Below are 59,190 nucleotides of genomic sequence, written 5' to 3'. Positions count from 1 at the left end.
CTAACAGCCATTCAACAGCGTTTGGTCTGAAGACATCATTAAATTCAGAAAAAGCAAAGCTTTGAAACCAAAAAGTGGGTGAGATTTTTGGACTACGTCTCATTGATTCCTCCCAAAATGTTACTTTTACTATTGATGCAGTTATAGTTTGAGAGTGCAAGATTTTAAGTGGCTGTCTGGGACCTTCTTTTGCTTTTGGCTCTTTTCCTTTCCAGATTATTTTGGACCTGTATATATGGAAGAAAAATCATATGATTATGATATTTATCATAAGCCATGGGGCCTCAATAAATGTTTGGTATGGAAGAATAATGTAAAGAAAGGAAGAAACACTGCATATAATTTTGCAGTGCAGAAGAGTGAATACACAAGATGTGCATGGGAGCTGAAATACAAGCCAAGCAGCGCTCTTAAGCACAGTGCTGATTCACCTGGTGAAGGATGTGTAATTTTCTAACTCACAAAATACAAGTCTTTTAACCAGAGACAATATTAGACTGAAAGGGACACTTTTTAAATAATTTTATAAAGGAATTAGATAGACTAGAGATGGCTCTGATCAAATATATTATCTCTAAAAATCTTCTGAAGGTAGTATACAAATAAATTGGAGAGGAAGTGAGTCTGAAGGCAAGGAAACCATTTAGGAGTATTGTAATAATCTAAGCATGAGTTAAAAAGAATTTGGAGTTGGAAAGTGTCATGAACAGGCCATAAGCAATTGAAAATCGGAGTTGAGAAGGAAGGACTCAATACCAAGAAGACAGATTAATGGAAAGAAATAGACTGAATTCCTATCCCATCAAAGGAGGTAGTCAGAAGATCAGCTGCTTTATACTCGATTTTGGCAAAAAGGCCGAGAAGCAATAGAAGATCAGCTGCTTTAAAGAGTAGTGTGATGATCATACAGTAGTGCTGCCAGGCAACGAGACAGAGCAGACAACCACACTTATCTTTTTCCCCGCTCTAGTTTCTAGGACATTCAGAGCTGAATTTACTGTTTCCAATTCCTTGTTCCATGTCCCTACCACAATTATCTTCTGTTCTTCCCTCAAATCAGATCTTAATCTCGAATCCATGGGTGGATCTCAGTAGACACGTAAAATTCTTGAAATGGTGGGCATATTGTTAACAGATGTTTATTGCTAATTCAATATTTATTTTAACTGTCATATTTTATAATTGCTTTTTTTTACAAATTGCTTTCAATTTTGTTTTGGGGGGAAATGAGTAGGAGACATAAAGATATGAATAGATAAGATAGATGTTAGATGATAGGTAAATAGTTAAGTCATTGCAGCATTTGGAAGTGAGTAAATAGACTTGGAGTCATCATTTCCAGAATCAAACAAAGTAGAAGAAAAGTTCAAATGCAGACTCGATATGTAGAAATTTAGTTTAAGCAGGGGGGGGAATGGAAATGATGAAAATTCTAAAAAAAAATGTTTAAAAGTCTCATAAGCAATCAAAGAGGAGTAATTCCATATCAGCAACTCAGGAAAATTGTGACCAATGTTCTGAGAAGAAAGAATTCCTGAACTCCTATAACCTATTGTGTGTAAGTAAGCAAGATTTGGCAAGATGTGTGCAAAAGAGACACAGAGGAACAGGGAGAGACACTTCACTGTGTCCCTGAGGACCGTGGCAGATCAGATTGGTGGTCAAAATAAGAAGAAATGGATTTGAGAGATGTTACAAAGGAAGTAACAACTGAATTTTGTGTCTAATTGATTTGGGGGTTGAAGGACAAAGGGGAATCAACAATTACTATATTTTGAGCCTAGGTCGACACTTACTGTATTTGGAGCTGCATGATGGTATCATAAAAGGAAAAAGTGCATCTATTATCTGTTCAGGTATTTATTTAAAAACTAGTACTTATAAGGCACTGTGCTAACTGGTACATTGATAAATAAGTCATGACCCCTGTTCTCAAGGATTTTTTTCTTAAACACACATTGAGATTTTTGTTTCTACTAGAAGGAACACCATTAGAGAGACATTCTATCTCTTAATTGCAAGAGTATACAAGGAAAAAAATTCAAGGATAGTTTACCTAATAATCAAAAGCTAAACTGTCTATATAAATACATTAGACACATAAAAATTGGCTTGATAGGATGATCATTTTCCCTCTAATTTGTATAAGCCTGCCCCCTAATACACCTTTATCTGAACCCAACCTTCCCCTGCTTTCACAAATTTAAATGGCTGAAAAATACCTCATTCCTAAAAAACAGTTTAGGGAATTACAGTGTTGTTCCCCTATTTGGGGGTAGGGTGAGAGAGGCAACCTTCTAGCCCCCTTTAAACAATGTTAATTACTTTTGGGTGCCATTAAATAATAAAAATTACTGGGTAAAGAAATTTGTAGTGTTGCAATATTATATTCATTAAAAAAAATTGAGCTAGCTTTATCGGTATTTTAGACAGACCAGAACAAGCTAATCTGCTTCAAGCCCTCTCACATATTTCTGTTGAAATTGAACTGTGGGGATCCTGTTTTTACACTCCTTACAATTTGTGATGAGCTTTCCAGACACTTATACTTGTTTTTCAAATTTACAACATTGGCTTACAGACATTTTTTCTTTTATCTTTAAATAACTTCAAAGTCATTTTTAAAACTAAGTTATAGCTTCTAATGTGTATGAAGCAATTAATTTGTGCTTAGGAATTTATTTTAGAATTAAGTTTGTTTAATTATTACCCAGGCAATAAGTCTTATTAGAAAAAAATGCATTAGCTTTTGGGGCACCTCAGTTGGTTAAGTGTCCAATTCTTGATTTTGGCTCAGGTCACGATCTCAGGGTATTGAGATTGAGCCCCACTTCAGGCTCCATGCTCAACCAGAAGTCTGCTTGAGATTCTCTCCCTCTGCCCTTCTCCCTGCTCATACTCCCTGTCTCTCTCTCTCTCTCTCTCTCTCTCTCTCTCTCAAATAAATAAATAAATAAATAAATCTTTGAAAAATGCAGAAGTTTTGTTTTCTCTTTGTTCCTTACAAAACTGAGAGGAGTTTGTTTCTGCACAAATGAACTTAATTTGTTGATTAACTCTGCAAACACTTATCGAACACCTACTATATACCAAAAAATTTGGTAGGGGGATGAATACATAGCTAAAATTCACAAGGTCTTTAAGGAAACTCAAAGTCTAGCTCTACAATGAGAATTTAAAATGCATACATTGGTGGCCAGGAAGATGGCAGAGTAGGGGGACTTTAAGCACACCTTGTCCCACTGATACAACTAGGTAACACTCACATCAGTGTAAATAACGCAGAAAATGACCTGAAGACTAGCAGAACAAACACAACTAAAGGCAGAAAAAAGGCCACATCAAAGAAGGTAGGAAGGTCAAAGGTTGTCCACGGTGGGGTGGGAGCCAGTATCTCAGAGAAGGGTGAAAATCTATCACACCAGGGAGACTACAGAGAAGATAAATTTCCATAATACTTGATTTTTTTATTTGGGCACTCAAATTTTTATTTTATTTAAATATTTTAATTATTTATTTGAAAGAGAGAGAGTTAGAGAAACAGGGAGAGGGAGCACAAGTAGGGGGAGGGTCAGAGAGAGAAATAGATTCCCCACTGAGCAGGGAGCCCAATGCAAGGATCGATCCCAGGGCCCTGGGATCATGACCTGAGCCAAAGGCAGACACCCAACTGACTGAGCCACCCGGGCACCCCTCATCTTTTTATTTTGATCTTTTTTTAAGTTTTTATTTGAATTCTAGTTACTTAACATACACTGTTATATTAGTTTCAGGTGTACAATATAGTAATTTAACACTTCTATACATCACCCTGTAATCATCACAAGTGCACTCCTTAATCCCCATTACCTATTTACTCATTCCCCACCCACCTCCCTCCATCAACCCTCAGTTTGTTCTCTATTCTGAGTCTGTTATAGTTTGTTTCCCTCTCTCTCTCTTTTTTCCCCTCCCATATGTTCATCTGTTTTGTTTCTTAAATTCCACATATGAATGAAATCATATGGTATTTGTCTTTCTCTAACTTATTTTGCTTAGCATAATGTACTCTAGCTCCATCCACATCATTGCAAATGGTAAGATTTCATTATTTTTGATGGCTGAGTAATATTCTAATACACATAATTAGTATTATAATAAATTATATGTAATTATTTATCATATCCAATAATATCATATATATATATATATATATATATATATATATATATATATATATATATATATATCACCTCTTCATGATCCATTCAGTGGATGGACATTGGGGCTCTATCCATAGTTCGGCTATTGTTGATAATGTTGCTATAAACATTGGGATGTATGTATCCCTTCAAATCTGTATTTTTGTATCCTTTGGTTAAATACGTAGTAGTGCAATTGCTGGATCACAGAGTAGTTCTATTTTTCACTTTTTGAGGAATGTCCAAACTGTTCTCCTGAGTGGCTGTACCAACTTGCATTCCCACCAACCATGCAAGAGGGTTCCCCTTTCTCCACATCCCTGCCAACATCTGTTGTTTCTTGTGTTGTTAATTTTAGCCATTTTGACAGGTGTGAGGTGTTAACTCAGCGTGGTTTTGACTTTGATTCCCCCTGCTGATGCATGATGTTGAGCATCTTTTCATATGAACATTGGCCATCTATATGTCTTCTATGGAAATATGTCTAGTCATGTCTTCTGCCCATTTTTTAATGGAATTATTCCCTTTTGGGGTGTTGAGTTGTTTAACTTCTTTATATATTTTGAATACTAACCCTTTATCAGATGAGGCATTTGCAAATACTTTTTCTCCCATTCTGTCTGCTGACTTTGAGTTTTATTGATTGTTTCCTTCACCCTGCAGAAGCTTTTTATCTTGAAGAAGTCCCAATAATTTATTTTTGCTTTTTTCCCCCTTGCCTCAAGAGACTTATCTAGGAAAAAGTTGCTATGGCTGATGGCAAAGAGATTACTACCTGTGTTCTTCTCTAGGGTTTTGATGGTTTCATTTAGTTTGTTCATCCTTTTTGAGTTTATTTTTGTCTATGGTGTAAGAAACTGATCCAGTTTCATTATTTTGCATGTCCTGTCCAGTTTTTCTTACATTATTTGTTGAAGAGACTTTTTCCCATTGGATATTATTTGCTGCTTTGTCAAAGATCAATTGATGATATACGTCTGGGTCCATTTCTGGGTTTTATATTCTGTTCCACTGAGCTACATGTTTATTTTTATGTCAGTACCATACTGTTTTGATCACTACAGCTTTCTAATTTAACTTGAAGTCTGGAATTGTGATGCTTCTAGCTTTGCTTTTCCTTTTCAAGATTGTTTTGGCTATTCAGGGTCTTCTGTGGTTTCATACAAATTGTAGGTTTGTTTGTTCTAATTCTGTGAAAAATGCTGTTGGTCCTTGATAGGAGTTGCATTAAATGTGTAGATCGCTCTGGATAGTATAGACATTTCAACAATATTTGTTCTTCCAATCTATGAAAATGGAATCTCATTCCATTTTTTCTGTCATCTTCAATTTCTTTCATAAATGTTTTATAGTTTTCAGAGTTTAGGTCTTTAAAATCTTTGGTTTGGTTTCTTCCTAGGTATGTTGTTGTTTTTGGTGCAATTGTAAATGGGATTGTTTTCTTAATTTCTCTTTCTGCTGCTTCATTATCAGTGTATAGAAATGCAACCAATTTCTGTACATTGATTTTGTATCCTGTGACTTTACTAAATTTGTTAATCAGTTCTAGCAGTTTTTTTGGTAGAATGTTTGTGTTTTTTAAATATATTATAATGTCATCTGCAAATATTAAAAATTTTACTTCTTCCTTGCTAATTGGGATGGCTTTTATTTCTTTCTGTTGTCTGATTGCTGTGGCTAGGACTTCCAGTACTATGTTGAATTAAAATTATAAGAGTGGATAGTCCTATCTTGTCCTTGACTATAGAGGAAAAGCTCTCAGTGTTTCTCCATTTAGATTGACATTAGTTGTGGGTTTTCATATACAGCCTTTATTAGGCTGAGGGGTTTTACTCTAAATATACTTTCTTGAGAGATTTTATCATGAATTGTTGTTGAACTATGTCAAATGCTGTTCTGCATCTATTTTACTGTAATATACAAAAATGTATCTTTAAAAAAAACTTAAATTTTTTATTAGGTTATGTTAGTCACCATACAGTACATCATTAGTTATTGATGTAGAGTTCCATGATTCATTGTTTGCATATATCACCCAGTGCTCATTACAACACATGCTATCCTCAATACCCATCTCCCAGTTACCCCATCCCCCCACCCCCTCACCTCCAAAACCCACAGATTATTTCCCAGAGTCCATAGGCTGTCATGGTTCATCTCTCCCTCTGACTTCCCCCTCTTCAGTTTTCCCTTCCTTCCCCTAATGTCCTCCATGCTATTAATTACATGCCACATATGAGTGAAACCATATGATAATTGTCCTTCAATGCTTGACTTATTTCACTTAACAAAATCCCCTTCAGTTCCACCCATGTCCATGCAAATGGTGGTAATTCATCCTTTATCATGGCTGAGTAATATTCCATTGTAGATACACACCACATCTTCTTTATCCATTCATCTGTTGAAGGGCATCTCAGCTCCTTCCACAGTTTGGCTATTGTGGATATTCCTGCTATGAACATTGGGGTACATGTTCCCCTTCTTTTCACTACATCTGTATCTTTGGGGTAAATACACAGGAGTGCAACTGCTGGTTCAAAGGGTAGCTCTATTTTTAATGTCTTGAGGAACCTCCATACTGTTTTCCAAAGTAGCTGTACCAGCTCGCATTCCCACCAACAGTGTAAGAGGGTTCCCCTTTTTACACATCCTCTACAATATTTGTTGTTTCCTGCCTTGTCAATTTTTGCCATTCTAACTGGTATAAGGTGGTATCTCAATGTGGTTTTGATTAGAATTTCCCTGATGGCTAATGATGTTGAACATTTTTTCATGTGTCTGTTAACCATTTGTATGTCTTCTTTGGAGAAGTGTCTGTTCATGTCTTCTGCCCATTTCTTGACTGGGGATTATTTGTTTTAGGGGTGTTGAGTTCGGTAAGTTCCTTATAGATCTTGGATACCAGCCTCTTATCTGTAGTATCATTTGCAAATACCTTCTCCCATTCCACGGGTTGCCTCTTAGTTTTGTTGACTGTTTCCTTTGCTGTGCAGCTTTTTATCTTGATGAAGTCCTAAAACTTCATTTTTGCTATTCTTTCTCTTGCCTTTGGGGATGTGTCTTGAAAGAAGTTGCTGTGGCCGATGTCAAAGAGGTTACTGCCTATGTTCTTCTCTAGGATTTTGATGGATTCCTGTCTCACATTTGAGGTATTTCATCCATTTAGAGTTTAATGGTTGAAATTCATTCTTCTGTATAGAGCTGTCCAATTTTCCCAGCACCATTTATTGAAGAGAATTGTCTCCCCCCCCATTGGGTACTTTTTCCTGATTTGTCAAAGATTAGTTGATCATAGAGTCGAGCGTCCATATGTGGGTGCTCTATTCTATTCCATTGATCTATTTCTGTGCCAATACCATGCTGTCTGGGTGATCACAGCTTTGTAATATAGCATGAAGTCAGGCCACATGATGTCTCTAGGCTCGTTTTTTTTTTTTTTCAAAATTTCCCTGACAATTCGGGGTCTTTTCTGGGTCCATGCAAACTTTAGGATTGTTTGTTACAGCTCTTTGAAAAATGCCAATGGTACTTTAATAGGGATGGCATTGAAAGTGTAGATTTCTCTGGGCAGCAAAGACATTTTAACAATGTTTATTCTTCCAATCTATGAGCATGGAATGTTTTTCCATCTTTTTGTGCCTTCCTCAATTTCTTTCATAAGTGTTCTGTTGTTTCTAGAGTATAGATCCTTTACCTCTAGTTAGGTTTATTCTTAGGTGTGTAATCGTTTTTGGTGCTATTGTAAATGAAATCGATTCCCTAATTTCTCTTCCTACAGTTACATTCTTATGTATAAGAAAGCAAGTGATGTCTGTACATTGATTTTGTATCCTGCCACATTACTGAATTGTCATATGAGTTCTAGTAATTTGGGGGTGGAGTCTTTTGGCTCTTCCACATAAAGTATCATGTCATCTGTGAATAGAGAGAGTTTGACTTCTTTGCCAATTTGAATACCTTTTATTTCTTTTTGTTTTCTGATTGCTGATGCTAGGACTTCTGGTACTATGTTGAACAATAGTGGCAAGAGTGGGCATCCTTGTCATGTTCCTGATCTTAAGCTCCCAGCCTTTTCCCATTGAGAATGATATTCACTGTGGGCTTTTCATAGATGGTTTTTATGAATTTGAGGTATGTTCCCTCTATCCCTACCGTCTGAAGAGTTTTAATCAGGAAAGGATGCTGTATTTTATCAAATGCTTTTTCTGCATCAATTGAGAGGATCATATGATTCTTGTCTCTTCTCTTATTAATGTGTTATAAAACATTGATTGATTTGCAAATGTTGAACCACCCTTGTATCTCAGGAATAAACCCCACCTGGTTGTGATGTATAATCCTTTTAATGTACTGTTGGATCCTATTAGCTGGAATCTTGTTGACTATTAGCATTTTTAAGTTCGGCCTGATTAGATCTCATTTCTGACCTCAGAGATTCTATATTGTTGCTGATCTTTTTTTTTTAAGCCTAAATACTGACTTCATAATTGCTACTCTGAAGTCTATTTCTGACATCTTGCTTATATCCATATCCATTAGTTCTGTGGCAGAGGACATTGCCTCTGATTCTTTTCTTTTGGGGGGGTTCCTCTTCTTAGTCATTCTGTTGAGGGGTGGTTGAGGGCATGTAGAGAGTCCAAAGTATTAACCACAATCCAAGCCAGTTGCACCTGCTTTATAAGGACCCTAGGGTTGTCGTTCTCTTGTTCTTCCAGTCTGTCTTCTGTGGGAGGGATCTGCTGCACTGTTACTCATGCAGCCCTGCTTCAGCAGAGTTGCCCTGCCCCCTATCAGGGGGGATGGGCTCAATGGAAACTGATTTTTTGAGATTTTATGTTGTGGCGGCTTTCTGCATCTCTTCCATCTCTTCCGAGAGTCAGAGCAGAAATGACTGCACCCAAACCTCTGAACCAGAGCAGAGAAATCATAGTCTGCTCTTCACTGAGCTCTTCAGGATACACACTCTCCATTTCTGTCTGTACTGTTAAAAATTGCAGCCTCCCCAGTGGTGCACCCCAAAGCAACTCTCCCAGAGGTAGATCCCAGGGCTGGAGCATGTCTCTGCCCTTTCTGTTTCTAAAACAGTGAGCTGCCCCAGGTTCACGTGCAGGCACCCACAGATCCTGGATCCTGTCATGGGGTTGGACTAAAGTCCTTTCTCCACTGCTACTAGTCTGTGAGTCTCTGCCTGGTCCCCAGTGAGGGATGCTTTTGCGCTCCTCTGTTATATCGCCTTCCCAGCGCCAGCTTATAGTGGCTCCCTTCCCCTTCTGATTATCTTCTGATATCTGTCTGCAGAATCACGGTTCTGCTGTTCATACCTTGTGACTGCCAAAGATTTCTGCTTGTAGAGATCAAGATATATATTCTTACATCTCAGGCTGATTTCATGGGTGTTCAGAATGCTTTGGTAGATAGCGAGCTAAATTCAGGAGACCAGTTAACAAGGTCCCTTACTCCTCCACCATCTTGCATCTCCCCCTCTGTTCTGCATCTATTGAAATGAACATCTGGTTTTTATCTTTTTTATTAATGAGATATATCACACTGACTGATTTGCAAATATTGGTATTGCAAATATTGACTGCTATTTTAGGATGAAATGTTCTAAATATATCTGTTAAGTCCATCTGTTCCAGTGTGTCATTCAAAGTTTTGTGTTTTTTTTTCCTGGTTGACATTCTGTTTAGATAATCTGTCTGTTTATGTGAATGGGTGTTAATTTTTTGTTTGTTTGTTTTTTAAATTTCCTATTTATTTATTTATTTATTTATTTATTTATTTATTTATTTTTATTATATGTTAGTGACCATACAGTACATCCCTGGATTCTGATGTAAAGTTCGATGATTCATTAGCTGCATATAACACCCAATGCACCATGCAATACATGCCCTCCTTACTATCCACCACCAGCCTATCCCATTTCCCCATCGCCCTCCCCTCTGAAGCCTTCAGTTTGTTTCTCAGAGTCCATAGTCTCCATGCTTCATTCCCCCTTCTGATTAACCCCCCTTTCTTTATCCCTTTCTTCCCCTACCGATCTTTCTAGTTCTTATGTTCCATAGATGAGAGAAATCATATGATAATTGTCTTTCTCTGCTTGACTTATTTCACTTAGCATTATCTCCTCCAGTGCCGTCCATGTTGCAGCAAATGTTGAAAAATCATTCTTTTTGATAGCTGAGTAATATTCCATTGTATATATGGACCACAACTTCTTAATCCAGTCATCTGTTGAAGGGCATCTCGGTTCCTTCCATGATTTAGCTATTGTGGACAATGCTGCTATGAACATTGGGGTGCATGTGGCCCTTCTCTTCACTATGTCTGTATCTTTGGGGTAAATACCCAGTAGTGCAATGGCTGGGTCATAGGGTAGCTCAATTTTTAACTTTGTAAGGGACCTCCACACTGTTTTCCAGAGTGGCTGTACCAACTTGCATTCCCACCAACAATGTAGGAGGGATCCCCTTTCTCCACATCCTCTCCAACAATTGTTGTTTCTTGCCTTGTCAATTTTTGCCATTCTAACTGGCGTAAGGTGGTATCTTAGTGTGGTTTTGATTTGAATTTCCCTGATGGCTAATGATTTTGAACATTTTTTCATGTGTCTGTTAGCCATTTGTATGTCATCATTAGAAAAGTGTCTGTTCATATCTTCTGCCCATTTTTTTGATTTGTTTATTTGTTTCTTCTCTACTGAGTTTGAGAAGTTCTCTGTAGATCTTGGATACAAGTGTCATTTGCAAATACCTTCTCCCATTCCATGGGCCGTCTCTTAGTTTTTTTGAGTGTTTCCTTGGCTGTGCAGAAGCTTTTTATCTTGATGAAGTCCCACAAGTTCATTTTATCTTTTGTTTCTCTTGCCTTTGGAGATGTGTCATCAAAAAGATTGCTTGGCCGATGACGTAGAGGGTGCTGCCTATGTTCTCCTCTGGGGTTTTGATGGATTCCTGTCTCACATCGAGGTCTTTCATCCATTTGGAGTATATTTTTGTGTATGGTGTGAGAGAGTGGTCAAGTTTCATTCCTTTGCATGTAGCTGTCCAATTTTCCCAGCACCATTTATTGAAGAGACTGTCTTTTTTCCACCGGAGGTTTTTTCCTGCTTTATCAAAGATTAGTTGCCCAAAGAGTCGAGGGCCCATTTCTGGGTTCTCTATTCTGTTCCATTGGTCTATGTGTCTGTTTTTGTGCCAGGCCCATGCTGTCTTTGTGATCACAGCTTTGTAGTACAGCTCGAAATCCGGCATTGTGCTGCCCCCAGCTTTGTTTTTCCTTTTCAACAGTTCCTTAGCGATTCGGGACCTTTTCTGGTTCCATACAAATTTAAGGACTATTTGTTCCAGTTCTTTGAAAAATGTCCTCGGTATTTTGATTGGGATACCATTGAAAGTGTAGATTGCTCTGGGTAGCATGCACATTTTAACTATGTTAGTTCTTCCGATCCATGAGCATGGAATCTTTTTCCATCTTTTTGTGTCTTCCTCAATGTCTTTCAAGAGTGATATATAGTTTCTATAATATATATCCTTTATGTCTCTGGTTAATTCCAAGGTAACGTATGGTTTTTGGTGCTATTGTAAATGGGATGGATTCCTAATTTCTCTTTCTTCACTCTCATTATTCGTGTATAGAAATGCAACTGTTTTCTGAGCATTGATTTTGTATCCCGCCACATTACTGAATTGCTCTATAACTTCTAATAGTTTGGGAGTGGATTCTTCTGGGTTTTCCATATAGAGTATCATGTCATCTGCAAAGAGAGACATTTTCACTTCTTCTTTGCCAATTTGGACACCTTTTATCCCTTTTTATTGTGGGATTTCTGTTGCAAGGACTTCTAGTACTATGTTGAATAATAGTGGCGAGAGTGGGCATCCTTGTCATGTTCCTGATAAGGGAAAGGCTTCCAGCTTTTCCCCATTGAGAATGATATTTGCTGCAGAGTTTTCATAGATGGTTTTTATGAGACTGAGGAATGTACCCTCTATCCTTACACTCTGAAGGGTTTTAATCAGGAAAGGATGCTGTATTTTGTCAAATGCTTTTTCTGCATCTATTGAGAGAATCATATGATTTTTGAATTTTTCTTTCTAGTTAAAATCTAAGACACTGATCGATTTCCAAATGTTTAACCACCCTTGCATCCCAGGGATGAATCCCACTTGGTCATGATGGATAATCCTTTTAATGTACTCTTGGATTCTATTAGCCAGGATCTTGTTGAGGATTTTGGCGTCCATGTTCATTAGGGAAATCGGTCTGTAATTCTCCTTTTTGATGGGGTCTTTGCCTGGTTTGGGGATCAAGGTAATATTGGCTTCATAGAATGAGTTTGGTAGCTTTCCTTCTGTTTCTATTTTTTGAATTAGCATTAGGGGAAGAGGTATTATTTCTTCTTTGAATGTTTGGTAGAATTCCCCAGGAAAACTGTCTGGGCCTGGAGTTTTGTTTTTTGGAAGGTTGTTTATCACTGACTCAATCTCTTCATAGTTAATTGGCCTGTTTAAAAAATCAATTTCTTCCTGTTTCAGTCTTGGTAGTTTATAGGTTTCCAGGAAGGCCTCTATCTCTTCCAGATTGCTTAATTTATTGTCATAAAGCTGTTGATAAAAGTTTCTAATAATCCTTCCAATTTCATTGGTGTTGGTCATGACCTCTCCTTTTTCATTCATAATTTTATTAATTTGGGTCCTTTCTCTATTCTTTTGGATAAGTCTTGCTAAGTGATCTGTCAATTTTATTGATTCTCTCAGAGAACCAGCTTCTAGTTCTGTTGATCTGCTCTACTGTACTCCTGGTTTCTAATTCATTGATTTCTGCTCTAATATTGGTCAACTGCTTCCTTGTGTGGATTAAGTCTTACCCTCTGTTGCTGTTCCAGCTTCTTGAGGTGAGAATATAAAAACTGCATTTTAGATTTTTCTATTCTTTTGAGTGAGGCTTGGATGGCTATGTATTTCCCCCTTAGGACTGCCTTTGCAGTATCCCATAGGTTTTGGACCATTGTGTTTTCATTCTCGGTGGTCTCCATAAACTGTTCAAATTGATTTTTGAGTTCCTGGTTTATCAAATCATTCCTGAGCAGAATGGTTCTTAGTCTCCAAGTGTTTGAGTTTCTTCCAAATTTTTCCTTGTGGTTGAGTTCCAATTTCAAAGCGTTGTGGTCTGAGAATATGCAGGGAATAATTTCAGTCTTTTGGTATTGGTTGAGACTTGTTTTGTGTCCCAGAACATGGTCTATTCTTGAGAATGTTCCATGGGCATTAGAATAGAATGAGTATACTTTGGTTCTGGGGTGTAGTGTTCTATATATATATATATATATATATATATATATATATATATATATATATATATATATATATATGAGGTCCAACTCATCAAGTATGGCATTCAAAGCCCTTGTTTCTTTGTAGATTTTTTGCCAGGGTGTTCTGTCTATTTCTGATAGTGGAGTGTTGAGGTCCCCTACTATTAATGTATTTTTATCTATATGTCTTTATTCTGGTTAAGAGTTGGCTTGTGTATCTTGATGCTCCCCTGTTGGGGGCATATATATTTATAATTGTCATATCCACTTGTTGAATACTTCCTTTAAGAATAATATAGTGCCCTTCTGTGTCTCTAACTGTAGTCTTTAGTTTAAAATCCAATCTGTCTGATATGAGAATTGCTACCCCAGCTTACTTTTGAGGTCCATTGGTGTGAAAGATGGTATTCCATCCCTTTCCTTTCAGTCTGAATGTATCTTTAGGTTCAAAATGAGTCTCTTATAGACAGCAAATGGATGGGTCATGTCTTTTATCCAATCTGCAGCCCTGTGGTGCTTTATGGGAGCATTTAGGCCATTTACATTGAGACTGAATATTGAGAGATATGCTTTTAATGATGCCATGTTGCCAGTACAGTCTTTGTTTCTATCGATTGTGACTTTCTGTTCTGTATCACTCTTGGGGCCTTTTTACCTTTATAGAACCCCCATTGATACCTCCTGTAAGGCTGGTTTCATGGTTACAAAATTGGTTAATGACTGGAGATTCTGGAAGGTCTTTATTTCTCCATCAATTCTGAATGACAGCCTTGCTGGATAACGGTTCCTTGGCTGCATGTTTTTCTCTGAAAGAGCTTTACAAATGCCCCCCCTTTCTCTCGTTCCAGGTCTGTGTAGAAAGGTCTGACGTAATTCTGATACCTTTGCCTCGGTACGTGAGAAATTTCTTTGCCCTGGCAGCTTTCAATACTGTATCCTTGAATCTAATATTTGCGAATGCACTATGACGTGACGTGGCGTAGGTTTGTCGTGGTTGAGCCTGGGAGGGGTCCTCTCTGCCTCTTGGACATGAATGTTTGTTTCCCTCGCTAGATTAGGGAGGTTTTCAGCTATAATTTGTTCAAATATCTCTTCTAGACCTCTCTTTTTCTCCACCCCCTCGGGGATGCCTATGATTCTGACATTGGAACATTTCATTGAGTCAGTATTCTCTAGTAACCTACATTCCTGAGCATGGTTTTTTTTAAAGTCCAGATTCTATTTTAGTTTTCTCTTCTACTAATCCATCCTCCAATTCGCTGATATGTTCTTCTGCCTCATTCACCCTGGCCATCAGAGCCTCTAGTTTTGACTGCATTTGGCTCATAGAATTTTTAATTTCTGCCAGATTCGCTCGCATTTCTGCCCTTAGAGATTCTATATTCTCATTAACATTTTCGTTAATACTTTTTCCAAGTCTACACATCATCTTGATCATTGTTACTCTGAATTCCATTTCTGATAATTTGGTTATATCCATATCCCTTAGTTCTGTGGCAGAGGCCACAGACTCATTGTCTTTTCTTTGCTGGGGGGGATTTCTCCTTCTCGTCATTCTGATGAGGAGAGGTTGCGGGGTTGTCCAGAGCCCAAATTATTGACCGGGACCCAGGCCATGAGCATGTATTTTATAGGGATCTTAGGCCTTCTTGATTTTTCAGCCTGCCTTCTGGGGGAGGGGCCTGCCGCACTGATATTCAGGCAACCCTGTTTGGGTAGAGTCTCCCTGTCCCCTGAGAGGGGGTTGAGGGTGGGCACCCTGTGAGCTGGTATTTCCAGGCTTTTGTTCTCTGTCAGCTTTCCCTGGTTTGCTGTGCCTCTTCTGAGAGTCAGAGCATCAGTGGCCGAGTCTCAGCCTCTGTCTCAGAACAGAGGGCTGTGAACCATTCTCCACTGATGTTCTGGCCACTTTAACTCTGTTTCTGTTGGTGCCGCTCAACCCTGCAGCGTCCCGGGATGTGCGCCCCACACCCGGCATCCCAGCCCTCACTTCCAGGGCCAGCGCGTCTCTGTCCTTTGTGTTTCTAACACTGCCAGCGCCAGCTGCCCCCCCCCCCCCCCCGTTCGCTCCCGGAGCTCCCGGTCTCAGTCTGGTTCCAGTGAGCACACTGGAGCCCCGTTTCAGTCTGGTGGCGCGCGTTCCCGGCTCACAGTCTCAGTCTGCTCTCTCGCGGGTGCCGGTCCACAAGTCCGCCCTCTCCCCCGTGCAGGTGGCTACTGCTTCCAGGCGCCCAAATGCGGCGGCTCCCTGCCCCTTCCGTTTATCTTCCAATATCTGTGCGCAGTTTCAGGGCTCCACGCTTCGTACCTCAATACTCATCGCTGGAGGTGTTCATTTGTAGAGATCCATATGTATCTTCCTGTGTCTCATGCTGATTCCGTGGATGTTCAGGATGCTCTGGTACCTGTCCAGCTCAACTCAGGGGACTGGCTGATAAAGGGGTCCCCTACTCCTCCGCCATCTTAACTCGTGAATGGGTGTTAAATGGGTGTTAAATCCCCTACTTTTATTGTATGTATTATCAATGCTCTTGAAATCCAGGAATAAATCACATTTGATCATACTGAATGATTATTTAATGTATTTTTGGATTCAGTTTGCTAATACTTTGTTGAGGATTTTTGTATCTATGCTCATCAGATTTATTGGCCTGTAGTTCTCTTCTTTTGTGGTGTCTTTATCCCATTTTGTTATCATGGTAAAGCTGGCCTCATAGAATGAATTTGGACATTTTCCTTCCATTTCTTTCTCCCTTTCTCCCTTTCTCCCAGAACCCAGAATCCCTCCCTTTTGGGCTAGTTTGAGAAGAATTGCTGTTAAATCTTCCTTAACAGTTTGGTAGAATTCATCTGTGAAGCCATGTGCCCTGGGCTTTCGTTGCTTGCAATTTTTTTGAATACTGATTCAATTTCTTTGCAGGTTATTTGTCTGTTCAAGTTTTCTATTTCTTCCTATTTCGGTTTTGGTAATTTATATATTTCTGGGAATTTACCCATTTTTTCTAAGTTGTCCAGATGGTGTCATATAGTTTTTCATAATATTCTCTTATAATTGTTTGTATTTCAGTGGTGTACATTCTTATTTCTCCTCCCACATTTGTGCGTTTTTTGGTTCCTTTCAATTTTCTTTTTGATAAGCTTGGCTAGATGATGATCAATTTTATTAACTTTTTTTCAAAGAAACAGCTCCTCGGTTCATTGATCTCTTCTGTTGTTTTTTGGTTTATTTTCGTTTCTATATTATTTATTTCTCTTCTAATTTGTATTATTTCCTTCCTTCTGCTGGTTTTAGGCCTCATTTGTTGTTCTATATCTAGGTTTTTTTTAGGTGTAAGTTTAGGCTGTTTATTTTAGATTTTTATTACTTCTTTTTAAAAAATATATTTTAAAATTTGAGAGAGAGAGCAGGGAGAGGGACAGAAGGGGAAGAAGAGGGAAAGGGAGAAAATCTCAAACAGACTCTACACTGAGTGAGGACCATGATATAGGGCGTGATCTCACAACCCTGAGATCATGATCTGAGCTGAAATCAAGAGTGGAACACTTAACTGACTGAGCCACCCTGGTGTCCCAGATTTTTCTTGCTTCCTGAGGTAGGCCTGTATTGCTATATACTTCCCTTTTTGGAACATTTTTGGTGCATCCCAAAGGTTTTGGATCGTTTTGTTTTCATTTTCATTTGTTTCAATGACAGTTTTTATTTCTTCTTTTATTTCCTAATTGACCCATTCACTGTTTAGTAGCATGTTATTTGAGCTCTATGTATTTGTGGTCTTTCCAGATTTTTTCCTTCTCAACTTCTACTTTCATAGCATTGTGATGAGAAAAGGTGTATGTTATGACTTCAATCTTCTTGTAATTGTTGAGGACTATTTTGTGGCCTAATCTGTGATCTATTCTAGAGTATGTTCTGTGTGGACTTGAAAACATGAAATGAATGTGTATTCTGCTATTTTAGGATGAAATGTTCTAAATATATCTGTTAAGTCCATCTGTTCCAGTGTGTCAGTCATTCAAAGTTTTTTTTTTTTCCTGGTTGATTTTCTGTTTAGATGATCTGTCTGTTTATGTGAATGGGTGTTAAATCCCCTACTATTATTGTATTATTATCCATTAGTTTCTTTAGGTTTGTTATTAATTGTTTTATATCTCTGGGTACTCCCATGTTAGGTGCATAAATATTTATAATTGTTATAATCTTGTTGGATTGTCCCCTTTATTATTTTACAGTGCCCTTATTTCTCACTTGTTAATCTTTGTTTTAAATCTTGTTTCTCCAATGTAAGTGTTTCTACTCTTGGGGCGCCTGGGTGGCTCAGTCGTTAAGTGTCTGCCTTCAGCTCAGGGTGTGATCCGGCATTCTGGGATCGAGCCCCACATCAGGCTCCTCTGCTGGGAGCCTGCTTCTTCCTCTCCCACTCCCCCTGTTTGTGTTTCCTCTCTTGCTGGCTCTCTCTCTCTCTCTCTCTAATAAATAAATAAAATCTTTAAAAAAAATAAGTGTTTCTACTCTGGCTTTCTTTTGACAGAAATATTTATCCATTTACATGATAAATATTTCCCTTTCCCCTCAGTTTCAATATGCAGGTGTCTTTATGTCTAAAATGAATCTATTGTAGGTATCTTTATGACTAAAATTAGTCTACTGTAGGTAGCGTATCCATGGGTCTTGCTCTTTTTATCCATTCTGACACCCTCTATACCTTTAAAAAAAAGATTTATTTATTTATTTTAGAGAGAGAGAGAGCACGAGTTGGGGGGCAGAGGGAGAGGGAGAGAGAATCTCAAGCAGACTCCATGCTGAGTGCAAAGCCCAATTCAGGGATTGATCCCAGAACCCTGAGATCATGATCTAAGCCAAAACCAAGAGTCAAATGCTCAATCTGTTGTAGATAACATATAAATGGGTCTTGTTCTTTTTATCCATTTTGTTACCCTATGTGTGTCTTGATTGCAGATTTTTGTCAATTTACATTCAAAGTAATTATTGATAGTTATGTATTTTTTGCTATCTTATTGCTCCTTTTGTGGTTGTTTCTGGAGATTTTCTTTGATCTTTTCTTGTCTTTCATGTTTTGTTGATTTTCTTAATTGACATATTTGCATTTCTTTCTCTTTATTCTTTGCATGTTTATTAGTGGTTTTTGATATTTGATTACCATCAGGGCTGTATATAACCTCTTCTGCATATAGCAGTCTATACTAAGTTGATGGTTGTTTAATTTCGAACCCATTCTTTTCTCCTCTTCTCCCCACATTTTAGGTACATGTTATATTTTATATCTGTTTTGTGTTTGTGTGTGTGTGAGTTCCTTACCTAACTTTTGACAAAAATATTCATTTTTATTTCTTTTGTATTTCCTGTCTTTTTACTGTAAATTTGGTCTCTCCTTTCCACTCAAGGATTCCCCTTTAATATTTCTTCCTGGGCTCAGTTAGTGATCATGAACTCCTTTGGTTTTTGTTTGTCTGGGAAACTCTTCATCTCTTCTTGTATTCTGAATGAGAGCCTTGCTGGATAGTATATCTGTGGCCACAGTTTTCTCCCATTCAGCACTTTGAATATATCATGCCACTCTCTTCTGTCTTGCCAAGTTTCTATTGAAAAACTTCCTGCTAGCCTTATGGGTTTTCCCTTGTAAGTTAAGGACATCTTTCTTTTTGTTGCTATTAAGATTTTTTTCTTTATTGGTGTATGTTGAAAATTTAATTACAATATGTCTTGGTGTAGGCCTGCTTTTGTTTATTTTGTTGGGAGTTCTCTGTATCTTCCAGATCTGGATGCCTGTTTCTCACCCCAGACTAGGGATGTTTTCAGCTATTATTTCTTCAAATAAAATTTCTCCTCCCTTTTCTCTCAATTCTTCTCCTGGGTCCCCTATAATACAAATATTAGTACATTTGATGGAGTCACTGAGTCCTAGGTGTTCTCATGTTGCATAACTCTTTTGTCTCTTTTGTTCAGTTTCATTGTTTTCCATTACTGTTCTTCTAGGTCATTAATTCATTCCTCTGCTTCTCCCATCTTACTGTTCATTGTATCAAGCTTGTTTCCTATCTCATTTATTGCATTCTTTGTCATCTCTGACTGATTCTTTTTTAACCCTTTTATCTTTCCATTCTTTTCTCAAGTCCAGTGAGTATCCTATGATCATTGCTTTAAATTCTCTATCAGGCATGTTTCTTATATCTGTTTTGCTTGGATCTTTGACTATGATTTTATCTTGTTCTTCCATTTGGGTAAATTCCTCTGGCTTCTCATTTTGTCTAAGTCTATGCTTACTTCTCTGTGTTAGAAAAGCCAGTTATGTCTCCTGCTTCTCATTATAATGACCTGATGAAGAAGAGGTCATGTGATATCTAGGGCTTGGCACTTCAGGGAGTGTCTCCAGAATGTGTGTTGCATGACCTCTGCTGTTGTGTTCTTGCTTCTCTGTCCTTCAGACCAGTTATCTGCAGAGGCTCTCCTTTCCTGTTGTGGGCTGTGTTTGGTCCTTGGCCTGAATGTGGCGAGTTTTAACTAGGTGTGCTTTGGTCTGTCTGCTTGTGAAATGAGACTTGACACCACCTCCACCAGAACTGAGGCCCTGAAAAACTCTCTGGTAAGGAGGCATGATGTGGGCAGGGATTTGTGCTGGTCTTCTGTGGGAAGGGTCCTCTGCATTGGGACTGAGGGAAGTGTGATTGAGAACGGCAGTCCCACTGGAACACAGGGGGGTGGAGCTCAGTGTAAGCAAATTAGGCAGTCAAAGTGCCACGGTGATGCTTCCCAAAGATGACTCTGTGTTTATGCTGAGTGGTAGGGGAGGGAAATGTTGCTGGTCAGCTCCTTTATTCTTGGAGAAGTCTTTCCACAAATGCTGCCTCTCAGGGGCATGATCTGAGAAGAGCAAATAATCTCCCTGCTGTTTGCCCATGATGTTCTTTGGATCACTTTTTCCATGCTCTATTCCCCCATGTTGTTTGCCTGTCTTCTTTTCAAGAGCAGCACAGTGCCCTCCAGGCTCTATCCCAGCCAAAACCACTGACCTTTAAAATTCTAGGCTTTAAGCCCTGATGGTTGCAAGAACTCATGAAATTCAGGCCCTCTCATCTTCTGACTCTGGGGAAACTTTCTCCTTGTGCATTCTCCTATGTGCTCATCTCTCTTTCCCTTCTCCAAGATCACAACTCCCTCCCTTCAACAGTAGCCAGCATCCTTTTCTTCCCTAAACCAGTTCTCTGCACTTCCTACCTTCTTTAATGTGGCCTCTTCTCTCCCTTTATTTGTGGAGTTTTTTTCTGTCAGTCTTCAGGTCGATTTCTGGGGCATTAAAATGGTTTGATAGTTATCTAGTTGTATTAATTGGACTAGGTGAGCCTAGGGTCCTCCTACTCCACCACTATCTTCCTGTCTTCTATTTTCTATGTTCTGAGGAAACTCCATACTGTTTTTCATAGTGGTTGCATCAGTTTGCATTCCAACCAACTGTGCACAAGGGTTCCTTTTACCCCACATTCTTGCCAATGATTGTTCTTGTGTTTTTGATTTTAGCCATTCTGACAGGTGTGAGATGGTTTTCCATGGTTTTCATTTGCATTCCCCTAATGATTACAGATGTTGAGCATTTTTTTCATGTGTCTGTTGGCCATTTGTATGTCTTCTTTGGAGAAAGCTTTTGCTTTTATATAAATCAGTGCTCTAATGTTGGGTGCTTAATTATTTACAATTTTTAGATCTTGTCGGTATGTTGACCACTTTATCATTATATAATGACCTACTTTGTCTCTTTTTACCATTTTTATGTTAAAGTTTATTTTGCCTGATATAAGTATAGCTACTCTTGCTTTTTGTCCAAAATGTCTTGTTTCTATTTTTTCCACTCTCTGTTTATATGTATCTCTAATGCCAAAAGAAGTCTCTTTTAGACAGCATATTGTTTGATCTTGTTTTTGTTTTGTTTTTATCCATTGAGTCATTCTATGTACTAGAATTGGAGAATTAATCTGTTTATGTATAAAGTCATTATTTATAGTAAAGACTTACTATTGTCATTTTGTTATTTGTTTTCTGGGTGTTTTATAGATTTTTTTCTCCCTTGCTTCTTATTCTGCTCTGTGTGTGTGTGTGTGTGTGTGTGTGTGTGTGTGCATGTCTTTTGGGTTCAGTATACTTTGACTTATTTATTGTGTTCTTTTGTGTAACTTTTGTAGGATTTTTTCTTGTGATTACCATGAGGCTTATATAAAAATCTTAAACTTATAATACCTTATTTTAAACTGACATCTTAAATTCAACAGAATTTGTAAATTTTATACTTTTACTTCTCTTCCCCCTCACATTTTAGGTTATTGCTGTTATAATTTATAAGTTTCTTTAATATTGTTGAATGAACAACAGATTGCTGTAATTATGGTTGTTTTTAATATATTCGTTTTATTTTTTAACTTTTACACTAGAGTTGTAAGTAAATTATGCACCACTCTTAACCATATTGCAGAATCTAACTGCGACTATATATTCACTATTACCAGTGAGATTTACACTGACATTTTAAATTTTTATAATGTTAATTAGTTCTTTTACTTGAACTCAAAATACTATATCATTTTTTGTAGAACAAGTCTGGTGGTAATGATCACCCTCAGTTTTTGCTTGTTAGGGAAAGTCTTTAGTCTTTTTTTTTTTCCTAAAAGACTACTTTGCCAGGCATGGAAATCTATTTTGACAATTATTTTCTTTCAATATTTTGTACTGTCCTAAAATGTTTCTTCTGTGTAATATGTTGAAAGTCTCATAGGGATTCCCTAGTATGTAACTTATCTCTTTTTTTTTTTTTCGGCTTTTAAAATTATTTCTTCGTCTTTGACTTTGACAATATAATTATAATGTGTCTAGGATATAGTCCTATTTGGTTTCAACCAATATGGTATCCTTGGGCTTCATGGATCTGAATATCCATTTTTCCCCATGTTTGGGAATTTTTTAGACATTATTGCTTTAAATATGCTTTCTTCCCTTTTCCCTTTGTCTTCTCTTTCTGAAATCCCCAAAATGTGAATATAGTTTCTTTTCATTGTGTTCCACAATTCTCCTAGGCTTTTTTTACTCTTTTTTTTTCTTCTCCTACTAGGTGAGTTTCAATGTCCTATCTTTTCTTCTGCATGATCAAGTCTACTTTTTAAACTCTGGAATTCTTCAGTTCGGTTATATTTTTCAACTCTAGGATTTCTGTGTTTTGTTTGTTGTTGTTGTTGTTTTTCTTTTTGATGGTTGCTATCTCCTTGTTGAACTTCTTGTTTAATGTATGCATTGTTTTACTAATTTCATTTAGTTGTCTGTCTGCATTTTAGTGTATTTCACTAACCTTTCTTAATGGGATTATTCTATATTCTTTGAGAGTTCACAGATCTCCATTTCTTTAGGGTCAGTTTTTAGAGTCCTATTAGTGTCATTTGGTGGTGTCATTATTTACCTGTTTTTTTGGTGATTACTTATGTTGGTATCTGACCATTTGATTAATTGGCCCCTTTTTTAAACTTTATATGTTTGCTTTGGAAGAGACTGTTCTTCACCAGTCAGCTCAGTAGGGTTTCTAGGTATGACACTGATAAAGTCCTTAGGCAGATGAGGTCTACTATTCTGGTCTATTTTTGGGTAAAGAAACTGTTTGAGTTCTGAGAGTGGGGAACTGGGGTGTACCACTGGCTAAGAATGATTGGATAGGTCTACCGGCTTTGTTCCCTACCCAGGTGAGGTTGTAGGGTGGGCTCCACGATTGTTTGCATTCTCTGTTAAGACTTACTAGATGGTAGGGACTGGGTACTATATTTAGTAGTAGATGGGGCTATGAATTAGCTTACCTGCCATGGCCAGGCAATAGCATGGGACCCAGAGCTTGTACAACTTGCTTGGGGATCTGAATCAGTTAGTGTGCACTTAATTTCCTGGTCAGGTGAGGACACTGGTTGTGCTCTGCTGAGAGGGGAAGGCACAAGCTGTGTTCTCAGTTTAAGTGCCATTGTATGCACAGCTTTTGACTGGGTTATGCAGTTTCCTGTATGCTCTGGTTATGTTCCCTGGTTGGACAGCTAGAGGTTTATTCAACAATGAACAGACCTACAGATTAAATTCTTTGCCTGGGCACAGAAGGAAAAGCATCACTAAAACTAATAAAGCTCTTTCTTGTCTTAAGTCAAGCTGACCCATACCCCATGTTCCCTGATCAAAGAGGGACACTAACTTTGCTCTGAAAACTATAAGTTTTGCCTGCTTGCCTACCTTTTGGCTCATGTGGCATTGGGCTGCAAAACTTCCAGGAGATGCACCAGCCCTTCTGCAGTTGGAGCTGAAAAACACTTCCCACAGTGGGTGGGACTATGTCACAGATTCCTTACCTGGGCAGGAGGGGGAGGAGCTTCTCCAAGCTACTTTAATTTTCCCAGTCTTTTTACATGGGAGGTACTGGGAGCTATTCTCAGCCTTGGCTATGAATTAATTTCCCTGCTTGTACATAGCACAGGAATGATCCACATCTAGTACTGGCTTTGCTCTGGGGGTAACCAGTCCTACCCTCCTGCCTCTCAGCTCGAGTGCTTCTGAGCTTCATTGTTTCTGGAAATTGTTGCCAGGCTTTCTGGGGCTTAAAGACATTCTCCATTGCAGATGGGGTTGTGATTCAACTTCTTGCTTGGGCATAGGCAAACCAGGTTCTATGGCCAGCAAAATTCCTCATCTGAAGATCCAAATCAGGCATATCCAAAGCTTGCAAAGTTCTGTAGTCAGAGTATGCCCCTGACTTGGCTCTGCAGACCAGCAAAGCTACTGGTTAATATTATTTTTTGGGCACTTTGTATTTGAACTTGGTCTGTCAAGATCCATGTATTGGTTGTTGCAAACCCTTCCCCTCTTCTCCAACACAGTCAGATTCCCAGTGGTTGAGCCCTGCAGATTCTCCTGCAATCCTCATGGTGTAGAATCAGAGTAGGGGCTCCCACAAAGCAACCCACAATGCTGAAGAGGGGCTGGTTTTGTCCCCAGGTTCTTTCTCATTGGAGAAGCCAGAGACTCAGGGGAAACCTCTCAGTGTGGTGCTCTGCTGGCCTGGGGAAGGGACAATGTGGTCAATGTGTAGCCATTTCTCTTACTTTTTTAATGTAGTCTGTCTTGGTCTCTGTGGTGCAGGAGAGTGCTTCAGTCTCACCCAGTGATCTAAGATTCCCTCATTTTTCTTAAATGGTTGTTAGTTTTTCTTCATGTGAAGGGTCATGAAATCAGGAACAACTTAGTCACCATTTTGGTGACATTACTCCTACTATAAGTTTTTACTTTGTGGTTACTATGATGATTTCATGTAACAACTTATGTTTATAATAGTCTTTAAGTTGATAACAACTTAGGTTTGAATGCATTCTAAAGCTCTTAACTTTTACTCTCCTCCCATGTTTTGTTTTTGATGTTGCATTTTACATATTGTGTATTCCATAACTATGGCAGTTACAATTATTTGTATTAGTTTTGTCTTTTAACTTCATACTAACTTTATAAACAATTAATCCACTATATTTACCATATTTACCTTTACCAGTGTGATTTATACTTCCATTTGTTTTCTTGTTACTGATTTGTGTCTCATCTCTTCAGCTTAAGGAAGTCCTTTTAATATTTTTTGCAAGTCTGGTGTAGTGGTGAAGAACTCCTTTAACTTTGGATTGTATAAAAAACTATTTCTCTCTCTTTCAATCCTGAATGATGACTTTGGCAGATACAGTAGTCTTGGTTGGGATATTTTTTTTCTTACAACATTTTGAATATATCATTCTACACTTTCTGATCTAAAAAATGTCTACTGAAAAATCTGCTTTACTTCTATCCTTTTTTTGTATGTGACAATTTGTTTTTCTTTTGCTGCTCTTAAGATCTTTTTTCTTTATCTTTAATTTTTGACATTTTAAATTATGTGTCTTGGTTCCTGTTATTTGGAACTCTCTGGACATTCTATATCTGTATGTCTGTTTCCTTCCTTGCGTTAAGGCAGTTTTCAGCCATTATTTCTTGAAATAAAATTTCTGTCTCTCTTCTTCTGGGGCTCCTACAATGTGAATGTTAGTCTGTTTGATGCTTTCCCATAAATCTCTTAAGGTATTCTTTTTTTTTTTTCTGCTCTGATTGGGTGAGCTTCTCTTCCTTGTCTTTGAGTTCACTGATCCTTTCTTGTTTCATCTAGCCTGCTATTGATTCCCTCTAATGTATTTTTCAGTTGAATCAATATATTCTTTAGGTCTGTGACTTCTGTTTGGCACTTTCTTATATTATCTATGTCCTTGTTGAAATTCTTACTGTGTTTATTTATTCTTCTGCTGGGTTCAATGAGCATCTTTTTTTTTTAAGATTTTCTTTATTTATTTGACACAGAGAGAGACAGCCAGTGAGAGAAGGAACACAAGCAGAAGGAGTGGGAGAGGAAGAAGCAGGCTCCCAGCGGAGCAGGGAGCCCAATGTGGGGCTCAATCCCAGGACCCTGGGATCACACCCTGGGCCAAAGGAAGACGCTTAACGACTGAGCCACCCAGGTGCCCCATTGAGCATCTTTTTTAAAAAAGATTTTATATATTTATTTGAGAGAGAGAGAGCAGGAGGAGGGACAGAGGGAGAGGGAGAGAGAGAATCTCAAACAGACTCTGAGCTGAGCATAAAGCCTGATGTGGAGCTTGATTTCACAACTCTGAGATCATGACCTGAGCCAAAATCAAGAGCTGTATGTTTAACCAACTGAGCCACCCAGGCACCCTAGTGAGTAATCTTTACAAACATTACTTTGAACTCTTTATCAAGTAAATTACTTATCTCTGTTTCATTAAGTTCCCCCCCTACTCCCAGGGTTTTATCTTTTTCTTTCATTTGAAACAGGTTCCTCTTTTTCTTCATTTTTCTTGACTCTCTGTTTTGGTCTATGCATTAGATGAAACAGCCACCTCTGCCTCCCGTGAAGGCTTAGCCTCATATAGGAAATGAACCTTATTGTTCAACTCTGCCCTAGCTATTGGTTGTCTTTCAGACCTTTGTGATTGTCCAGGCAGCCTATTTTATTTTTAATATCTCCTAGTAGTTGAGAGTGTGCCAAGATGTCAGTGTCCCAAAGGGGAGGATCTCTATCAACATCCAGCTTCAGTCTGATTAGAAACCAGACCCTCAGGCAACAGTTTTTGAAGAATGCAAATATATACAGTCCTGTAAGACTGCAAGTTTGAGCCCCATTGGACACCAGAGCCAGGCTAGAGTTGTTCCCTGAGCAGCAGTCACAAAAATTGGGCCTCTACATAATACTATATGCTCTATCCCGGGAGATGCCAATGAGCAGTAGTGAGGCAGAGGGACAGCACAATGAGAGTGTTCCCAGCCTATGTTTTCTGAGAGCAACTTAGTAGCTCCTAGATGTGTGTCAAACCTTAAACCTGCCCTTAAGACTGAAGTTCCAGGACAAGCAAGTAGGCCTCTTTCACAGAATAGCTGGGTGTGTATTCCAGTCTGCTGCCTGCCTGTGCAGTGCCTTGGGGGTAGTAGCCTGCCAAGAACGATCTTTCTGATTGTTACAGACTTGTGGGGGACAGAAACATAAGATTCCCTGGCCACCAGAGCCAGGTATTCAAGGGTTAGCCCCTGGGTGGCAGCTGCAAAAACCAAGACACCATACATAAAACCTGGGGCACCAGATACACTAAACACACCTCAGAGATTCTGGCACCCTGAAGCATAGCAAAGGAAGAGCATGAAAATAGTGCCATACTCTAAGGTCTCAGGAAAGGTTTACAGTCAGGCCTTAGATATATGCTTAATTAGAAACCTGATGTTCAGGCTGCAGCTATGATAATAAGCTAATTAAAACTCTTTCAAAGAAAGAGTGAGGTCTTGGGTCTGTTTTCCCTTGCTATGCCCTCAGGGTGGTAGTTGTTAAAGAACACTTCCTCCACTGGATACAGTTCTGTAAGACTAGTGAGTGTAAGCCCTGCTAGCCACCAAAGCCAGGCAATGTAGAGGTGTTCTCTGGCAGCAGCTGCAAAAATCATGACACCAGAAAAGTTATAAACTCCTTTATGTAAGATACTAATGAGCTGGAGCAAGGCAGGGGAGTGTAAAGATCACACCCATATAGTCCTCTTTCTCAGAAGGACTAAGTGTGTATTTCAACCTGATAATCTGTGCAGTATCCTGGTAGTGGTAGCATACCACAAACTGTCTCTTCAATTGTTACAGTCCCATGGGACATATTTTATGCAAGCCCCCTACATCTCCAGAGTAAGGTGATCAAAAGACATCCCTTAAGCAACAGCCACAAAAGTGAGGTCACCAAATGTAAAAACTTGGGCACCAAATATGTGTGGAAGCTTTCTTCCAGAAGATACTAGTGCTTTGGAGTGTGACAGAAGAAGAGTGCAAAAATTGTTTCCACTGGCTACAGTGAGGTAACGAAGGAGTACAAAGGTAGAAACTGCTGTAAAAATAAATAAAAAAGGAAAAAACAGAAACTTAAAAAATAAAAAGGGAAAGGAAAATAAGGAAAGTAAGAAAAAAAAAAGATGGTACCCACTGACTTTAGTAGGCCTGAGGGAGAGCAGGAAGATGTTGTCTGCTTGCCTCTGTCCCTAAAGAGTATTAAGAGTATTTCAGCAGATATCTGACCCTCAAAATTTGCAAATTAATCTATTTCACATAAAGTCTTGGCACTTTTCAAGGGGCTGCTTTGTACTGAGCCCTAAATGAGTGACTGTGCAAAGGAGGCCTTTAAGAGCTGTTTCTCAGTTTGCCACAGCCCTGTGGGTCTCATGGGGTTGAGGCTTGTTGGTCTTCAAAGTCAGACATTTTTGAGGCTTGTCTCTCACATATCAGTCTTAAAAACTGGGGTGCCCAATATGGGATATAAACACTTTGCTCCTCAAGTTGAAGCTCCAGATTTTGAATCCCCTCCACCCAGATTGTTGATCATTGAGCCAGGGGAGGAGTTTATGGTGAAATTGCATCTCAGCTTTCCTTACCAGCTTTGATGTGGTTTCCTTCTCATTTTTTAATGTAAAGGGGTCATTCTGCCAGTGTTTAGTTTTTATTTTTGTTTTTGTTTTCCCCATAGAAAATTATTCGATATATAGCTTCAGATTTGATATGTCCTTGGGAGCAGGTGACTTCAGGTTCCTCCAATGTTGCCACTTTGAACTGGAACCAGATCTCTAAATTTTACTGCATTACTTCCTGCTCCTCTGTATATTTCTAACCGAACTATAGTATTCAGTATTAGTCACCTCTCAGCTTTTTTTCTCTTTCTACCTTTGACTCATGAGGGTTTCCAATAAGAATGCTTACTCTTACTCTTTGGCAACAACTTGAAAACATGCCATCATGTAAAACTCAGTTCAGATGGAAATTCTCAGGTCATGGAAATCTACATCCAACTCCAGAAGATCAGGAAATCTGCTAGTCTATAATAATAGCTACTGGAATTTTGCTACTTCCTTTCCCCATAGTAGCCAGTTTGAAATTCAGTTTCTGTAAACCAGTTGTTCCCTTTCCACTTCATCAATTCAGTACATTGAAAATTCTCAAAATACCTTAATTGTCCATGTGTGGTAAATTTTGAACCCTGGGAGATTAACTCTTTCAGATTCTTAAAGGATAATACCATACTTTTACTTGTAATTACATATTGAATTTGTAATTCACCTAAAGGCTTAGTATTTGGTCCAAAGAGTTAATATGACACCTAAACTACTTACTACTTAAAAGTGGAATGTAGTTTTAAGTTTATATTATAAGCACTAACTTTACTTTTATGGTGAGTTATAGTGCTGTAAAATGTGCAAAAGAATGTAAGGAAAAACCAATTTACTTATAGTAGCAATTTTATAGTAGGGAAGTTAAATTTTCAAATAAGAGTATTGTGCTTGACATTTTTAAAGAAATGATCACAGGCTACATAAGAATAATTCATTTATCTATGATAAGTATTATATCTGTACTCTGTGCTAGTATTTAAAGCTTTCTAAAAGTGAACAACATAACCAATCATGCATAAACTGCATTTAAGGTCATATAGATTGTTGTACAAAGTTATTTTATCTCTCAAAATTTCTTCCTTCCTTTTACTGAAACTATCAGGTTAAGGAGTCTTTGGTCAGTATTATAAGATTCTGAATGGTATCCAATGGTATCTAAGTGGATTTCGACAAATCCACTTGCAATATATGGAAGCAAATATACAAAGATTTTTTTGGTGACTTTTTGAAAAGCTGATTCAAGGAGATATATTTTTCTGTCCTATTTGTCTTGCATCATGTTTCTGTAATAAGCATACAGATATGTGATAAAATTGTTCATTGTAATAACTTAAAGCAATCTCACCGATTTACTGAGCTGTTATCTCATAAGATCAAACATTATCATCTTTCTGCCAGCATTGTATAAGGCATCCCAGCCTTTAAAATTCAAGAACCAGCCATTACTTTCTTTGATGTTATATCTTTCTCTCTCTCTCATTGCAATAGGAATTTATATGTCAAAAAAAGCCCAAAGATTCCACTTTAATGGTGGCCAATTGAAAAGTACATATATTAATTAGCTCACTAATATAAAAACCCTGTGTTCAAAGCACCATCTCTAGGCAGCAACTTCAAAGTAGGTGTATTTAGAACTGAAATACCTTTTCTCTGCAAACAGCAGGATATGTAGTTCCAAATAGTTTTATTTCAAAATTATATTCTTAGGGTGGGGCCCTCTAGATAGTCATTCTGATAATGCTTCCATTAACTCCAATCATATCTGGACACCTTCTTTAAGCAGTGATTTCAGATGTAGGTTAATAAAGCACAAGAAAACCAGTTTCATTAATTCATAATTACAGAGCTCTCTTCTTCCCTAGAAACCTTGTTCTTTCTTTTAATTTCTCTGTCCTAGTTTTCCCTCCTTTCTTCTCCTCAGCCACTCTGTCCAAATGGATATTCTGAAGACAACCACTTCCCTTCTCCTTCCTGCATGCAAAGTGTCTGTACTATTTAAATTTTTAGCATAAGTGATGAAAGTGATGTATTGAGTTTCATAAATGCCAAACTGAGAAGCTGAGGATTGCTTATATTCAAATCCCCCATAATGGCTCTGAAATAATAGACATAGCCACTAGAAAAATAAAGGTAAAGAGATTGCCAGAAGGGGGACACATGTTTTTCTCCCATTCATTTATGATGTGATAATGTTTTCTGTTTCTAATGAAATTCTGTGAGCTCTGCTGATAGAGCTTTCTTAATAAACACAAATTTGTTCAGTGATGTCTAGTAATGTTTAAAAAGAAAGAAGTTGGGCAAGCTCCAAAAAAATCTAAATTTCACAGAATGTTCATCTCTCAGATTTTTTTTGCCCCCCATAACAATATTAGATATGTCAACTAAGTCAAGAGAAACAAAAACAAAAAAAAAAAACCTCTTGGGACTATATCAAAATAAAAGAGATTTTGCACAGTGAAGAAAACCATCAACAAAACAAAAAAGCAGCCTACTGAATGGGAGAAGATATTTGCAATGATATATCCAATAAGGGGTTAGTATCCACAATATATAAGGAACGTCTACAACTGTCAGCTTTATAGCTTGCTTTCTTTCATCTATTTATGGGTTTTGTGTGACCTACATTAAACCCTAAAATATGTTTGGTAAGGTATAATGAACTATTTGGGTCTCCTATATCCCTGATCATTAAACTGTAGATTGGGACAGTATTAAAAAAAAACTATATTTATCATTTGATACTTTGTAGCCAGAAGCCTGATCTTCCATTTCCATAACCCAGACTTTTCAGATAATCTCAAGCAAATTGTGTAGAAATGGTCTTGGTCTGATGCAACTTAGCTTTGGTCTGTTTCTTCAAGTTTAATATTGACTTAGTAAAAGTAACAACACAAATAGAAGGAATAACTTACGCATATGTGGTGTATACAGGACAAATTTTAGCTCACCACTGTTTATCGTCAGGCAAGTTACTCTCCCTCTATGAGGTTCTACTTACTCATTTGTATTGGGAGCTTCCACAAGTTTATTAGAAGGGCCAGATGAGATGCTTGCTATATTGTGAAAGTACCCAAGAAATTGATAACCCAGAATACAATAGGCATCCAATACATTTTCAGTGAATGAACAAATTTCCATGCCCTTTATTCAGTAATAGGTTAGTGGCTCTGAAATTTATGCATACATTACTTCAATTGTCACTCCCCCTTGCCTGTGCATTTATCTCTTAGAAAGACTGAAGAATTTTATTCTCATTCACAAATAAAAGTCTTCATATAAAAGAGACTTACTTTCACAGTTTGGAAAAAGATTCATGTATTTATTGTATCTTAGTAACAATATATTTACTAAAGAAATGTTTAAGGTAAAATATCCAATTTTCATTTGGTTGAAAACATCTGTAAAAACTTGAGCTAGGTCAAAGTATCTTGAATTTCAAAGAGGAAACAGGCAAATTCTATGTTTCCTACCTCTCCCACATTTCTTACACACTGTCACCCCCACTATATCCCTGTGACCACAACTATCACACAAGAAGACTTCCATTGTTCCTTAATTTCCATTAAACAAATTGTCTGGGTGGTCATTCTGTCCTTCGGGGAAAGCTAGGAAACATAAAGTCATAATTGAAGAGTTATTTTATTTTTGGCTAATCATTGATGAACCACTCTCCCTGCTCATAAGGCGGGAACGGGTCACAGAGCTTCCATGGCGAGATAGCTGGTCACGAAACTCTGAGGCCATGAAATAATAGAGAATTGGATCCAAAAGACAGCAGAGACTTGCAAGGCATAGACAAAAAGGGTGGAAATACAGTGTGCTTTGAACAATGGGGCAACTACTAATGATGGTTTCCTTCACCATAGTGTAAAAAATAAAGTTAATATGATAAGGAGTGAAGCAGATGAAAAAGACTGCAGCACACATAAAAACCATCCTCAGTGCTTTCTGCCTCTCACTGATTCCTTGGAAAGCCATTGGTGGCTGTCTCAAGGATATAGTAGTTTTCCAAGTACACCATGCAATGATTACTACTGGGACCACAAATCCTGCCAGCTCAGCAACTGTAATCATTCCAACCAAAGCCACTGCATTCATTTTCTTATAACCAAGATCAGCAAAACAGGACTCATTGTTGTTGTCTAAGTAGGTGCTTCTCAGAAGGGGAAATGGCAAGCAGGCAGTTCCCACGATGATCCAGATGGCAGCACTGATGCCCACATCGTACCTACGCTTCCAGTTTCTGGCCCTAAAGGGCTTGAGGAGAAAGAAACATCTCTGAAGGCTGATGCACGTCAGGAAACAAATGCTGGCATACATGTTGAGATACTTCAGGTAGAAGCACAGCAGGCAAAGGGCCTTCTGGAAGGGCCAGTGGTGGCTGATGTAATAGTAAATCCGGAGGGGTAAGGACAGCACGTGAGCAAGGTCAGCCACAGAGAGGTTGATCATGAAAATGATGGCTTTATTTTTCTTGCTGATGAAGCGGCACAGAACCCACAAGGCTGCACTGTTGGCCAGAAGACCAGGGATGAATATGAGGATGTAGGTGGCTGCATAGAGGGTGTTCTGAAATGTCACAACAGTAGCATTGCACTCAGTCTCATTATTGCTGGTACTGTTGCTACCCATCTTGAATATTTCAGTATACTCATCAAGGTAAGCCGTGGAGTTATAATCCCTGCTTAATCAAAGAAAAAAAAAGAGTATAATGACTAACCAGTTCTATAGGCGACACCCAGATTCCTTTTTATACTTAAAGAAACAGAATATTAGAATTAGATAAGACCTTTATTTCAGATGAAGAAGTAGATGCTCAAGGAATATATAGTACTGATCCAAGGTCACCTAATCAATCAGGAAAGCATGGAATTGTCCCCCAACTGCCCTCCCAAATTGTCTAAGTTGTGTCTTGTAGGCAAGGATGTCCTGAAATATTTAGCTAAATTTTTCTTACCACAACAAAAAGGGTATCGCATTTCAGTCTGTTCCTTCTGCATCCAAATTTTTCTTGCCCCAAGCCCTGCTCATTTACAATTGCAGGGATAGAAATCCAACTTCACCTTTTACATCCCTTTCTCCTCCTTTGGGTTCTGACTTCCTACCGTACTACAGCACTTGGAAAATGGCCCTGCATCTTTAGCCTGCATTGCCAGTATACTAGCTGAGTTTCAGGACTTGGGAACACTACCTTCTTATCATACTATCGCAATAGCATAAGCGGTTCTCATGCACATTGTCCCCACCCCCCTCTGCTTAGGTCTTATTTCAATTTACATGAAAAACATCATTAATACAGGAATTCAGAATCTGAACTAGGAACTCCCCTTAGTGATCTGAAAGGAAAGAGACTAATTTTCTGCCTAAGAATTCTGTTCTAGTGTGACATCATGGACATGGCAGATTTATCCAGTGGTCACAGTAAACATTGATTAGGGAACCAGTAAAATAGGCCACAAAATCATTTTTTGGAAACAACTTAGAGCTTAATGTTTTTTTCATTAAAATATTATCATAAGAAGAAAAGAAATATGAATGTCCTTAATCTTATTTTATGCTTTAGTGTGGTTTTTATTATGTAATAAATATAGGACATGGGGAATATAAAGTAATCTTTAGGACTTCTCATGGTCTGGTCATGGATTTACACAGGCTGCCTGCAAATAATAACAACTTCATTATTTTACTTTCACACTCTTGTAGAATTTTAGACTGGAAAGAACCTTTAAAAAATCATTTAATTCAGCCTTCACATAATACATGTAGAAGTAATGCCAAAAGAGAGGTTTATTTAAGTCCACAAAGCTACTAAACAGAAGATGTAGGACTTCAAATGGAAGTACAAGGTGCCTAATCCTTATAAACACCCTTCTCTTCATTTGTCTTCCTCCCCAAAACAAATTTTACAAACATAGCCTCTGTTCATATTGCAAGAATGTTTACTGCATTTAGGGCTAAAAGCGGAATACCATAGTGAGGTTGTTCTTTAGGAGGAAATAACACTTTTGTTGTTTTAATTGTTTTTGTTTTGTTTTGTTTTAAGTAATTTTACAAAACAAAGGAGTGGTTTGCTTTTAGAGTCTCCTCCTAAGTAGCAGAATGACTTCCTATAGCATGTTAAGTGCTATTCCAGGGAACAGAAATGTGAATTGAAAACAGAACCCCAGATGATTAATTCACATATAAAGAAGTCAACATTCTGAGCTACCGTATTCTAAAGAGTACTCTCACTTTCCCTCCCCTAATATCTCATCCTTGCTACTTGGCTTGTGTTATGTCTTAAAAAGTCATGCAATCATCTTGCTTCTGTATGTATGACTTTGAATAGAAGGTGGAGGGTTGTTCACAGGTGAAATGAGGAAATAATTATCATGGTATGACTATCAGCAGTGCACCCCAGAATCTGCAATGAAATTTTTCTCATGCATTATCTAATTTCATTCTCATAGCCATCATCAGAGGTAGGTACTATTCTTACTCTTGTACTGCAGATGAGATAACTGAAGTTCAGAGAGATGCAGTAAATTTTCTGGGGTAACAGACCTAGAAAATAGTAGAAATGGGATAACTATTATGCTTTATTTTCTCCAAAGTCTATGCAATTTTCACTACACCACCTTCTCTCTGCTTAGGAAGGACTACTTAAAGAATGGGGCTTATGACATCTGGAGGGCACACTACAGAAGAACCTTTCTAATCTAATAGTAGGACCTTAAAATCTTATAATACTAGGATTACTCTAGGTGGGCTATTATAATATAACTAAACACCTGTCCCCACATATACTACCCATCTTTCCTCAACACCCACTTTGACTTCGTTATTGGCAATGTTTCTACTATTATCTATTATCCATGCAAAAACTGTGAGAAACCAAGGGAAGATTCATCAAGTGCACTACAATTCCAAGAACTGAGAACATCTCACACCCACCCAAATCACACTTCCACTTTTGTATTTTATAGACATGGGTATTTGTTCCTGCTTCACTGGTGTAGAAAGTTTCACTTACTAAAGGGGGGTGTTGCATTCACACCTCTGTGTTAAATAACAGAAACCTATTATGCCAGAACAGCAAGCTAGAGATCAAGTTCACACCGTGTGTGTGTGTGTGTGTGTGTGTGTGTGTGTGTGTGTGTGTGTGTTGGGAGGGAGGTATGCCTCTGCAATTCACAGTTTATTGTGAGCTTAGAGATTTGCATGGTCTGCTTTCCAAAATCTCTTCTCCAGACTGAAGGGAAGATAGGATGGTTTTGCTCCAAATCTGGTGACAATTAAATGTAAAATTCCCATGGTAGGGTGAAGCTGGGGAAATTTGATTTGGCTAGGGCAGAAATATAAGCTCTCTCAGGAAATATTTAGCTTGCTGTGGACAATCTGTGACATTTCTGAAATTTAAGAAAGGAGAACAATCTAAGAAGCCACTAATAGAAAAATGCTGAAGAGAAGGGCTAACGTTGGAGTAGATTCCTTCTGTGTCTCTGCTTCTGTCACTGTCTCTGTTTCTCTCCTTTTTGTTGACTATTTCTAGTTGGCTTGTACCACCTCTGTTGCCAATTTTTCTCCCCTTCAACCTAGATATATCTTTGGTTCTTGTCTCAGAAAAACGTGTATGATTGGTGATTTACTCCTGAGTCTAAGCTCTCCTTCCAATAAGTGTCATGACTCTCCTCCCAGAGACTCAAGCTGAAAAGTAGGAATTTAGCTAACCCCTATCACTACTTTTCCCCCATATCCAATCAGAAACCAGGTGATTTTCCTTCCTAAATTCTCTCCAATCCATCTATACTTCTACTGTTGCCATCCTAATGTAAGCCACTGTCACCTTTCTTCTTGACTATTGAAACGGATTGATTTACCATATTCCCTGCACTCCAGTCTTAACCCCTGCAGTCCATTCCCCACACTGTGTCTAACACTAACATTAATTTCCACTACCATTTATTGAGGTATACCATTTATTTACAGGCTAAGCCCTCCTCATGTATTATCTCATTAATCCTCATAGCAGCCCTATGATTTATTACCATATTACTGATGAGGAAACTGAGACCAAAAGAGGTTAAGTAAGTTGCAACAAAGTCACAAAACTTGCTTTGTGTAGAGGTAGTATATTAGAATTGGAACCTATGCTTGTTTCCATACTCTCTTACCTTTGTTGTGGCACTTACTAACTCCTTCTAACACTTTCTATACTGTGGCCCAAATAATCTTTTTTTGAAATATGTCATTCTCCTCCCTAAAATCCTTTGCTGGCTCTCTATTGTATGAAGGCCAAACTTTTCACCATGGCCTAAAGGTTATAGCTAATATGTCTCTTGTGCTCTTCAACATCACTTCATTCTATTCTCTTCCTCATTCTCTATGTTTCAACTACACTGAGATGTTTTCAGTTTCTAGAACGAGCCAAGCTTTTTTCCTGATGAAGGCCTCTGCACATTTTTTTCTCTGTCTGGAATTACCTCCCTCCAGGTCTTCACATGTCTGGTTCCTTTTAATATCAGTTTGCAGGCCAGAGAGACCTTCACTGCCAATACTAGTAAACCTGCACATCATTATATATCCTCATACTCTCTGATCCTTCCTTCATAGCATCAACATTTGTAATTTAAATGTTTGTCTATTTGTCTGTTGGCTTTTTCACCCATTTATTTTTCACCCATTATGCCATTAGTTTCATTAGTGCCATAACAAGATCCGTTATGTTATTCACCGTATAATCAACAGCCTGCTACTTAGGAAGCACAGAGAAATTGCATAATTGGATTGAACTATAGACAGTAGTTCAAAGTCCCTGTTTGGAAGTATTAAGCAAAAATGCAAACTTGGATATGTTAACTAATACATGTCTGTTGTTTGCCATTTCCCTACGATGTTGTCTTCTGATTTGGGCTATTATCATCAGTATTCCTTGAACCTACCCTTTTCAACTCATAAAATTCATACCTGTAGAAGTTTGATAGAAATGCAAAATAATTAATTTAGAAATCACAAATGGTCAGACATATCCTATGGGTAGAAACCAGCACCACCCAAGATCTCTGAGTATCATTAAGACTATTATCTGGACCTCAGAAAGAAGCTAGCCCTTGTGGTCTACTTCTAAAAGCATTTCAAACCTTTATTTTTCTTGGCTGCCATTCTGCAAAGGGTAAAACTGCCTCATCTCATTAGCAAATAACTTCTTACCTGCCTATGCATAAGAATTGAAAGGAGAGTGAGAAGGCTCCCTCTGTAGTCACCAAAGTTCTCCACACATTAAAAGTAAGCATAAAGGAAGGATAACTTTAGTTTCCCCCCCCCCCATGGCTTTTTGAGGACTCTGGCTGCCTTAATCAACATATATTTAATACATACAATCTTATAAACTCTGTACTAGGTCCTGTGGAGATACAGAACTATCTGCCATCATCTCTGTCCCTGAGAAACTTCTGGTCTAGTGGGGGAAATATTTTTAAAATCTCCAACATCATAATCAATACATGACAAGAACTGTGGTAAATTGCATAGGTGATAAGAAATCCTCATATTATCATAGCATCATCCCTGTAAGGTAAGTGAGACAATACCAGTAATACACCTACCTACTATAGTCTTTAACTGACAAACAGGTGTATTCATGAACAATTAAATACCTTATTCAAGGTCACCTAGTAAGAACATAATGGAGCTGAGACCAGAAGTCAGACTTGTAGGCTGCTTAATGGTCTTTTTACAGCGTCAGACTGCTTCTATTGAATTCTGAGAGATAGAGCACCTCAAGCCAGAAGAGAAGACACTTGTTCCAAGCTATCTGCGTTTTCTTATTGGTGTCTGTGGGGACAGGGTTGGAAGGAAAAATAGAGATAGTAGCTGAGGAAGAGATAAAGTTAACTTATTTTGCCTGGAGTATACACTATTGAATTTAAACCCCAATAACCCTGCAAAGTTTGGTCAAGCTTCATCTCTTCAAGAAAGCCTGCACTATTACCAAAGCCATTCATTTAGGATTCAGTAGATTATGATTTCATACAGCAAATTAAAATTCTGCTACGAGTGTATCCAGTATGTTGATTGCTAAGAATGGTGGAGTGAGGTGGGAAATTTCAGAGAAGAATAATGCATGATTGTTGTCCTCAAAATATTTATAGTCATTTAAGAGAGACAGACATAAGAATAACTAACCATAATAGATTTTTGAAATGTGCCATGAAAGAAATAATAAAGAAGTTTCTATGGGAATAGAAACAAATCTTGCACAGAAGAGGAGGATTGGAAGTTCAACTTACAGGTAAATCCATTTTCAAAAAGCAGTTTGGGTGTGCAGGGTACAGGAGAAGAAAGTGTGGGAGAAGAATAACAGCAATGAATAGATAGCATTCAAACATCCTGAAGTTAAATGGCCTATAGATAGCAATAATAGTTGTTCTAGTCCAGCTGGAAAACTGAGTGAGATGGTGGGGAAGATGGGATGAAAGGTAAAAATGGGGGAAGGTAGCAAAAGGAAAAAAACTAAAAAGGTAGATGCAACCCAGTCATGAAGGGTTTTAGGGGAAAGCATTGAAGGATTCTGGGAAGATATGTCCTATTACCACACTGATGTTTCGAAACAGTCACTCTGGCAGAAGTGTAGAAGATGGATTGGAAAGATGGGATGTGAGAGACAGGAAGTCCATATCAGCTGGGGGTTTGTAGAGTGACCAACAGTTTTGTTTGCCTAAGACTGAGGGTTTCCTGAGACATAGGATTTTCAGTGCTAAAACTATGAAAATCCAAGGAAAATAGTACAGTTGGTTACCCTACTGGTGCAACAGTTGAGGTAACAACAACAGCAACAACAATGAACTTGGCATGGTAGGAATCACAGAATTTCAAGTAAAAATCATGTATGGAATTAGCCAGTTTGGGACACCATTTGACTGAGGAGTCAGAGATACATTCAGTTATAGAATGTGTGACAATTTATAAAAAGATATCACAGTTTTGCACTTTTCCAAAGCCCTTTCAGATTATCCTTATTATTGGACTTTTCAAGTTTGTACTCTCTGCCAAGCCTCATCAATTCTTTTTTTTTTTAAGGATTTTACTTATTTATTTGACAGAGACAGAGAGAGAGAGAGAGAGACAGCCAGGGAGAGAGGGAACACAAGCAGGGGGAGCGGGAGAGGAAGAAGCAGGCTCCCAGCAGAGGAGCCCAATGCAGGGCTCGACCCCAGGACTCCAGGATCATGCCCTGAGCAGAAGGCAGACACTTAATGACTGAGCCACCCAGGCGCCCCCCAAGCCTCATCAATTCTTGACTCTCTAACATTAGAATTGCTAAGTTTCACAATACTAGCTTGCACCATACACTCCCAGAGACTTCAAATATTTAAATCCCTCCAATTCTGATCATTCAACCCAGCACCCACCCTTATCTTACTTCCTCCCTTACTCAGCCTACATTAAATGGTCAAACCAACTACTCTCACACAAGAAACCTCAACTTCCTTGTTCACCATTCTTCTGTTCTACCAGACTGGCAATGCCTTAATCCCAGATCAAGTCCGCAATCCATTTTCTTTTTTACTATCCAAAAATCCACTTTCTTTTTTACTATCCAAACTGCTGAATAATCCTATTAAAAATACTAGGATTTATTTGGAATGCCCAAACTAGAAATTTATGATCTCCAGCCTAAGATTTGTTTGTTCCAGTATGTTTTTCCATTTCTTCACTCTCTATTCTTTATGTACTTCAAGGTGGTGTATATACCCTCACAACCTCACTGAGACTGCTTAGCAAAAGTGACAAGTGACCGTCACGTTGCTAAATCATGCAGGGCTTCTTTGCTGCCCTGGACGCAGTCTGACCACTTCCATCTTTTTGCAAAGTTCTCTTCCTTTGGCTTTCAAACAAGAATTTCTTAATTCTCCTCTTAGCTATCTGTCCATTTATACTGAGTTTCTCTCATGGTTTCTTTTATTTTTTCACATCCTTTAAATGTTTGTTTTCCCTAGGTCTGCATCTTCTCTTCTTATTCACCATCTTCATGCTGAGTAACATCACCTAACATCACCTACATTAATGGCTTCAGTTACCACCCATATCTTAATCACTTTCATATCTCTCTGTCCAGGCCAGGTCTCTCCTAAGTTATTAAACCCATTTTTCCAGCATCCAGCTAAAATTTCACATATGAATGTCTCCAGGCATCTCAAAATGCATATGTCCAAAGCAAAAGTCATAATATTTCCTGACCTTTTACTTATCCACCACTTCCAGAATTCTTAGAACAATCCTAGACTCCTTCTCTCTCATTCAATCAACCATGTTTTCTCTCCCTCTCTCATTGTCACACACTCTCTTCCCTCTCTGAATTATTGAAACACCCACTAACTGATCCATCTCCCTTCAGGATTGTCCTGTTAAAATCTATTATCTACTCTGCTATCACAATGATGTATTAAAAATGCAAGTTGGGGCTATCATGTCACCATAGGAATTGCTTTAATGATACACTCACTGCATTATACAAAATGTTTCCATTTATGTCCATATTTCTAACTAAACCATGAGCACTTTGAAGGCAAAAACCACATCTCACTCATTTTTAAATCTCTAGAATCTAGCAGAATGACTGGCACATAGTCATTCAGTAAATATCTTTAATTGAAAAAATACTCTGCTTTATGACAACTCATATTGTTTAACTATTTATGGATCTCTCTTCACTAGGTTGTGAAGTCCGAGGTCATATTCTAAATTTCTTTATCTCTTTCTCTCTAACTCTAGAACAAGGCTAAACATACAGCACTATTAAAACAATTAGTTTTAACTGACCCATATAGTGATTAATTCCAAGGACTTAATCTCATTGTTGTATAATCAACTCAGCTAACCAAAACCATACTGACAATAAAGTCCAGACAAAATTATAACCTGTGAAAATGCCACATCCTCAACATACACTTCAGCCTTTAGCTCGGTAGATGTGAACCACATAGAGAGACATAAGAACAGAATTTCCAGTGCCTCCAATACCACCCTTATAGAAGTAAATGCCTCTTGGTCACTCCAGTGTGCAGTGCTCTGTCCAGGGTACATGTTGCTTACACCAAAGGCCAGGACCATGATGGGAGATGCCTCTTCTCTTGCAAAAGGGATCTGATGACAGAAGACAACCCCTAAAGGGAAGTTTCTTTCTGGATCCTATCTCAGAAGCCACTGTTTTACTCTTTCTCAGGGTTCTTTCTCAACTCTCATCTTTTTCTTGCACTGGGAAACCCTACTATGACTGTTTCCTTCTTTGTACACGATAGTACTTTTATGTGGACTTGTAGCCTACACCATAACAATGTATTCTCCCTGACAGAGGACTCTGCATCTTAGACTTATATATTCTTCACTTTGCTTACCAGATGGTTAGACATGCAGTAAATACTCAGTTCATATACATTGATTTGTAAAGACAAGAACATGGAGAATAAGCACATATTGGTAGAGCCTTAGGCAGCTTTACCTTTAATATCTCTCCCATGAGCTACTCTCACAATCAACAGTCATAGTTTGCTCCGCTACTGAATATATGGTCAAGGCAAGGATAATAAGGTTGGAGTCTAATAAGTCTGGACACCTAAGAATTCCAAAGCATATCACCCCAGATTTTTATTTAAAATGCAACAGGAACCACAAAAGCTTAAGTAGGAATATGGTCATTAAACATTAACTTTATGGGAATAACTTAATTTTGTCTCAGAGCATAAAGATATGTCAAGTCTTTAAATATAACTCAGTGTAGCTGAGTCCAAAAACTTAGGAGGTACCAATAACACATAACCCAAGGTAGTTTTGCTTCCTAACCAACTACCTAAATGCTGTGATTTCACAAAGGTAAAACCAATGTGAAGTTATACTATCATGTCATCAGAATCTGTACCAGACTTCTAAGTTTCAGAGAAATGCTAAGTCCAAGAAGTTCCCACATGCGCCCTGTCACTGTCCAAGTGTTATTCATATATTACCTTTAATCCTTGTCAGAGCTCTGAGGAAATTATTATTATACTCCTTTTATAGATCAGGAAATGGAGGCTCAGCAGGATTTTCTTTCTCAAAGTCAGCTATTATGATTTCCATTGTAATAAGATTGTTTATGAGCAGAGAAAGCTGAAACTCTTCTTATACAAATAACTTTTTGCACAAGCAAAAATTTATTTTACAGTGGCATTTCTATGGATAAGACTGTTCATCAAAAATGAAGCTATTATTTTCAGTTCTAGTTCTAGCACTTTTATTTCTATACATATACGGCAAATGACTGCCCACCAGGTGTCAGGGTAGGATTGCATCCAAAGCAAGGATGCATCTGTTTAGGAAGCTTTGCCTATGAACCCAAAATCATAATAGATCTGTGAATAGAGTACTGGGACAATGGTAGAAAACCCAATGTGACAATATTTTCTATAAGTTGGGGAAGACTTAAAAGCAGTAGGATATATTGAAAAGAGTACTAGATTTGGAGCTAAGACATTTAGATTCTTGTAACTATTAGATTGTTCTTTGTGTTGCCCTGCTAAGCCTCTTCCCTTCTGTGGTTTTCATTTCCCTCATTATTAAAATAAGACAGTTTGAACTGGATGATTTTTAACTCTCTTCCTGCTTTAACTTTCTATGATTTTATGGGCATGGACCATTTCAACCCCTGCCTCTGAATAATACTACCAGCACTGCCACTGTCATCATTAATGCAGCAACCCTAATTTCAACCCATCTACTGATTTATACTTTACAAACCATTATTACACCTATAATTGCTGTTAATCATTAGTAAAGGTATATATTATGAATAATCAGGCCTCTGGCCTGATATCATCCTCATCTCACAGGTCAGAAAACTGAGGCTCAAAGAGTGACTTTATTTACCTGAAGACATAAGGTTAGCAAGTGGCAGAGTGAGCAGAGGGAAATCTAGGCTTCTGGTATCAATGTGACTGCTCTTTTCCTATACAACTCTACAAATCTTCACTCTCTCAGTCCTTCGCCTCTTTTCACCCCTCATCATTAAGTCATAAATAACACTAAGTGAACACGTTTATCAAATTTGCTTCTCTTATTTTCTTTGATAATAAGGTCAGTATGTGGGGTTGTCATCTTTGGAAGAGAAGGGAAAATCAAATAGGTAGAGGTTTCTGAGGGGGGCCCTCCCACTCTCTAGGGGACAGCCTTTACAAGCTTTTTGGGAACCTAACTTGATTTGTCTTACTTGACCTTTTTCTTCTTTAAACCATGAAAGTCTCACATGTATTACCTAAGCCAGTCTGACCATAACCATGGTGTCCTTCATTCAATCACTCACAATCACAGCTGAAAAATAACAACTGGAATTTGGAACTCTGCTGTTTCCTGAATGGATTAGAATCAACTCTAAATCACCTACTTGATATCAGAAACACTAAGATTTGGATATATTCTGTAAGTCTAGACATTTTTTCTGTAAATTAGAGGAAGTGAAAATTATTTTTCTCCTGAAAACAAATTAAAGCAATTAGACTATTCACAAACAAAATCTTAAATGTTTAAATTTAACTTCCATGCATGCATTTTATTAGTTTTTTAATCATTTAGGAAAGAGGCTTAATTAGATATCATTTTTGCACTTAAGGCAGTATTTTGGAGGTGGAAATAATCAGGTTCTTTGGGCAGAACTGGGGTCATATCTTAACTCAGTTATCAGCTGACTAGCCTGAAGCAACTTCTTCATATCTCTGGGCTTCAGTTTCCTCATTTATAAAAGTAAGATCATAGTCCTTGCAACAAAGATTGTTGCAAAGATTAAATGGAAAATGTACAAGAAATGACCTATTTTCGTGTCTGGTACACAGTGACATTAAATAAATGTTAGTTCATTTCCCCTTTACTTGTACAGAAAGTAATCTCCACGGGTTTTTGGTTGGATCCTGTACTTTTCTGGGTTTAGAAAATCCCCAAAAATGTATAGTTGTGAGAGATGGCTAAAATCATAATTCTTAAAGTGGAAGGCTGGAAAGCATGTGTTATTTGAAAAAAAAATCCTTATTATAGTAAGTATATTTGGGAATCAAAATCATTGTTCCTATAATACAAACTGTTGAAAGTACAGATCTATAAAACCTTTGTAGCTGTTGGATACATAGTACTTGGGAAATGTCAATGTAATGAGTAGGTTTTTCTAGAAGTCCAGAGTCTGGTTCCTAGAGAAACAAGTCCACAATAACCTTGTAGTGACATTTTTAAGTTTCTCAAAGGGAACTTTGGTTTTAAAAGATTGAGAAATAACGATTGGGTGACAATGTCATTGTGGAAATCAGATTTCAGAGCTATTTCCCTTGTTTGTTGTTTGTGTTTTTCATTTAAAAAGGGAAATTACTTACAAAAAAAAAACAAACAAAACTTGCCTGTGGTCTAAAAGTTGAGTTCTCAAGATAACATTATTCTGAAAGAAATATAATGGACTTGACAAAGTTTACTGGGTTCCATTTATTATCTAGGTTAGATTTCCAGAAAGTTCCCTCCAGTAAGATTTTCATGTTATGGCCCTATTATTTACCACTTAATGATATCTAACTCTTCTCAGGTACCTAGGAACCTAGAGTCAAGTCATTGCATTGTTATGAAGGAAAATAAAGACCATCTATTCTAAGCTCCCCCACTTATTACAGGTGAGAATATTGAGACCTACAAAAATAAAACAACTTGCCAAAGGCCACGCAGTGAGTCATTAGCAAAACTTGAACTAAGACAAAAACTTTTTGATTCTCTCTTTATTGATCCATCTACTTCATTACTTTGCCTGTGATACATGCAAACGAATAATAGATAAAAACTTCCCTGCAAAATATCGTGACCTGGATGTAAGTAAACTTCTTGAGCAAAAGTTTTACAATAAAGCACAGACTCTCTACCATTGTCCTGACTACTGAAACTCTTAGAGTGTTTTCACAACAGACAGCCCTGGCCTCTTTGCTTGAGCTGTGGCTGAAGGGTAGAGACTGCCCTGACTATTAGGATATCAGTTGACTTACCTCAAACACAACTGGTCATGAAAAGCCACCCAAAATCACCCATAAACATGTGCACTCATTTTTTAGCCTTATGTTCCACCACTGCCAGGGTTTGAGCAATTTGTACAACATGAACTCAACAACTTTGCTGGTTAAGCTTCAGTAGGAACTGCTTTTAACCAAAAGGGGCCTGTGTTCAACTTTTGTGTGCAAAGGCTATTACCCTGAATGCATTATCTGATTCTTGGTATGGTTCAGGCCATTTCCCACCTCAGTATGCCAGCATACCACCTCTTTCAGCAGTGAATAATTTTACCGTGTCACAATTACTAAGTGAGAAACTCCTCAATTAATAGAAATGGCAGTGACATCCTGCATCCATTTAAGCAATAAAAATAAAAATTTCCCCACTGGCAGGATCTTTGGGACTGTGACTACTCCCCACCAAAATTACAACAAAGCTTATTGTTTTATTCAGAATCATCTTGGTACCAACAGGCATGGCACAGTCCACCTTTAAGGACTCCCCAACAGAAGTTTCCTTTTGACTCAGTCATCTTGGCTCAGAACCAGAGAGGTTGCTAGTACTCAGAGTAATAAGAACAATAATCACCTGAAAAATAAGTGCCTCTTTAGGGCTCTGGTATCCAGTAGGGCTAAACTTGGGTCAACAAAGCAACTTGTAAAGGATCAAGAAACACCTCTGAACACACTCTTAAATCATTTGTCTTTACTTTTACATTTGTCTGAAATCAAGTGTCTTTACTTCACCGGCTCTCAGTTTCCGCATCTGTATTGTGGTGGATTTGAATCTCTAAGAGCTCTTTCAATGCCAAAATCTATGATCTGGTTCCTTCTAACCTGAAAGAACTTACTGTTTTTTGTATATGTGAAAACTAAACTTACCAAATCAAGAAGCTTATACACAAACTTTTCCTTCATTATGAAACTAGATAAATTATAGAAATGAACCACCATGTAGATTTGGAACCACCAAATTCAAATACTCCTTTTCTGGCTGAATATGCCAGGTTGTCCCAATGAGTCTCACAAACACAGTTTTCTTAACATTCTGTGCTCTCTTCCCTCGTTGATGGAGAAACAAAGAGCCCTCAGCAAAGAGGGACCTGCATCACATACTCCATGCTCCTTGAGAAAAGGTGGGCACTGGTGGCATTAACTGACTTTGTTGTACTCTAGTTAGACTCATGGGCAATCACCGCTGATTCTGCTTTAAGAAGGCTGAAATGAGAAACTAGGGACCATTTTCAGTTTGGACAATGGTCCCACATCTTCCTCTATCCTTGATCTTCGTACCCCCACCAATTTTCCCACATGGAACCACCAATCCCCAAATACGAGACTGTAACTTACCCTGGAGCCTTGTGGGGATTAGCACTCTTGTTTCTTTGCAGGGAGCTGAGGGTGAAAAAGCCTAACTCCGGGTGGCAGAGATCCTGCTGATAACTGACAAATTTGTTGTTGAAAGAGGAAGTTGAGTTCATTTGGTGTCTCACCACAGAAACCTTATTTGCACAAACCAAAGGTAAGTCCCTTGAGCAGATGACGGTACTCAAGTTTTATTTCATTTGTATTTCATTTGTATTGTATTGTATTGTATTTCATTGAAATTCAGAGTCTGGAACCAATGTCTGTGCAAAATCAAATAATAACTGCATACTAGCCTGACTGTTCTTCACCCTATCTCCTTCCACCAAAACTCACATGTCTATCGGTCACACTAGAATCTCCGTGGCAAGATAGGATTTTGAAACAAAATATGAAGAGAGTTTACTTTAGAACAAGAAAGTTGCAAATCCTTCAAGCCTGAGGTCATAGTATGAGGAAACCTCAAAAAACATAAGACAGAACTAATAGCATTAGAACCACCTTTGCTACATTCTTTCCTCCACATGGAGTGCTCTTTCCTCAACCTCTCATCCCAAAGCTCATAATTTAATGTGTAAGTTAGTTATTTTTGTTGATGGCTTATCCCCTGTTTATACTGCAAACTGATTGAGGACAAAGATCATGTCTGACTCATCTCTGTATTCCTGGTTAGTCTAGCACAAAGACTTTTTATGTTTGTTGAATGAATAAGTGAGATAATGAATTTTAAAAAACTAAATGTTTAAATAATGCATGAATAAATAAATAAACAGTGCTGATTACAGAGTCTCTTTCCAGTGTACTAAGATTTTGGTCTTCATGTATAGTGTTTATGGGCCCTATAAGTGTGCAAATAAAGAAAATATACACCTGGGGATTATAATGTTGGCCAAGTCTGAAAGTAGTTATGAAAAAAAAAACACAACAAGGTTTGGAACAGTAGCATTTTAATTAAACTACTTAAAAAAGAAAGTGGATGACAACATTTTATATGAGGGCAACCTAAATCTGCTCCAAGCTCTCCTTATAAAAACAGAACCATTCAAGAAGTAGATGAAGCCATGCCTAACACTCAGAGATTTCTAATACAAATTTCAAGGTTATCAAAAGTTGGAAAAGACACTTTCCACACTAGAAACTAAGAATTTGAACTGCTTTATGAAAAGACCATGACTTGTGAGGACTGGCAAAGGGAAAGAATACCCATCTTGGCTGAGGTTTATCAAATGAAATATGCTTGACCTTACAATCCCCTTCTTAATTCTGACTTCATTTATTTATCCAGCTTGAATCTGTTGTTAATTTAGTTTTCTGACTTGACCCCCTACTAAAAGAAGAAAACACTGACAGGCCAACACACATTTCAGTCCACTTGGCAGTTCTATTCCTCAATATAAATTATTAAATTGGCTTTCTCATAAAAATCCATCCTTTGTGATTTTGGGTCCACAGCATGAGCCAGTTTTCCTAGGGTATGATTATTTTCTGGACAAAGAAAGTTCCAGACTTGTTGAGCTTTAAAGCCAAACCCTGAGACAGAAGAAGAAAAAGATCCTTTTCCTGATAATTAGCTGTTGTCACTACCTCCCACCTTCATTTCACAGAAAAAAAACTTAACATTGCTGAGAAAACTTGCCAGCTTACCTCATTTCTCTTTTGCATGCAAGTATTCTCTCTTTTCATTGGTCCTAAAAAGGGAAGAAAAAGTTGCTCAGAAGTCAGTGACCCAGTTTAGGCAAAGACAATTTCAACTCCGATAAAGTTTTGAGTATTAATTAAAAGGAGTAAACCTGTGGACAAACCAAAAAAGCTGATAACTGAATTATCAGTTTTTTGGTTAATTGAATACAACCGACAGCGTAGGAATCAACATCAACTCAAAGTAATTAATATTCAGTCATAAGAGTCTAAAAATAGTACATATTTCTTATTTTGCCCATAGTTCTGACCTCCTCTCTTCCCTGTATATATCCCCTTAAAGTTTATTTTTTTATCAAGATAAAAAGCTTCTTTTTTATTATTATGTTAATCACTGTACAATACATCATTAGTTTTTGATGTAATGTTCCATGATTCATTGTGTATAACATCCTGTGCTGCATGCAATATGCGCCCCCCTTAATACCCACCACAGGGCTATCCCATCCTCCCCCCCTCTAAAACCCTCACTTTGGTTTCCAGAGTCCATAGTCTCTCATGGGTCATCTCCCCCTCTGTTTCCCCTCTTCATTTTCCCCTTCTTTCTCCTAATGTTCTCCCTGCTATTCCTTATGTTCCACAAATAAGTGAAACCATATGATAATTGTCTTTCTCTGTTTGACTTATTTCACTTAGCATAATCCCCTCCAGTTCCATCCATGTTGATGCAAATGTTGGGTACTCATCCCTTCTGATGGTTGAGTAATATTCTATTGTATATATGGACCAACAAAAATTGACAAGGCAAGAAACAACAAATGTTGGAGAGGATGCGGGGAAAGGGGAACCATCTTACACTGTTGGTGGGAATGCAAGTTGGTACAGCCACTTTGGAAAACAGTGTGGAGGTCCCTCAAAAAGTTAAAAATAGAGCTACCAAAATAGAGCTATGATTCGGCAATTGCACTACTGGGTATTTACCCGAAAGATACAGATTTCGTGAAAAGAAGGGCCATATGCGGGGCACCTTGGTGGCATAGCGGTTATGCGTCTGCCTTCGGCTCAGGGCGTGATCCCGGCGTTATGGGATCGAGCCCCACATCAGGCTCCTCCGCTATGAGCCTGCTTCTTCCTCTCCCACTCCCCCTGCTTGTGTTCCCTCTCTCACTGGCTGTCTCTATCTCTGTCAAATACATAAATAAAATCTTTTAAAAAAAAAAAAAAGAAGGGCCATATGCACCCCAATATTCATAGCAGCAATGTCCACAATAGCCAAACTGTGGAAGGAGCTCTTCAACAGATGAATGGTTAAAGTTTATTTTTAACTGATGAGTCATATCTTCCCTAGGCTGGAGTAAAATTATGAGTTGGTGCTTTAAAGGCTTTTGGCTGTTCTTCAACAGTATAAGTAGATTAGCAGTGATAGCTATCTTTAAGGACATTATTCATTAAAATATACTGTTTTTTTAGGACAACACAAGACTACTACCTGATTTTGGTATTATGACCAACTAAATATTTCCTAAGCAATTTGTTTGATTTGATTTGATTCTTATGGATACTAAAAATTGGTCACATATGTCTTTTTTACATAGTCTGCTGGAGAATCTAGAACTAATTTACAGGCTACTGGTAGCAAGTTTGGAGATCTTTTTATGGTAATTTTTATTATCATCGTTCATGGCTCTACTTTTATGTTTTTGCTCATTTTCTCTTTATTATTTTACACTTAACATTTATTTATATTATCTTGCTATAGTATGCAGCATTTTAAATGATTTTCAATCCTTCCTGGAACAATGGTGGAAGAAATAATTTTTTAAAAAGAGTGCACTGTGATTTCAATTCCTTTTGTGTTACAACTAATGAATATTAATTGCTTTAGATAAGCAGTCTTCAACAGTCTCCCATATCTGGAGAGGAAATAATGGGGGAGATAGCAAAGTAGGTGGACCATAAGCTCACCTCATCCCATGGATACAACTATATAACACTCACATCAGTGTATATAACCCGGAAAATGTTGCAAAGATTGGCAGAAAAAAACTTCACAAAAGGTAGAGAAGAGGCAACATCAAAAAAGGTAGGAATTGTAAATATGTGGTTTGGGAGTGAAGTCGACCACGGCAGTCCATGCTTAGGAGGAAGCTGGTGGCACAGAGAAGGGTGAAAAACACTATCACACAGGGAGTGTGCATGGGGAAGACAAATCCCCAAAATATTTAGTCTTGAAATCAAGAGGGAGAGAGGAGCCAAATTTCATGAATTCTGAAGCAAGACTTAAAGTCTAGAACTTTAAAAGTCATCGGGGTTAGCTCTGAATGAGCCTGGAGGGCATCGGGAAGCTGTATCCCAACTCTGAAGAGAGAGCACAAAAAAACAGCCAGGGGAGCTAGAGCCTTTAAGCAGAGTTTGAAAAATGCCAGAGGCAGACAGGAAATATAGTTATTTACTCATCTCAGTGTGGCCCAGAAAGGCAGAGATCATGGGACGACCCTTCCAGGAACAAAGTAGCTGGCAAATGACATTTTCTTCCTCTGCACTTCAGTATAAACCCACAGCCACCTGAGAGAACAAGCTCAATGCCAACAATCTCTACCTAATTTGCTTATAGCAAGTTCCATGCCCCCATGCTTCAGCAAATCTGCCCTTCCCAGTCACTCTTGCCTCAGTCCCAGTGCTGCAAGTTCCTTTCCCCCAGAAGACCTGCATAAACCCCATCAACAACTTGTCTCCCAAACCATGAGTTTTGTGAAAACTCAGTTCTGGTGACAGTGGCAGCAGCAGGTCTTATTTTGCAAACAGGCTAGTGCACACCTTCTTAAAACGTGCTCCACCCAGATGGGGAAAAAATCTGCCCACAATAGGAAAAGAAAGGCTCTGAAGACCACTGAACTGAAGGAGAAAGTGACCAGGATTCAACAGGAGGGCACATGCAACATACATAGGGGATACTCCCTGAAGCACCACATCCTAGAAAACAGGTGGCACTACACTGAAGGGAACTACAAGACCCCTTCCTCATAAAGCCATTACCTTCAAGAACAGGAGATGTAGTTGACTTTCTTAACACTCAGAAACAGACACAAAGACTTAGACAAAATGAGGATACAAAGAACTATCTCCCAAATGAAACAGGACGAAAGCACAGCAAGAGACCTAAGTGAAACAGATATAAGTAATAAGTGTGATAGAAAATTTGAAGTAATGATCATAAAGATACCAAGAGTGGAGGACATCAATAAGACTCTTAATAAAGAGATAACACGAATTAATCACAGATGAAGAACACAATGAATGAAATTTAAAATACACTTGATGGAATAAATAGCAGGCGAGATGAAGCAAAGGAATGAATTAATGGACCTGGAAGGCAGAGTAATGGAAAGTAATCAAGCTGAAAAAAATGAAAGCAAAAAATTGAGCAAAATGAGAGTAAACTAAGGGAACTCAGTGACTGCATCAAGCATAATAACATTCATAGTATAGGCCTCCCAGAAGAAGAGCAGGAAGAGGGGGCAGAAAATTAATTTGAAGAAATAATAGCTGAAAACTTCCCTAATCTGGGAAATCCAGGAGGCACAGAGACCCCTCAAAAAAAAATCAAACCAAGGAGGTCCACACCAAGAGACATAGTAAAGGAAAAAAAAATATAAAAGCAACGGAGAAGACAGTTACATATGTGGGGAACCTCATAAGGCTATGAGCAGATTTTTCAGCAGAAACGTTGCAGCCCAGGAGAGAGTGGCATGATATATTCAAAGTGCTGAAAGGGGAAAATCTGTAGGCAAGAATACTCTATCCAACAAGGCTATAATTTAGGATAGGAGGGATGAAGATTTTCTCAAACAAAAAAACTAAAGGAGTTCATGACCACTAAATCAACCCTACAAGAAATAATAAAGGGGGGTGCCTGGGTGGCTCAGCTGGTTGAACATCTGACTCTTGATCTCAGCTCAGGTTTTGATCTCACCATTGTGAGTTCAAGCCCCATGTTGGGCCCCATGCTGAGCATGGAGCCTACTTTTTAAAAAAAGGAAAGAAATAATAAAAAGGACTCTTTGAGTGGAAAGAAAAGACAATAAGTGAAAGCATGACATGTAAAAAAACCCACAAAAACAGTAAAAATAAATATTTCTGTAAAAATCAAGGTATGAATAAAATAAAATGATGTAAAATATGACACCATATACCTAAAACATGGAGGGAAGTAGAGGAGTAAAGAATGGATTCAAATGTAAGTGGCCATCAACTTCATATAGATTGCTATATGCAGAAAGTGTTATCTACAAACTTAATGGAAACCATAAATCAAAAACCAGTACTAGATATGCAGAGAATAAAGAGAAAGGAATCTAAGTATACCACTAAAGAAAGAAAGAAAAAAAAAAGACCCAAGAGAAGAAAGGGTCAGAGAAAAACTCCAAAAACAACCACAAAACTAGTTTAAAAAAAAAGTGGCAATAAATATGTATCCATCAATACTTACTTTGAATGTTAAGTAGGAAGATGGTGGCAGAATAGGGGCACCCTAGGCTCACCTCATCTCACAAATACAACTATATACCTATCAAATCATCCTAAATACTCCAGAAATTGTGGTGAAGACTGGCAGAACAAACACCACAACTGAAGGTAGAGAAGAAGCCAATTCAAGGAAGGTAGGAACTGTGGAGACAGTTGGAGGGAGCCACAGTTGTGAAGAAGGGGGAGAGACAAACTAGCACACAGGGGACCACATAGGATAAATCCCCCACAGCAATTAGTTTGAAAAGTAAAAGGGGGTGAATATCATGAATTCTGGCAACTAGCAGAACTTCAACCCTGGAGGCATAAAAGTCAGCAGGCTTGACCAGGATAGAGCCCAGAGGGCACTATGCTGATCTTGGTGAGTAGGCAGGTAAACAACCTGGGGACATACAGCATGGAATCAGCAATCTGAAGAGCACCTGGGTCACATGGTGGGGAAGTTATTCGTTCATCTTGGAGCACATCCCAGAGAGAAAACATTCATGGACACACCCCTCTGGGAACAAAGGAACTGGCTAATGCCATTTCCCTCTCCCATTATTTAGCATAAACATAAGGCAACCTGCAAGAACCACCACAGTGCCAGCACTGTCTTACTAACTTGCTTACACCAAGAGCCCCGCAACAAACACTCCAGCAGAACTGCCATTCCCAGTCATGCTTGCCTTAGTCCCAGCACAGTGGGCCACTCCCCAAGAAGACCAGCCCATACTCCTGCGCACATTGCATCTCCTGATGTAGATTTGTGGAGTCTCAGTTCCAGTGGCAGTGGGGACAGGTCTCATTTCACAGAAAAGAGCACACTTACTTAAAACACACCACATCCAGGCCATGGACAAAACACTGGCCATTATAGGCAAAGACAGTCTCTACAGATGACTGGCATGAAAGATGAAGCAACCAGGACAAAACAGTAGAGCACAAGCAGCAAGTTTGGAGACACTCCCAGAAATGCTAGGCCCTGGGGAACAGTAAACACTACACATCAGGGAACTACGGGACCTCTTCTTCACAAGGCAATAACCCTCAAGATCAGAAAATGTAGCTGACTTTCCTAATGCACAGAAACAGGCACAGAGACTTAAAGAAAATAAGAGTATAGAGAAATTTATTCCAAATGATGAACAGGACAAGTCAGAGATCTAAATGAAACAGATATAAGTAACATGTCCAATAGATAATTTAAAGTAATGGTCACAAGGGTATTCGCCGGACTTGAGAAAAGAGTGGAAGACATCAGTGAGACATTTAATAAAGAGATAATGAATAACATAGCAGAGATAAAGGCTTAATAAGCAAAATGAGAAACACACTTGATGGAATAAACAGCAGTCTGGAAGAAGCAGAGGAATTAATTACCTAGGAGTCAGTGTAATGGAAAGTAATCAAGCTGAACAAAAGAGCGAAAGAAGAATTATGCAATATGAGAATACACAGGGAACTCGGTGACTCATAAATGTAATAACATTTGTATTAAAGGGATCCCAGAAGGAGAGAAAAGTGGGCAGAAAATACATATGAAGAAATAAGAGTTGAAAACTTCCCTAATCTGGGGAAGGACACAAATATTCAGATCCAGGAAGCAGAGACTACCCCCATCAAAATCAACAAAACCACCTCACTACCAAAACATATTGTAATTAAATTGGCAAAATATAGTGAAAAAGAAAAATAAAATAAAAGCAACAAGACAAAAGAAGACAGAACTCAGAAGGGAAAACCCAAAAGGTTTACAGGGGATTTCGCAGAAGAAATTTTCCAAGCAAGAAGAAAGTGGCATGATATATTCAGAGCATAGGAATAGGAAGAGTCTGCAGGCAAAAATACTCTATCCAGGAAGGCTATCATTCAGAATAGAAGGAAAGATAAAGAGTGTCCCAGAAAAAAAATAATAAAGGAGTTTGAGACCCCAAACAAGCCCTGCAAGAAATATTAAAGGGGATTCTTTCAATGGAAAGGAAAGACCAAAAGTGGTAGTATAAAGGAAAGAAACACAACAGCAGTAAAGATGATTTTTCTGTAAAAAAATCAGTCAAGAAACCCACAAAATAAAAGGATGTAAACTATGACAATACTTAAAATGTGGGAAGAAGAGGGGCGCCTGGGTGGCTCAGTCATTAAGTGTCTGCCTTCAGCTTAGGGCCTGATCCCAGGGTCCTGGGATCGAGCCCCGCATTGGGCTCTCTGCTCCGCTGGGAGCCTGCTTCTTCCTCTCCTACTCCCCCTGCTTGTGTTCCCTCTCTCACTGGCTGCCTCTCTCTCTGTCAAATAAATAAATAAAAACATTGTTTTAAAAAATGTGGGAAGGAGAGTAGTAAAGAATGGGTTCAATCTGAAGAGACTATCAACTTCACATAGACTGCTATATGCATCTGATGTTTTATATAAAGTTAGTAGTAAACCATATATTGAAAACCACTAATAAATATGCAAAGAATAAAGGCAAAGAAATACAAATATATCACTGAAGAAAATTAGCAAAGCATGAAAGAGAAAGATAAGAAAGGATTAGAGAAAATCATCAGAAACAACCAAAAAACAAATAATAAAATGACAATAAATACATATCTATCCATAATTACTTTGAATGCAAATGGACTAAATACTTCAATGAAAACACATAGAATGTCAGAATGGATTAAAAAAAAAAACCAAGACCCATCTGTATGCTGCCTATAAGAGGCATAGTTTAGACTTAAAGACACCTGCAAATTGAAAGTGAGATAACGAAGAAACCTATTATGCAAATCATTGCCAAAAAGGAAGCCAGGGTAGCATTACCTAGACAGAAAGAAATAGATATTAAAAAAAAAACTATAACAGGAGACAAAGAAGGACTCTATATAATAATAAAGGGGACTATCAAAAAGAAGATATAGCAATTGAAAATATTTATGGACCCAACATAGGAACACCCAAACACATAAAACAGTGAATAAGAAATATAAAGGAACTAATCAGTAATAATATAATAGTAGGCGACTTGAATATCCCACTTACACTAATGGACATATCATCAAAACAGAAAATAAACAAGGAAACAATGGTTTTGAAAGACATTTTGGACCAGGTAGATTTAACACATATATTAAGAACATTCTATCCTAAAACAGCAGAATACACATTATTTTCAAGAGCACATGGAACATTCTCCAGAAGAGACCAAGAGAAAAAAATCTGGAAAGACCCCAAACATATGAAGGTTAAATAACATGCTACTAAACAATAAATGGGTCAACAAGGAAATAAAAGGAAAAATTTAGATTTATTTAGGAAGGGTCAAGTTAAGATGGTGGAGGAGTAGGGGACCCCTTTTTCAGCCGGTCCCCTGAGTCGAGCTGGATAGGTACCAGACCAGCCTAAATAACCACGGAATCAGCCTGAGACGCAGGATGATGCATCTGGATCTCTACAAATGAACATCTCCAGCGCTGAGTATTGAGGTACGAAGAGGGGAGCTGTAAACCGTGCACAGATATCGGAAGATAAACGGAAGGGGGAGGGAGCTGCCTGGTTCGGGCGCCGGGAAGCGGCAGCCACCTGCACGGGGGAGCGGGCGGACTCAGAGAGGGCACCTGTGAGAGAGCGGACTGAGACCGGTGAGCCGTGAACGCGCGCCACCAGGCATCTCCCGGAACACCGGAATCCCGGTGTGCTCACGGGATCCAGACTGAGACCGGGAGCTCCTAGAGCGCCCGCGGGGCGGCTGGCGGCTGGCGGGCCACCTGCACAGGGGAGCGGGCGGACTCGCGGTCAGCACCCGCGAAACAGCAGACTGAGACCCTGAACCGGGTGCGCGCGCCACCAGGCTTCTCCCGAAACTCCGGAATCGAGGTGTGCTCACCGGGCATAGACTGAGACCGGGAGACCCGGGAGCGTGCGGGGCGGCCGGTGGCTGGCGGCATTAGAAACACAAAGGACAGAGACACGCCAGCCCTGGAAGTGAGGGCAGGGATGCCGAGTTGGTGCGCACATCCCAGGACGCTGCAGGGTTGAGCAGCACCAACAGTAATAGAGTTAAAGTGGCCAGAACATCAGTGGAGAATGGGCCGCAATCCCTCTGTTCTGTGACAATGCAGCCGCTGCTGCTCTGACCCTCAGAAGAGGCATAGCCGGCAGCCAGGGAAAGCCGCCAGAGAACAAAAGCCTGGAAATACCGGCTCAGAGAGTGCCCATCCCCATCCTCCCTCGCAGGGGAAACGGAGACTCTAACCAAACAGGCGCGGCAGGCCCCTCCCCCAGAAGGCAGGCTGAAAAATCAAGAAGCCCACAACCGGAGGCGCCTGGGTGGCGCAGTCATTGAGCGCCTGTCTCCGGCTTAGGGCGTGATCCCAGCGTTCCGGAAAGGAGTCCCTCATCGGGCTCTTCCGCTGGGAGCCTGCTTCTTCCTCTCTCACTCCCCTGCTTCTGTTCCGTTCTTGCTGACTGTCTGTCTCCCTCTCTCAGATAAGTAAATAAATAAAATCTTTAAAGAAGAAGACCACATCTCTAAGATCCCTATAAAAAAAGGGGCACGGCCTGGGACCCAGTCAATAATTTTGGGCTCTGGACGACCCCGCAACCTCCCCTCATTAGAATGACAAGAAGGAGAAGCCCCCCCCCCAGCAAAGAAAAGACAGTGAGTCAGTGGCCTCTACCACAGAAGTAACGGATATGGATGTAACCAAATTATCAGAAATGGAATTCAGAGTAACAATGGTCAAGATAATGAGTAGACTTGAAAAAAGTATTCAGGAAAATGTTACTGAGAATATAGAATCCCTAAGGGCGGAAATGAGAGCGAATTTGACAGAAATTAAAAATTCTATGAGCCAAATGCAGGCAAAACTAGAGGCTCTGACGGCCAGGGTCACCGAAGCAGAGGAAAGAGTGAATTGGAGGATGGGTTAATAGAGGAAAAAATAAAAATAGAAGATGGTCTTAAAAAAATCCACGCCCACGAATGTTGGCTACGGGAGATTACTGACTCAACGAAACGATCCAATGTTAGAATCATCGGCATCCCTGAGGGGGTGGAGAAAAACAGAGGTCTAGAAGAGATATTTGAACAAATTGTAGCTGAAAACTTCCCTAATCTAGCAAGGGAAACAAAAATTCGTGTCCAAGAGGCAGAGAGGATCCCTCCCAAGCTCAACCATGACAGACCTACACCACGTCACGTCATAGTGCATTTCGCAAATATGAGATCCAAGGATACAGTATTGAAAGCGGCCAGGGCAAAGAAATTTCTCACGTACCAAGGCAAAGGCATCAGAATTACGTCAGACCTGTCTATACAGACCTGGAATGAGAGAAAGGGTTGGGGGAGCATTTTTAAAGCTCTTTCAGAGAAAAACATGCAGCCAAGGATCCTTTATCCAGCAAGGCTGTCATTCAGAATTGGTGGAGAAATAAAGACATTTCAGAATCGACAGTCACTAGCCAATTTCGTAACCACGAAACCAGCCCTACAGGAGGTATTACGGGGGGTTCTATAAAAGTAAAAAGGCCCCAAGAGTGATACAAAACAGAAAGTCACAGCCAATACAAACAAAGACTTTACTGACAACATGGCAGAATTAAAAGCATATCTCTCAGTACTCAGTCTTAACATTAATGGTTTAAATTCTTGCTTTAAACGCCACAGGGTTGCAGATTGGATAAAAAGAAATGACCCATCCATTTGCTGTCTACAAGAGACTCATTTCGAACCCAAAGATGCATTCAGACTGAGAGTAAGGGGATGGAGTACCATCTTTCACGCAAATGGACCTCAAAAGAAAGCTGGGGTAGCAATTCTCATATCAGATAAACTGGATTTTAAACTACAGACTATAGTTAGAGATGCAGAAGGGCACTATATTATTCTTAAAGGAAGTATTCAACAAGTGGATATGACAATTATAAATATATATGCCCCCAACAGGGGAGCAGCAAGATACACAAGCCAACTCTTAACCAGAATAAAGAGACATATAGATAAAAATACATTAATAGTAGGGGACCTCAACACTCCACTCTCAGAAATAGACAGAACACCCTGGCAAAAACTAAGCAAAGAATCAAAGGCTTTGAATGCCATACTCGACGAGTTGGACCTCTTAGATATATATAGAACACTACACCCCAG

The 59,190-nt window shown here is 38.7% G+C and overlaps 1 protein-coding gene across 1 annotated transcript; it reads right to left on the bottom strand.

The window, feature by feature from the left end:
- Positions 1–30,400: 30,400 nt before the first annotated feature.
- LOC113242151 (putative P2Y purinoceptor 10) lies at positions 30,401–46,981 on the bottom strand. The gene is made up of 2 exons (XM_026480129.4): positions 46,899–46,981; positions 30,401–33,208 (listed from the first exon to the last, which is right to left on the bottom strand). Exon 2 carries the CDS (start codon positions 33,157–33,159, stop codon positions 32,167–32,169), a length of 993 nt encoding a protein of 330 aa, XP_026335914.1. The 5' UTR covers positions 33,160–33,208; positions 46,899–46,981; the 3' UTR covers positions 30,401–32,166.
- Between the last annotated feature and the right edge of the window lie 12,209 nt (positions 46,982–59,190).

This window comes from Ursus arctos, chromosome X (genome assembly GCF_023065955.2).
Source record: "Ursus arctos isolate Adak ecotype North America chromosome X, UrsArc2.0, whole genome shotgun sequence".
NCBI lineage: Eukaryota > Metazoa > Chordata > Mammalia > Carnivora > Ursidae > Ursus > Ursus arctos.
Note: the sequence above shows the minus strand (reverse complement) of the source record. Positions and strands in the feature narration are given on the sequence as shown.

What these genes read in the sequence shown, in the direction of transcription:
- LOC113242151 (XM_026480129.4), bottom strand. Translation starts at nt 33,159, where the DNA reads ATGGGTAGCAACAGTACCAGCAATAATGAGACTGAGTGCAATGCTACT.